Source organism: Saccostrea echinata, unplaced genomic scaffold (genome assembly GCF_033153115.1).
Source record: "Saccostrea echinata isolate AGI-Se365-2 ecotype Australia unplaced genomic scaffold, CSIRO_AGI_Sech_v1 ptg000051l, whole genome shotgun sequence".
In the NCBI taxonomy this organism is placed as follows: domain Eukaryota; kingdom Metazoa; phylum Mollusca; class Bivalvia; order Ostreida; family Ostreidae; genus Saccostrea; species Saccostrea echinata.
Genome location: NW_026889800.1, coordinates 3729187 through 3795867, shown reverse-complemented (window position 1 = coordinate 3795867; position 66681 = coordinate 3729187). Strand labels below are relative to the sequence as shown.

General features: G+C 33.2%; 3 protein-coding genes across 4 annotated transcripts; 2 read left to right on the top strand and 1 right to left on the bottom strand.

The window, feature by feature from the left end:
- The first annotated feature begins 6746 nt into the window (after nt 1–6746).
- Nucleotides 6747–12894, top strand: LOC133203655 (adenosine receptor A1-like). The gene is made up of 2 exons (XM_061339425.1): nt 6747–6790; nt 11521–12894. The coding sequence occupies exon 2, from the start codon at nt 11580–11582 to the stop codon at nt 12876–12878; it is 1299 nt and encodes a 432-aa protein (XP_061195409.1). The 5' UTR covers nt 6747–6790; nt 11521–11579; the 3' UTR covers nt 12879–12894.
- Nucleotides 12895–28380: 15486 nt separating this feature from the next.
- Nucleotides 28381–41160, bottom strand: LOC133203439 (uncharacterized). Of its 2 annotated transcripts, none has more exons than XM_061339219.1 (11): nt 40620–41160; nt 38950–39003; nt 37957–38117; nt 36784–37009; nt 36095–36214; nt 34172–34252; nt 33496–34043; nt 32998–33232; nt 32721–32794; nt 30446–30682; nt 28381–29869 (listed from the first exon to the last, which is right to left on the bottom strand). In XM_061339219.1, exons 1-11 carry the CDS (start codon nt 40669–40671, stop codon nt 29609–29611), a joined length of 2049 nt encoding a protein of 682 aa, XP_061195203.1. In that variant the 5' UTR covers nt 40672–41160; the 3' UTR covers nt 28381–29608. The 2 variants fall into 2 exon arrangements, with proteins under 2 accessions (XP_061195203.1, XP_061195204.1); XM_061339220.1 differs by having other exon boundaries at nt 32721–32779.
- A 17830-nt stretch (nt 41161–58990) lies between these two features.
- On the top strand, nt 58991–60643 carry LOC133203491 (uncharacterized). Its single transcript, XM_061339266.1, has one exon. It carries the CDS (start codon nt 58991–58993, stop codon nt 60641–60643), a length of 1653 nt encoding a protein of 550 aa, XP_061195250.1.
- Nucleotides 60644–66681: the final 6038 nt, after the last annotated feature.

The following is a 66681-nucleotide window of genomic DNA, read 5'->3' as shown; positions in this document are numbered from 1 at the left end:
GTGTTCACCCTCGGTCTTTGCGCGGGTGCAGACCTCGCAAGCTCGGTCTTTTTCCACGCAAAAATCTTGCGCAGGCATATTTTCCGATGTTCAGTCAATGTTCTATAGATAGTAGTAGTCATATTATTACAAAGATAGTTAATACAATATGCATTATCAAGTATACTACTAGTATTGATGACAGTTTCATATTTTAAAGGGTTTTCAGATACATTTTCCTAGATCATACAGTTCATTTACCATACACCGAGGAGCTGTATAAAATCAAACACAGAGGGGTTTCTCCAATAACATTTCTTCATAAATTTTTGGAGGTCCGTGTTTGCTCTGCTCCTGATTTGTATTGTTTAAATAAACTTTTGAGCTTGAATACTGTTTGTCATCTAAATATATTTCGTTCTAAAGTCCATGTACATAGGGCTTATAAGTATAAAGTGGTATTCATCCCCGATATCTGTTTGCGATTTACAGATTGGACAAAACCTTTGACCTTTTGGGATATCTTTTTATTATATGAATCTTAAATGTCCATTTAAACAATGCAAATTATAACACATAGAAAACACAGACCCCTGAAAACATCAGAGGTGGAATCAGGTACCATTGAGGAGTCGGCATCATTTATTACCGGTCTCGTCCGCCGTGAGCTCCTTGTCATGATCGGGCAAACAGAAACAGTATTGCCATTGTAACTAAAAATACAAATTTCTCTGATTTCTTTTGCAAAGCTGATTCCTCCTGCAGCTTTGACCGGATTTCACATAAACATTTATACAATTTGACTACACTAAGATACATAATTCTTTATAACAGTTTTTGATGAGTGATGGTTACGAAAACTAGATATTACTGTAAGATTCTTTCAAAAAGCTAATTTTCCCACAGATCAGATTCTAATATCTATCTATCTATCTATCTATCTATCTATCTATCTATCTATAGAGAGAGAGAGAGAGAGAGCACAACCATAGATAATAGATAAATTATAACTAATCTGCCACAGCTTTGCAATTGTCATGTTCTAAATTATGTATTTACTGCCACCAGGTAAACTCAAAATTTACATTATGAACCAATTTTGAAAACAATGTCAAACTGAGAGTCCCTCGGTATGAAGGTTTCTAATATCTACGCCTCAATTTCTAATTTTAAGCTTTGTTAAATTTTAACGCAAGTTTATTGATTAGTTTCAGATATTCTTGTAATACATCGTCTTTTCTAGTTTTTTTTCTAAAAATGGTCCGTTTGCCTGATATTGTGAATTCAATATTTATAAAATATGTGTAAACAGCTACTTAATGCAAGATTAGCAATGTCTTATGATATTATTTCAATTTATCTTCTGATAGATGTATTTTGTCTTTGCCATTTATCTTACAATATTGAAATGATAATAATTGGATTCCTCTAGCTAGCTTTTGTTATATCTCTCAGAAGATCCGATACGCCAGAGCATGCTCTATTGCTCTACGTATGAACAATTTCTTAAACGAGGTAAATTATTGACAAACAAGTTGATGAAACAAGAATATCAGCTGTCTCGTTTAAAGTCATCATTTCGTAAGTTCTATGGTCGATGCAATGACCTAGTTAGCAAATACAACCTAACATTAAGTCAAATGCTGACTGACTTTTTTCATACTAATTGTTAGTCCATTATTTACACACTGAATTGTCGACGGATTTTTCCGTTATTTCCCGATGATGACAAGGAGCACACGGCGGGTGTGACCGGTCGGCAGGGGATGCTCACTCCTCCATGGCACCTGATCCCACCTCTTATGTCTTAGAGGTCCGTGTTTGCTCTGCTCCTATTTTGTAATGTTTAATGGACTTTTGAGCTCGAATACTGTTCGTCATCTCCACATATTTCATGAAATACGGGATTCAATACACTTGGCTGTATCATGTACAAAGCTTCCCTGGAAACAAGATGCTTAAGGATTTTTTTTTAGTTTTGTGTGAGATATTTAAGGAATGTCTTTAAGTTTTGTGTGAGTTATTGGTGTGTAAATCACACAGATTTGTTACGTGGGCATATTTCATGAAGCGCGCTAGCACTTTATGAAAAATATGCCTACGTGCAAGTCTGTGTGATTTACACACCAATAATTCATATTAACTTAAAAACATTCCTTATATTTACATTTAACATATTTAAAATCACCAATAATATACTAAATATTTGAATTTCTCGCTGCCCTATATCGTGACATTTTATTAACGTCTCCGTAGCCTCACTGTGATGTCACTTAAGCGCGAGTTTCTCCGTGTATATTTCTACGCGTGAGTATACACAAAATGGCATTCAAATCAGTTCCAAAATTGATAAGGTAAAAAAACACAGCAAATGTAAATATATCTTTTTTAATATACAACCTTAAATACTTTAAATTAACGTATCGTTTTTCTTGCAGAGTGAAATTCATGTGAATTATTTGCATGATAAATGGATGAAAGACAAGATACATGAAATCTATGTGAAAGCTTCATGTGATTTTTACATAACTCTTATATCAATTTTACATGAAGAGCATATCGCATAACTATCCTGCAAAGAAAAATTAACATGAAAGTTCTAAAAAAAAATTATGTGAATATCATACAACCAATTTACATCATATACGCATGAAAAATTATTTATACAATTTTTACATGAATTTCGCATAATTTTCAAGTAAAAAGATAATCACATGAATATTATGTGAGCCACTTTTCCATGTGATGTAAACTGGGTTGGGACAGTTTACGCTTTATAAACAGCGTTTAAATTGGGTAGCTATTGAATTCATTCCTTATGATTTAATTTTCATTCATTTATTGAAAGAAAAGTGTTGATTGCCTTGAAAATGACTTCAAATTGTACAAAATTTAACTGTAACGTTAGGAGGATCGATACGTTTTTGACGCAAGTCATTGTATCGTAGGCAACCCAATTTATACGATGTAAAGTATTTTTTTATCCAATCAAATACCGCGTTATAACCAGAGAAAAATTATTTACTATTTAAGTTCTTACTATCAACTTCCTCTTAAGAAGCGCCGGGCCAAGTTCAATCAAACTTAAACTCCACGTTAAAAATATCCTTTTCTCCAGAACTTTTGGTAAAAAAGTAAAACTTTTCTGCAGATCTCAATTTAAAGTGAAATTTAAACAAAGGTGCTTAATGTTTTAGACATTAGTCTTCATAAATAATGATAATAATAGAAGAATAAATTCTATAATAACTATTATGGTATAGAAAATATTTTATTAATGAAAGAAAATGACTGTTTAAAATGCAAATTGCTTGTGCATAATTCATATTAACTTCGTTAGGAGCTACACGCAGAAAGATTTAGTTGAGAAGACGCGATTCAGGTCAGGCACGTACATAATGTACATGTAGTATCGGGTTGGTGTTTATTATCTAACGTCCCTTTCGAGAATTTTTCACTCATATGGAGACGCCACCACTTGCCGGTGGAGAGCTGCAAAGAGGGTGTTGCAGTTCTTTTGTTATTTTCCCTAAAGCTGTAGCAGTTTAAAAGAAAAATTTTTAGTAACAGAAAACGGTCTTAAATTTTTTTTCAGATACAACGGTATGTACAGCACAATATAGAATAATATTTAGAAACTGCATATCGACTTCCAATTTACCATTAAATGAAGTGTAAATTAGTCACATAGCAAAATAAGTCAAGTTTTCTGTTTTTCAAATATGGAATCTCCATTTTTCTGAAAAATTGCCTCCTTGAAACAGAATGAATTTTATATACGCATAGAGAGACAGGGATTTTCTTCAAAACTGCCATTTCCGATTTTTGTTTCAAAGAGGCATATTTTTGAAAATCACAAAAATCGAATAAAAATTATTATCCATCCGAAATGCAAAATGTGCACATAAAATAGCATAAGATACTTTAGTGTCGGAGCTGGTCTAGTGGTAAAGTGTGTGGACTCTAACAAAAGATTCTTTTACCTAAGAATGGGTTCGAATTCCTGGAATGGCTGGTATATATATATTTTTCCATATATAATGGAAGTACAATGAGAGAGGGAGAGAATGTCAGAATGGGTAATATTAATAATAATAATAATGGGTAATATTTTAAATGCATGCAGAATTAAATTGTTTTACTTGATATTGAGATCTAAAACCAATAAGATATACATTTAATGTTACTATTTATTGGTGATGTCTTAAAAAAAAATAAAATACCATCATTTTAAATAATTTAATTTTTTCATACGCATTTCGTTTCATAATTGTTCTTTTAATAAGCGGCTCAGATTTGACTTGAAACAACTAAATTGAAATGACTCAAGAATTTCTTGGATATTGCATCAACAGCGTGATTATTGGACACATTTTTATATATTGAAAAATATTAACGCACGCTGTCTACAGTACATCTTTCAAAATGATGTGCGTAGTGCACTTGCCATTAATTGTGCTTTTCATCGTTCTAACTTTTCTCGTGCCATATGGCGACAGTGACCATAGATGTGAAAAAAAAGTTTACTTACAGGTCGCCAGTCTATGTTAGGAAAAAACTATGTATGAAATAAACGTAAAATGTGAAATGTTTTGTTATAACAAGGTGAACATACCCGCCGCATAAATAAAGTCATCTACGTAGCATTATCTATATTTAAAGATAACCCTTCAAGCGTCGTGGGTATTTAAATGTTCTTTTCGATTTAGGGAATAATCGCGAGTTTCTGCAACACCCTGTTTTGACCTATGCTCGGCACTTAGGGCCATTGAGCAGTAAGGGATCTTTTTCGTGCTAGCACCTACTGCGACACGGGACCTCGGTTTATACGGTCTCATCCAAAGGACCGGTCTTCATGTCCCACGGTGGGATTCGAACCCGCAACGTAAGGATCAACTCTAGAGCGAACGCTCTAACCACTGCGCCACGTGGGCGACTTTATAGGTGGTAAAAGAAGTTGAAACCTTACACCCCCTCCCCCTACCCCACCCCACGAAATAAAATTTTCGAGTTTGGATGTCAACTTTTTTTTAGGTAAGTTGTCAATTCTTTTCTCTGACTTCGACTCCTTTCAAAAACGATACTATGTGCCTGTAGGTGGCTGAAAACTCTAAATTTTAAACTTCAAGATTTTAAATTGAATTGATTTGAAATTCCTGCAGGCAAGAAATACCTTTATTAATACAGAAACATATTATGTTGTTAAAAATCTACAAAAATCAATATTTATTAAGAAATATGGATAATGAATATTGATACTAAAATGTGATAATCTTTTTTTAAAATAAAAAGGCACAAAATAAAAGTTCAAATGTTATCAGCATGTATCTTCACTTCTGATTTGTGACTTTACTGCTGATTTGCTATAACATCAAAGACACAGAACAAAAAATCTTAATTCTATAGCTAGTCTGACCAATCTACTTATAATTAAAAAAAAACCCTCTTAAACCTTACGTTTTTAGTCCATGATTGATTTGATCATATCGCACAGTTGATCAGTATGAAAACATTGGTGAATGAATTATTGATGTTTGGCGTCATTTCTTCTCTGTGATGTATTGTAACATTTGAATCTCTTACATATCATTATGGCGGTAAGCTGATACTGATAGTTACACGTCAATAATCAAGCAGAGAATACCTCTCCTATACAACAACACAATGTACTTCACAAACACAAAACAAATCTACCAACATTCATATTAATTATGAATTTTTTTTCCATAAACAATAAATAAGGACTTGCTTTCTTCGTACTTTGAAGGCTAAATTCTCGGTGGTTTTTATTTATTTATTCATGTTTTGGAAGGCTTATTTATCGAGCTGTCTTAATCTCCTGAGATATTCTTAATGTATATCCTGATGTCTTATTCCATGCATTTAATTTCAGAATCGCATTCTTAATTTAGTTTTGAAAATGTGAATATCACAGTTAAGTGTAGAATAATGATAAAAGTTACCAACCACTAGTTGGTTTTTATTTGGGAAAAAAAGTATCCACACATTTTAAATACACACGAAGGTGAGGGCGGATCCAGGTTTTAGTTTTATGCTAATTTAACGTGGCGAGGGAGTGTCAAAGGCATCCCCAACACCCACCGCCTTTTAAATTTGTCACTCGGTGGTGTTCTTTTTCTTTGTATTTGGATGTACATGTTACAAATGTTCATTGAAAGGCTGGTTGCCCCCTCCCTCTTTTGACTTTTTGTTGCAGTTTAATGAAATAACAGGTAATGTGGTACTGTATTAATAAAATCTGGTTGTGAGAAAAGTTGGAACCTTTACACACACACACACACACACACACACACACACACACACATACACACACACGCAAAAGATGCTTTTCGACTTTGGACTTTTTTTAGCTTGTCAAATTTTTTTTTAGCTGAGATCATTTTTTTCAGCACCCCCTTTAGAAAACGATACTTCGGGCCTTGGGATAGAGGATCATTGTAGTGTAATCTTAATATGAAATTTTATTTCATTGTGGCATGTTTTGATGCATTTAATATACAGGGTTGTGTTTTTATTTTCTTTGCATACACTGCTATGCATTTATACGGCAATATAATTATTACTACATGTACATGCAAGAGCTCAAGTACACAATCTATAATCGATTTAAGCCTTCCTGTAGCACATGATACGTATATTTCTTACCTGTCGGGCCGGTTACACATTGACAAGGTGTTATATAACATAAGTGGTAATTGTTTCGTTCAATTTCAGGTAAAATAATGTCAGATATAGAATAATTATCCTTGGAGCCTGGCGTGGGAGCTTTACAGTGCTTACAATTCTTAAGGTAGGTTTTACTGTATGCCCGAGTTGACCAAAAATATCTTACGTTGTTATAAAAATCGAGAAATAAAATTTTGTTATTAACACTCTGCAGTAATGATAAACGTGCTGTCTGTAGAGAGAGAAATTGTTTAGAAAATATAAAATCTCCTGTTATGATTCATTCTTCAATCTTATTGTTTTGTTCTCAAAATTATAACTGTATGAAATCATGTTTAAAAGTTAGAATTTGATTTGTCGCATAAGAAGCAATGTTGTATAATTTTTCCTTTGAAATGACCTTTTTATTTCCAATTGTAGAATGTTCCCAAATAGACAAGATCAATTCATTTTTATAAGAAAAATATTTTATACGTAGATAGTTGATATATTTATTTATTCAATACCTTGTTTACACATGTTTATTTTATCTATTTATTTTACATGAGGAAAAAAAATGAAAGCAACTCGGCATTAATTCCACAAGTATGCCGCTTCTATTTAAATAGACTTACCGGTATTGTCAACGAGTTCACATATGTCTAAAACATATCGATAGAGAATTTTTAATTAATATATTGATCAAAAATTTTTTTACCTGTACACATTCATGTGGTCAATATCTAAATATGTCATAGACTATAAATAGATAGTGCCAGTAAATTATGCTGCTCGTAACTTAAGCTACAGAACTCAGCACATCGGCAAAAGTAGGGACAACGTATTTTGTACTGGACAAGAAAGAGTAACGCAGACTTCAAATTGATGTGTTTAGGATTGTTGGCTTTGGCAAGAAATTTTGTCCAGAATACAAGAATTAAAACATCATCATGGTACAAGAGGCAGGATACAAAGGTCATTCAATAAATAACGCAGCATACGGTTTATCATAATAAATGTAAAAGCAATTCATTTTACTTTTTCACACTAGAAAAAATTCTACTTAGGAACTCCTAATCACCGAAAACTGCATTTTTTTTCCCATAGTCTTCGCAAAAAAAAAAAAAAAAAAAAAAAAAAAAAAAAAAAAAACACACACAAAAAAAAATTAAAGTAAAAATGGTCACTTCACTGAGCTAAAAAACTTTTTAAAAGGTCTCTGCCAAGAAGATGAAAATGAGGGCTTATGTAAAATCTGCGGTTCATTAAACAATCGCTGAAGAACCCAAATGAAGATATGGTTTTGTTATCTGGAAAGACAAGTCTTTCACGCAATACGATGTTCAGATGGATTAGAAAATTCAGTAGTAGAAAAGGGAACTTAAAAGTTGCAGTTGAACTGGTCGATCGAGATATATAGGGACATCAAAAAAATTCGATGCTGTGAGCAACATGATATCTGGAAATGCCAGATTTACATTGACTGACATTTGCTAAGACACTAAACATTTCATCGTCACAACAGTTGATTGAGTTCTGACGAAGGAATAAATTAAAAAAAAAATTCTGTCAAATGAGTGCATTATTTCCTTACAGATGCAAGAAAACATGCTTTAAATGTACCATAGGTCTATTGAATTATAAACATTTTAACAAAAGAAGGTATGGTAAACCTGTGCGATGGTCGACGAAACATGGGTGCATTGTTTATAAAGTAGCCAAAATGGAAGACCAATAGTAAAATGTGGAATCAGAGAGGAAGCTGCCGTCCTATTATCGCAGAACGCCATAGCTCCAAACAGGTCTTATACTGGTTTTCTTTTTATTCGAGATTTCAAGTGATACATGTACCTACACCCAAGGGAAAGACCATCAATGGTAGCTTTTATGTTGAAATTGTATCAAGGACAATACCCGTACCCAGGGTGATTTTCTTGAAGCTGACAACGCTGTTGCAAATAGGCATAGCGATGTAAAGGAAATTTTGAGGAAAGTAACAGGGCTTATCAACCCTCCGTATTTGCTAGATCTCAGTCATTGTGACATTTGAATCCAGAAAACAATGAAAGGAAGACGCTGCTATTTTAGATCTGTCGCGGGGTGTGCTATCCATCAGTGTCTTTTGGGTTACCCAAAAAGGAGTATTCTGAGGTCTTCTGGTTATGAGTAAAGAGGCTTGAGACAGTACAGGTTAAAAGGGAAAACTTAGAAGGATTAGATATATAAAGGAACTGGATTTTTTGTGTGTGTGCTTTTCCTATTTTTGATGACCTTTTGCATTATTTATTGAACGACCCTGGTATACCGCGAAATATGCCATCATATCTCAGAACAATTGAGGACATGGTGGCCTATTTCTATACTCTGTATGTTATTTTTCTACGAATTATGTTAACATGCAACTTAAGTCAACAAGCTAAATAGTTATGGAGCTTGTATGAAATTATGTCTACATTTAATTATAGCTACATGTAATTGTGTCTACATGTATGTATGTCTACATGAATATTAATTTGTAGCATATAACTTCTTCGTTTTGACATACAGCTTCAGTATGTCGACATGCAACTTAATTACGAGGGCATACATGCAACAAAGCTATGTTGATATGTCTACGCATTCTTCCGTTTTCCCGATCATGAAAAGGAGCACACGGCGGGGGATGCTCACTCCTCCATGGCACCTGATCCCACCTAAAAAGGTCCGTGTTTTCTCTGCTCCCGATTTGTATTGTCTAAATGGACTTTGAGCGTAAATACTGTTCGTTATCTCCATATTTCACTTTAGTATGTTAAAATGCAATTTAAATATAACAAATGATAGCAGTGTTGATATGAATGTTAAATATGACGACATGTCTCTTTACTACATGTATGTAAAAAAAAATGCATGTGAGCGTGAATAACTGGTATATCAACATAACAATATATAATAACATAAGAATATATGATGTATGTTAGCGTAATTATCTCCGATTTTAATATAATCATAATGCACGTAAGTAATTTAACATAAGAAAATAGCATACTGACATTTATAACAATCTTGTTTACTTAATATTCTCGCATGTTAATTGACATAATTTGGAGAAAGTTCAAGTAAGAGGCAGAAATATGTCAGCAAATGAAGAAACTTTAAAGCATTTGTAGCTGGATAAAAGTTCACAGTGAGACGAGCTCCATCCTTTTTGACGTGCGGTCAGTTTCGTCCATATCAAGCTCCGGTTTCTATTTGACAGTGTTTAAACTAAGAAACACTTGGTTTCTTTTCCTCCAAACACATTTCCCAAGAGACAAACACAGTTGTTTTATACATTATTAGCAACCCACATGCAAAACCACGTGTATAATTTGTAACTATCTCAGCAACTGTTCTTTGAGTTAGCCTGAAATTTAACGCCTGTTTCCTTCCTGAAGTCGAGACAAAAGGTATCATTCTGAGGAAAAGGTATTAACTTCTGTAAACCTATCAGTGAGGATAAAGACACGTTGGCATGATGTGTAATACCTTAGTGCACTGAATTCTGTAAGGGTTAATGTACGAGCCGGATTATGTTCCTAAAAAAGTCATGGAGCCAAGACCCCGAAGCTAGGGGACGAGGTCCATTGCTTTTAAGGAATGGAGCGCTACATTTAAAATCCCCTTTTTTAAATGATCGTAATTATTGTTTGTCAATAAATGATAAAGAAATATTTTAATAAAATGCATTAATATATACTTTATAAACGCATCTATATGGAGAGAGATTTAGCAGCGAAGAAAGCGTTATGAAGTTATAATTCAGTCATCGTTCATCAGCTCTATGTACAAAAGCGTAGTGTAATGAGTGCCCGAGTTTACTTAGTTCGACTCCCAGGAGTGCTACACTTTTTATATGACTTAATATTTTTTTATAAAGTTTTTGTTCCGGCAGAGGCACGGGAAGGAAAGTTTGTACATATTAAAAACCGTTTTCTATGTAAATTGCAACTCTCCATTCCTGAAAAATAATGGAGCGCTCAAGGAAGAGTGACGTCACAAATGGAAGTTAACTGACGCGGAGGTGTCATTTGTTCTTTACGCTCTCAGTTAAGTCCTCATTGGCCTGCTACACTTAGAATAAAAATAATCCCTTAGAATTGCATCAGTGCTATCACTTATTCAGTAACTTTTTCTGAGAATGGGTATTCTATTTTTTCCATTCATACAATATACCTGGATCACTATGTAATTAATATCAACCATTGTACTTGCAGTTGACTTTGATGTAAACATGAACCATACGCATAATAAGGAACTGAGAAGCTACATGTACTACATATTTTCAGAAGTCTTTGTAGTTTAACAATGTGTGACTGTGTTTTAATCGCTTGGGAAAAGAATGAACTCTACCATGTATATCATTTCTCTCTCTCTCTCTCTCTCTCTCTCTCTCTCTCTTGCTTTTAACTCTGTAAGCATAAAAATACGTTTAAATTTATAGACTAAACTTATATGTATTTTTTATATTTTTGAACCTGCTGTTGCATTGTTTGTTTTAAGTTAAGATTAATTATTTTATAACTCAACGTATAGCCCTTAATATCTAAGCAACCATGCAGTGCATGGTATCAATTAATATTTACTGAAAATGTCGATATTTTGCTTAAAAAAACAGGGGATGTATACAGGTATAACTGTGTTAAGCTTTTCTTTGCTGGTAAGTGGGAAATTGAAAAGTGATGATTTACAGCTTATTAAATGAAATTTAGGACTGAATTTCAAGTGACATAGTCATCAATAATTTTTTTAATAGATAATATGATATACATTTACATGAATACCTGAATATTAAGAAATCATACAAGCTGATATAATCTTAACTTATTTTAACTGATTAAAGAATATGTTTTACAGACAGGACATGCGTTGAAACCTTGAGAAGACCAAAAATAATCTCGCGTGATGTCGGCGGGATGAACGTATCGCCAAACACCAACTTGACAGACTCTGAGTCAAAGGAACAGAAACTTCAACAAATTGTCGACCGATTTATTCCACTTTTGTTTGTGTGGGGAGGATTGGGGATATTTTCTATTATATCCAATGCAGTATTTCTGTTATTGTCCAAATTTACGACTGGCGGCAAAAGCCCAGTGCTGGTATTTATGAGGAGTATCTGCTGGGCGGACGCCATGCTTGGTCTTTATGCAATAATTAAAGCGATCGTTTTTTATTCGATGCAAACAACAAAGGTAAATTGCTTTCTCCCGGATAGTCTTCTGATCACGGCGACCACAGCATTTGTGTTCACACTCGTGTGGCTCCATGCAGATTGCTGCCTACGTTTCACACATCCACTTAAATACATTCTTCATATGAAAAAAACCAACATAATCACAGGGATGGTGTTTTTATGGAATATCTCTTTCGTCCTCGGTTTTCTTCCGCTAATGGGGTGGAATAATGCCGATGCTGTGTGTGCATACGAGAATTTTTTTTCTGTTGAGTACGTGTGTTCTATAATTTCCCTGTGGTGTGTTGGATTACTTTCCACTGTAGTGATGGAAATAATTTTAAAACTCTACATAGAAAAAGTGAAACACAATCAGCATTTATTGACGATTAATAGCCGGGAATTTCAGCGCTTCCAGAATCTGATTTGGATTAATAGAATTGAATTGATAGGATGGTTATCTTGTATTGTACTTGTGGGAATATTCATCATTATAAGTGTTGTGATGTTTAGTGATTTTATCTACTTTCACGTCATTGAAGTTCATATTTTATGCATCGTGCCCATATTTTTATTACGCTCGTGTATTATTTCAGTAGTAAGAAGTTATAAAACAACACAAATTCACATAGCTACAAAGAAACTGAGAAGACAAGTAACGAGTATTCTTCAAAAACACCCAAAGGCCTCAAAGGTAAACTCTGCAACAGATACAATAAGGTCAAACCTGGACAGCAATAAATCAACAGAAGTAAACAATAGCTTAAAAGCAAGCTTCCGGAAAGGTACTAAAAATGGAGATAATACGAATATAAAAGATGGGGAAAATTCACAGCAACGGAACTCCCAGAGGAATAATTCTTCCTGTCCGAGGGATCATTCGAGATCATGTACTGAAAGCATAACAGCAGTGGACAATCCATTGTTCAACATGGCAGACGAGGTGGCATACATTACGTCACTTCCTGTCTCCTGTAAAAATGGTCTTCTGATTTTAGAGACTGAGTCACACAATGAGTGTGAAGTGACGCATCTCTGATTTTATTTTAGATTGATAAACCGATAAAATAAAAACTATAGTGTCATTCTTTTAGAGATCGAGTAGCTTTTCTCTAGCTTAGATTATGTTATGGATCATTGATGATCATTACCCCACCCTCTGAGTCAACAAATTCATTTGGCTGGTGCGTTTAGTTTTATTCTGGGTGATCTATTTGTAATTTTCACTAATACAACGCATTGGTAAATCAGGAGTAAATGATTTTTATATACTGTTTTCAAAATCTTTCTTTAAATTTGGCTTAATTCACTTAAAGGAATTACGAAAAAATCCTTACATGTAGCATTCTCTAATCATAATTTGCTAACACCACGACATAGTAAATTCGTGATTATATTAATTTTACACTGCATTCGAGTTGACTTTGACCTCTGTCCCTGAAGCTGGTAAATTAATAAGTACGAGGGTTGTCCATAAAGTTCGTGGACAATGAGTTTTTGATAAACTGAATGGTCCTAGATATACTTATTGTATACCAAAACATTTGTTATGAAAACCAAGCAAAATAATTTGGTTTTTGTAATTTGAACTTAATATTTTTCTGTAAAAATCGCATTCTTTAAAGGTCGCAGATATATAGTGCGCATGGCTCAGGGTTAAAATGTAATAAACTTTGAAATGAAGGTTTCCGATTAAGATAATAATTTTCTTCATAAAACAAGTCAAAACTTAATAAAACTTGATATGTGTCTTAAATAAAGCGGTTGTCGTCATTTTACGATAAATCTAGTATCGCTTAAAACCAGAGCCAAATTTCCAAAAACGAACAACGGCCGACGTATTTTGAGGCAAAAATTGGATTCTTCGGGCGACAGTCGGCAGTTCGACGGCCGTTGTTTTGTCCGATTTTGGCTCTTGACCAATTTTGTGTCTGTCTGGCCCAGTTATAATTTTTTCTGCATCGGTGGCCGATTTCTTCAATTTGAAGCAGTCATCGAATAGTCCATCGACCAACCCTCGATCATCGTCCGACCATACGCAGACAGTTTGGCAAGTCGATCGTCGGTCAGTCGACATTTAATTTTGGGTTTTCGTAAATGTCGGTCGATGATGAAAATCAAACTGCGGCTCAGCGCTCAGTGATCGGGGGACGATTGTCCGACTTATAAATATTTAAACTCTTGAAGTCATTGGTTTTCGTAGGAATTATTGTGCATTAAACAAATGAAACAACAAGAAGTCTGTGAGCCAATGCTCACTAATAATACCCCCGCTCTGATGTGAATACACAAGTTCAGTTACGGACAAACACAGTGATAATCAAGAAATTGACATCGGATTTGTTAAAAATAAATCCCATTATCTGGCATGCCTAAACAAATATTGTGCTAAAATTTCAAGCATCTGCGATGAGTAGTTGCTGAGAAGACTACGACCAAAATTTGTTATATATGGTACGGACAGACGCACGGATAAACAGGAAGTTGACATCAGATTCGTACAAAAATGAATCCCACCATATGGCATGCCTAAACAAAGATTGTGCTAAATTTTCAAGCATCTGGGATGAGTAGTTGCTGAGAAAACTATGACCAAAATTTGTTATGTATGGTAAGGACAGACACACGAATAAACAGGAAGTTGACATCGGATTAGTACAAAAGTGATAAATCCCAACGTATGGCAGGCCTAAACAAAGAATGTGTTAAAATTTCAAGTACCTGGGATGAGTAGTTGCTGAGAAAACTACGAATAAAATGTTTGTTATGTACGGTACGGACAGATGCATGGATAAACAGGAAGTTGACATCGGATTAGTACAAAAATTAATCCCATCATATGGCATGCCTAAACAAAGATTGTGCTAAAATATCAAGCATCTGCAATGAGTAGTTGCTGAGAAGACTACGACCAAAATTTGTTATGTATGGTACGGACAGACGCACGAATAAACAGGAAGTTGACATCGAATTTGTACAAAAATGAATCCCACCATATGGCATGCCTAAACAAAGATTGTGCTAAAATTCCAAGCATCTGCAATGAGTAGTTGCTGAGAAAACTGCGACCAAAATTTGTTACGGACAGACAGACACACACAGACAGACAGACACACAAGGGTAAAACAGTATACCCCCCTCTCCTTCGGAGCGGGGGTATAAATAGACATAGTTCTTATCTAACCTGACTGCCTCGCGTCGCCTGATACTAGTGTCAGACGATCATGATTTTCAGCCGACGATACGAGAAAAATTTGGTTGCTAGACCATCGGCTTTAATGTGGCCTCAAATGTTATTGGTCAGAGAAAAATAATAACTAAGAAAAAAAACAAGAAATATGTTTTAAAAAATTACAGAAAAAGCGACGTTGGCCTCCCGGATGGAACGGCATCCAATCGTAACATTTTGTTTTAATATAGTTGATAAGATGTCAAAAACAAACAACTGAAAATTATATTATTGTCGACCGCGTGGCGCAGTGGTTAGAGCGTCTGCTCTAGAGTTGCGGAGTAAAGAGTTGATCCTAACATCGCGGGTTCGAATCCCACTGTGGGACGTGGAGACCGGTCCTTCGAATGAGACCGTATAAACCGAGGTCCCATGTCGCAGTAGGTGCTGGCACGAAAAAGATCCCTCACTGCTCCAGGGCCCTGAGTGTCGAGTATAGGTAAAAATTTGCAGCTCTCCGCCCGCAAGTGGTGGCGTCTCCATATGAGTGAAAAATTCTCGAGAGGAACGTTAAACAGCAAAATGTAAATTATTGGAATATTTTTATATCATTAATTTCAAATTAATATATTCGATTTTTGAACGGTGTGTACATTTTGAGAGAAATACAAGAAGTGGAAAAATACTGATATTTGACCAAAAATAGGATGTCTCTATTCATGACGTTGTATATAAATCTAGCGCAACGTCGGACTGGACTGTGCAGCCTATGTATACAAAGTGTTTATACAGGTGACGCTCGTAAATTATCAAATAGTATTTTGAATTTAAAAAAAAATACTTAATTATTGTCTATATGAAATGATTATCGCATTCAATCAACAGTGAGGCATAATAAAGAAAAATAGCGGGTGTCCACGGATATTTGATAAAAATTAAAAATCCATATATTATGAAACTAGCTTAACGTCAGACCGGGCCGTGCGGCTTGCATAACAATTATCTATTTACACCTATAACTTTCGTAAAATAATTTTAATACATGGTATATATCAAAATAATATCGTACACATTCCATGCATTTGACAATGTGGTCATTATAAAGAAAATTATAGCATTTGTCTACGAACTTTATGGACAGCCCTCGTATTATCTCTGGGTTAACCATTATCCTCTATAAACTACAGACATAGGAATAGCTGCAATAATGTAGCCCTCTCATTTTTTTTTTAATCTGATATTTTCAGGAGAGGGCTACAATTCCACTGCATCTCCGTAATGGTGCAAATATATTTTTTAGATACGGGCGACTGCAGGCAAAATAAATTGTTTTTGCATTCAACTTACTTCCAATAGAACGGAATTTTTATTCACTATCAACATCATAGCCCTTTTTACGCGAAAACCAAGTGAAATAAATCTGCGTGTTTTCCAGTCGTTCTTCTCAGCAGCCATGACAGTTCTCGCGTGATGTACTGAGACTTGCGCTTGAAATTTAGAATCACTTGATAATGTAAATATCGGTGTTGATAAATGTTTGTGTTGTATGATATCACTTAACATCAATAAATAAAAAGCATTCCATATGATATTTTTATCATAAACAGTGATATTTATGCTTATGATAAGGGAAATCCATACAGATCCGCTCCCCTAGATCCCAAATTCTCATTGGTTGTCCCAAAATAAAATCGATCAAGGTCAGTAAACATGGCGGATAAATTCAAGTTGTGATGTTGACATACACGAAAAATACCCGATATACGGATTGTTATGTTTATTTTTGGATCAATTCATGTCCCGCATAACTACATTTTATAAGTTCAGGTAAGATATGTTGATAAAATACCCACTTACAGATAATTTGAGCCGAAATCTGTGCGGTAGTGAATCACTCCCGCACTTGCTCCATTACGGAGATCCTAAGGAGTTGTAGCCCTCTCCCAAAAAAAAACCAAAAAAAAAAAAAAAAAAACAACAACAACAACAACAACAAAACAAAAAAAAAAAAAAAAAAAAAAAAAAAAAAAAAAAAAAAAACGGAGAGGGCTAAATTATTGCAGCTAACATAGGAAATGTACGATAAGATGTTTAGCATGAAACCACAGAAATGTACCTAGGTTTTTACTTATTGAAAATGGTAATGACATATATGCTTATCTAAATTGATCATCTCAATCATCCAATATACATGTATTACATAGGTAAATAAAATGATCTAACTTCATATACTATCAATAGAGTTTACCCTGGGCTTGACATTTTACCTCATTATTGGTAAATCAAACAGTAAAAGTTTAAATTATACCAATCTTTCACCCAAATAAATGTTATTTTACATCAGAAGACAGATTAATAGATTACTTTGAATTGTAATTGATCACTAGTTAATTACATTACTTTTGCATTTTCTCAATAACACAACTTTACACATAGATTAAACGAAATGAGATGTTTCAGCTGCATAAACCACCTTGCCTTGACATTGACATTAGACCACATTATTTGCAAGTATGAGGGGTGATCAAAAAGTTCGCGATCTATCTCTATATTTACAAAACCACAATTCAGAAAAGAATGAAATTTGGCACACATATAGTCATACACATGTTCTATAAATAGCAGATGCTATATAATGTTTTGGTCCGTGCTTGTGACGTCACAATGTGAAAATGACGTCAATATGTAGATGACTTGTGACAAAAAATAGTTGACTCAGTCGTACTCGAGCAACGAATGGTTGTAAAGTTTAACGTATGTCTTGGAAATTCCTTTGCAGTTGAATATGATAATTTGTACAAGGTTTATGAAGACAAAAGACTTACCAGAAGTTCAATCATTAATTGGATTGATTGTTGTAGTGAAGGCAGGGAGATGGTAAAAAATGACGTTTGTTCTGTTGCCCAGCGAAAGCAAGCCGGGGAAAAGATGTGTCCATAGAAGAGCAATTTATTATGAAACATCGCCAAGTTACAATTAGAAAAATAGTTGAATATCTTAACAATAATATAATTATTAAATCCCTAAAAAATCGTTTACTTTAGAATTTAAACATATAAGATATGATAAAAAGGCGTCCATACTTTATCCACATTGGATAAACGACGCTGCCGAGACAGAGGACTCGGGTTGTGATGGTCACCATGCTAATTCTGGGAAGGGATATCCTTATCCACCCATGCTGTTGCCGAGATTTGACCATTTTTGACAGATGGCCTGTTCTTGTTATAAAAAATAACTTGCATGGTAAGTAGTATAAGACTCGGAAAAATGTTTTAGCTTCTATGAACAGACCGCTGCGGAGCCTGTCACGTGACCACCTGGATCACGTGATTCGCGCATGGGCAGAACAATGGCAGATGTGCATTAAAATTGGAGAGGACTACTTTAAAAAATAATGAACACTGAAACCTCATTTTATTTCCTTTAGGGAAGTAATTCAATTAGTTTGCGAACTTTTTGAACACCCCTCGTAAAACTAATGTAATTTCTCTTCAAAAGGCTGCTGATCAGCCTATCCCTGAAATGGTCAATTTATTTAAAAATATAATTCATTACACTACTTTGTGTATTAGTTCAATATTTCTGATCACAATTTTACAGTCCGTTGGAAAAATATATAAAATAGAACAAAGGCCTAACAATTGGTAATAAAACACGTCAGCCAAAATAAAAACCAACGATAGTTTATATTTGTTAACAAGAACCTTATAACAACCATAGAACTTATAAAATGCTGACTCTTAACGAGGTTATTGAAATCCTGTAACATCGACTTATCTGTCAGTAGCCTTCCTTGATTTAAAGATTGATCGTACTTAGAGCATGCTCTTCAGTTACGAAAAATTGGGAGACGTAAACACCATATACAGGTGATAGCGGAATGTTACTACAGAAATAAAGAAAGTTGACGATGGAAAAGCTTCAGACATCTCCTTTGTCATACAATTTTGTTGCTAGTTGGTCCTTATTGTCTATAGTAGGTAAAACATCCAAATATGAAACAGATGTGGCAGACTCTGAGGTGTCCTTAATTTCAAGTTCACTGAGATATACCGAGTCAACATATAAAAAGAAGTAAGTTTTATTTATTAATAAAACGTCGTCGATATATCTGACCTTTCATATCGAGTTGAAGGCCACAACAAGTGTTTTCTTCTTCTCAAGTAGAGTTTTTTTGAAGTAATTTGACACACTGCATTTGCTACGTACTCTTAGAATATGTCTTATTTGGCTTCAACTTACATTATGATTTTTGAGTCTTTGAAATATCCGTATTACTAAATAGTTTTATAGTTAACGCTATTTATCTATAAAAATCAATTATTTCACTCATTTGCCTAGCATCATAGACTTTATCGTCGACTTCCTTTTATTTATGCAGCGATATAATATTATCATCTGCATATGGAGTTTATATCTCCCAGTTGATTCGATACGCAAGAGCATGCGCTACGTAGGAAAAAATCATTGCTATTGACAAATAAGTTGATGATATAGAGATATCAAGAATCTTTTTTAAAGTCGATATTTCGCTAATTCTATAGTCAAAACACTGACCTAGTTTGCAAATAAAATCTGATGTTAGATCGAATGTTGCTTGACGTCTTTAATACAAACTGTTTGGCCATTATTTCACACTTAATTGTTTACGGATTTTTTCGGTTTACTTAAGACAAGGAGTACATAACGGTTGTGACCGGTCGGCAGGATATGCTTACTCTCCATGGCACCTGATTCCACCTCTGTTTTCAGAGGTTCGTGTTGGCTCTGATCCTAATTTGTATTGTTAAAATGGAGAATGATCTCTGTTCGCTATCTTCACATTTTAGTTTAAAAAACTGCTTTTAATTCGCAACAATTTAAGAACCGTATCTTGTAACTTCACTATCTTTGACGTTATGTTTATATGAGATCTAGAAAACTGACACAGCTAGTCAGAAAGCCCCCTCCCCTACCCCCTTCAATGTTTTGAACAAAATATAGCAAATTGAAAACAAAATAGAAGAATCACTCAAACATGTGTTAGAGTTATAAATATTTATGTCAGAGAATAAATTGACGTTTTCTTATTATAATCAACTCCTTGAAATAAAATTGAAATTGGGACATATTATATATGTAGATTTATATAAAGACATACATGCAAACAGGCAGACAGACAAAGCAATATTACCAAAAAAATTACAGGAGTCTTTCTCTCATTTGTAAAGTACAAAATGTGATTAAGTCATGGTAAAAATGATTGAGTTGATGTGTCACAACAATAGTTTTCACGGGCAGATAATCCACAAAATGAACAGGTATTTTTCTTCTTTTGGCCAACACTTTCTGTAAAAATCTGAAATAGTACCGATGAGTTGTGTCACACAGATATACAAGGTATATACTGACAGAAATACAGAGAAGGGACAGACAGACTGACAGACAGTCAGACAAGGCGATTTAACCCCAAACAAGTTGTGTTTGTGAAACACTGATGCCCCCGTATTGCAGCTTATGGCGAAGGTTAAAGTTTCTTAAATGCAAGTCAAACTCCAGATTAAGAAATCAAAAATGTTGGTACCCGAAGAAAGGTCTTGTCTTGAGGAATATACCTGTGAAATATGAAAGCCCTAGTACAACCCGTTGAAAGGTTATGGCGAAGGTTAAAGTTTTTTTTTTTTAAGTAAGTAAAATGGCAAGTCAAGGTCAAATGGTACCCAAGAGAAGTTCTTGTCACAAGTGATACACATGATCGTGGAATATGAACGCCCTAGAACCAAACGTTCAAATATTATGGCCAATGTTAAAAATTTTAAAAGTAGGTCAAACTCCAAGGTCAAGGTCATTGCCAAATTTGTTGGTATCCAAAGGTAGGTCTTGTCACAAGGAATAAACGTGTGAAGTATGAAAGCCATAACACCAACTGTTCAAAAGTTATGGCCAAGGTTGAAGTTTTTCAAAAGTAGGTCAAACTTCAAAGTCAAAGGGTCGGAGTTGTTGGTATTTAAAGGAAGGTCTTGTCACAATGAATGCATTTGTGAAGTATGAAAGCCCTAACACCAACTGTTCAAAAGTTATGGCCAAGGTTAAAGTTTTTCAAAAAATGGTCAGTTTCCAAGGTCAAGGTCAAAGGGTCAAAGTTTTTGGTATCTTAAGGAAGGTCTTTTCACAAGGAATGCATATGTGAAGTATACAAACCCTAGCTTTAACTGTTTTTCAAAATTGAAGTAGGTCAAACTCCAAGGTCAAAAGGTCAATTATGATGGTCCCAAAGAAAGGTCTTGTCATAAGGAGTACACATGTGAAGTATGAAAAGACCTAGTTCAAACTGTTCAAAAGTTATAGCCAAGGTTAAAGTTTTTTTAACAGTAGGTCAAACTCCAAGGTCAAGGTCAAAGGCCAAAGATGTTGGTATCCAAAGGAAGGCCTTCTCACGAGGAATATACTTGTGAAGTTTGAAAGCCCAGGCTCCAGGTGTTCAAAAGTTATGGCCAAGGTTAAGGTCTCAAAAAATTTTGCAAAAGTGGGTCAAACTCCAAGGTCAAGGTCAAAAGGTCAAATATGATGGTACCCAAAGAAAGGTCTTGTCACAAGAAATACACATGTGAAATATGAAAGCCATAGGTCCAACCAATCAAAAGTTATGGGCAAGGTTAAAGTTTTTGCGGACAAACAGACCGACAGACAGACAGACAGACAGACGGACGGACAGGGCAAAAACTATATGCCCCCGAATCTTTGATTACGGGGGCATAAAAATATAGGTGTCTTCCCCTTAGAATAAAATACAACCGTATAAAATTTGAAAATATTATGTAGAAAACTACACGTATTTGGGTTATTGCGTCTCAACAAATGTAAATGACAGATAAAAAGATATATGAATCCAAAATCTGTAGGTGACCTCCTCTTATAGTAACAAACTACTTCTGTACAAATTTGAAGATGGCGATCAAGGAGAGCAAAAAATTTTATTTTGTGGAAAAAAAAAAGTAAAAAAAAATCTCAATTATGACAAAATTGATACTGTAAAATCACTTATTTTCAAGGGGGTCAAATTTTTAGTGGTTTAAGAAAAAAAATAATGGTTCGAGGGGATTTGAGTTCTTGGTTAAAGAATCACTGCACTATAGAACGAAAGAACCACTGCACTATAGAAGGAAATTTTAACATTTCGTGGGTCTCTTCATACCATGAAAACAACTATAAAAATAAGTTATTTCACAGTATTTCATTTAATATTAGCGGTTACTTTATGTAAAATCTCCACATTTTGCAAAAATCTCACAAAGATTGAAAATACTCGTCAATGAAATAGCATATACACACCAAAGAGGGCAAAAATGATATTTTTTCATACTTTTTCAAAATTCACAAGACCCACTAATGCTTAAAAAATACACTTTTATGACACAACATTCGTATCTTTCGAGAAATATTTAAGTCCATTTAGTCCAGTCATTTAACAAACGTGATTTTAATGCCACCATTTATTGTGACATGTGTAGCGCAGTGACTAGCGTGTGTACATGTCTTTATGAAAAATCTGCATTTTATTGCTTGGGTTCGAATCCAGTATACCACATTTTCTTCAATCATACGTAGAATGATTTTTGCTGAAAGAAATTTCCACAGAAAAGTTTTCCCTAAATTCTATACATTTCTTTATTAGGAACTTTATTCTTGATACTAAATTTAGAAATTGAATAATATGGGTTTTATAAATTTGATGTTACAGACATTTTGCATGCCATTTTTGGCTATCTTTGAAAATGTTAACTTGGAAACAATTTGAGTTATTGTGTTACAACAAAAAACTAAATAAATAAACATTTTGACATACAGACATACAAACAGGTCTGTATTTCCCGAAGACTTACTGTTGTGAAATATGCACATTAGTTCAGGTACCTTTTTTATTTACCTTGAATTATCATGATTATCTAAATGACTTTTACTGAACTATGACGTCATAAAGTGTGACGTCACAAAGGTTACTACGACGTTATGTAGATAACAGTTTTAGAGTTTTCAATAAACCACTATACGATACAGAGGTGTTTTACTTTAGCTACATTCCTAACATTGGTGCCTAACATTGGTGCCGTGACCAAAGGGGAGTAATGATTTCTAAACTCAAAGCAGTCCGAGCAGGACAAAGAAGTGCAGTAACTAGACTTTTGAAAAGAGTGGAAGAGGAAAACACAGATACAGAGGATATTAAAACAATACTGGAAACAATGAAAGAGAAGCAAATATTCTCAAAGATCTCGATGAAAAAATTTTAGCAGACACAGCAGAGGAGGATATTGAGAAAGAAATACTCCATACAGATGAGTACAATTTGAATCTAAATTCTAAAATGCGGAAATATAAGAAAAATCTGTTAGTACGAGGTGCAACTTTAAATGCAACTGCCAACAGTTACTCAGATAGCAATGAGAATTTACAAATAGGAGAGAATGGTCAATCATCACATAGTTTCAGTGAAAATTCCAGAGGTCATCAGTCCTTCACAAACTTTCATTCTAATTCCAATTCGAGTAGCAGTACTAAGTTTCATAAACTACCAAAACTCAACTTCCCTATTTTTGAGGGAAATGTATTAGAATGGCAGTCATTCTGGGATTCATTCGATTCAGCTATTCATAGCAACAATATGTTAACTGAAATACAAAAGTTCAATTACTTAAAGTCTTTAGTAGAAGGAGAGGCATCAAACACCATTGCAGGATTTGCACTTACCCATGCAAATTACAACAGAGCAATTGAGCTCCTACATGAAAGGTTTAGGGAAAAAAACACAAGATAGTTCAGTCCTACATACAAGCACTTTTAGATCTACCCGCTCCTAAGAATAATCTCACAAGCCTGCGTCATTTTCATGATCAAGTGGAGACATATGTCAGGGGACTAGAATCCTTCGGTCAAGCTCAGAATACATATGGTTCACTTCTTGTACCTGTTATTCTCAACAAATTACCAAGTGAATTGCGCAAAAATTTGGCACGTGAACATGGCTCTACTGATTGGTTGCTAGGTGACTTGAGGAATAGTCTTTACAGGGAGCTTGACATTTTAGATGCTGGAACACATATGGACAAAACAGAAGAAAGTGTACAGCTATTTTCTACATACACTCAAATTCCAGTGAAGAGAAAGTACATCAGAATTACACTCCTCGGAAACATCAAGTTTGCTGCGCATTTTGCAAGGAGTCGCATTATTCTTATGGCTGTACAAGATATAAAAAACACAACGATCGTATGAAAATTGTCAAACGGGACATGCTGAGCTTTAACTGTTTAGGCAGACATTGTGTTGCAGATTGCCAGTCTAAATTTAATTGTAAAATTTGTAAAAGACGTCATCATACAAGTTTGTGCACTGCTCATGACGTAGTCAAAACCGAAAAGATGAATACCCCTACATTACAAGCAAAGGCTGAATTGGATGCAAAGACGAAGAAGCTAGCCGAGGTTAATAAGAAAAACCTGGAGCAAAATATTCAGGATTACAGACAGGAAACCCAGGATAAAATGAATATCATCTACCAGCTGGAAAAGGAGCGAGACCACTTCATTAAAGAGGCCAACAATCTAACTCAGAATTACACGAAAGATAAAGTTCATAACATGCAGATTGATGACTACAAGAAGAAGATTTCTGAGGATGACACCAAAATCAGCCAACAACAGAACCTGTACGAGGCTTTCAGTGATGACAAAAACACATACAGCAAGAACCTCATCGAATCTCAGGATGCAGAGATCAAAGAGATGAAGAGGAGGGTGAACATTATGGATCGCCAGATTGATCAGCTAAAGGAGGAAATTCAAGCCAAAGAGAATGCGTTCATCAAGGAGTACTTTGAGCATCACAATGCATATGCAGATAAAGACAAAGAGAACTTCAGATCTGAGTTGAACCATTTAACAGCAAACAAAGCTTTCAGTACACAACATCAAGTTATCCAACATTTCTTGGAGACTCAATTGTTCAAGTACATGATGATACCAAACCCAAAGACATAGAGTGAATCCTAGCTTGAACCAAGTGAAAGGGTGATATTTTTCATGTCACAACTTTTTAGAGAATATTTTGGATTTTTCATTTAAACCGCCTTTAATTTCTCTGTCCAATGACTTACTCAATTCATACTTTTGTGGGCCGGAGAATGTTGTGAAATATGGACACTTTTGTGGGCCGGAGAATGTTGTGAAATATGCACATTACTTCATGTACCTTTCTTATTTACCTTGAATTATCATGATTATCTAAATGACTTTTACTGAACTATGACGTCATAAAGGTGTGACGTCACAAAGGTTACTACGACGTTATGTAGATAACAGTTTTAGAGTTTTCAATAAACCACTATACGATACAGAGGTGTTTTACTTTAGCTACATTCCTAACACTTACAAATGTCTTCCTCTTATAATTAAATGCCTCTTTACAGGTTTTCAAATTTTACATTGAAAACTAACTGAGTTATCTCGTCACAGAAAATTGATGGATAGACGGACAACTTGATTCCTATAGAACTGAGCCCTAGTTATGCGTCGTAACCTTTGTTTAAAAAAGCATCAGACTCTGGCCTGTAACATTTATGATATACAACCTTATCTTACATGTACATGAATCCATTACTTCAGTTGTAATTTGAATTGATAAAGCATATATGGCAAAAGGAAAAAGAAAAACCATTTTTGTATAGATGATATTATTTCTGAAGTTTATAAATGTTAAAGATGAAGTTAACGAACAGTCGTCGGCGACAATATATATATATATATGAAAAATATTCAAACATATAAAAACACTGAGAACGAGTAAAACATAAGTGCTTTCATTTCTTCTTCATGACGTTTTACAATATACTCATGGTAACGTTTATTGTGACGTCATAATAACTTAACGTTAACAAGTCTCTGATTGTTAAAGTTAAGTTATTATAACGTCACAATAAACGTTACCATGAGTATATTGTAAAACATCATGAAGAAGAAATGAAAGCACTTATATTTTACTCGTTCTCCGTGTTTTAAAATGTTTGAATATTTTTCATATATATATATATATATATATATATATATATATATATATATATATATATATATATATATATATATATACACTCACTAAACATATTGTCGTCCATCGGTACATATTGTCGCCGGCGACAATATGTGCCGAGACGAGCCTTTTTCTCCTCCTGCATAAAAGGCGACAAAATGTACAGTCATGTATCGGCACTAATTGTCGTCGGCGACAATATGCGCAGTGAGGGTAGATACATATTGTCGCTGATATACCGTTTTGACGAATATATAGTCGGGTCCTGGAAAGAAAGAGAGAGCGAGAAAGAGTATTGCAGACACTGGAACACGGAGGGAGACAGACAGCATTATTTTCTATTCTGTAAGAGAAAACTTTTTGGACAGAAAATTGTCTAGGATTGTGTACACGATCATATTTTGCCAGGATACCGGAATTCTTGATGAAACACATAAATCATCATATTCTTTTTTTAATATATACATAGACTTTTAAAAGTCTATATAATCTTATATAAGCTGCAATAATGTAGCCCTCTCCCGATTTTTTTTTTTTTTTGGGGGGGGGGGGGGGGGAGGCTACAACTCTTTAGGATCTCCGTAATGGTGCAAGTGCGGGAGTGATTCACTCCCGCACTGATTTTGACTCAGATCATCAGTAAATGACTATTTTATTTACATTACTTACCTGGACTCAAAAAATGTTGTTATGTAAGACATAAATTCATCTAAAAATATACAGAATAACCCATATAACGCTTATTTTTCGTGTATGTCAATATCACCACTTGAATTTAACCGCCATGTTTACTGACCTTGTTTGATTTTATTTTGGGACAGCCAATGAGAACTCGAGATCCAGGGAGCGGATCTATCTAGAAATCCCCTTATTTTAAGCATAAATATCACTGTTTGTATAATATTTCATACGGAATGTTTTTATTCATCGATGTTTAGTGATACTATACAACACGAGTATTTATCCACACCGACATTTACTTTATCAAGCTTTTCTAAATTTCAAGTGCAAGTTTCAGTACATCACGTGAGACTTGTCATGGCAGCCGAGGAAGACGATTGGTAACCACGCAGATTTATTTTACCTTGTTTTAGCGTATAAAAGCCTTAGTTGTTGGTCATGAATAAAGAATCAATCTTATTGGAAGAAAGTTTTATGCGAAAGCAATTTATTTTGCGTACAATCGCCCGTACTCAAAAAATATATTTGCACCATTATGGAGATCCTGTGGAATTGTAACCCTCTCCTGAAAACATCAGATATAAATATCGGAGAGGGCTACATTATTGAAGCTAGTCCTATATATATTCAAAAGTCTTTCCATTAACCCTACTGCTATAGAAGTTATGTGAAATTTGTTAAATATAAGTGTATTTTTTAAGTTAAAATAAGTTAATATAAGAAAGCAATTAGACAGGTATAAATGTTTCAAATTAAAGATATCTGTACATGCTTGTGTACAACCTAGTAAGGGTACGCAAATCGTGACAGCGACAATATGTACGTGTGTAATTTTGCATCTTGCGACAATATATACCGCTAGACGACAATATGTGCACTTAGGGTAGGTTCATTATGTCGCCGGTGATAATTTGAATAGGTTGACAATATGTACCGTCACAATCGCGCTGCATGAAATCGCATACGAGACACGTCTGTGTGATTACACACCAATTACATTCACAAAAGTACAAAAAGAAATCCTTTACCAACCATATCTGTGGGGCGACAATATGAACAGTGAGGGTAGACACTTGATGTCACTGACGACAATATGTACATGTGAAACCTTTTAGTCGGCGACAATATGTACCAATGGACGACAATATGTACCCTAAGGGTTGGTACATATTTGTCGCCGACAACAATATGCACAGAACGACACTATGGACCGTCACAGACGTCTGGAAACACCAGAGATGGGATCAGATGCCGAGGAGAAGTAAATATCCCCTGTCACACCCACTGTGAGCCCTATGAACTGATCAGGTATACGGAGTACTCCACAGTCAAAGTTAATGTAAAAATAATGATCTAACAATTGGTCAATAAATGCTTGATTCACAGAGGGCATTATAAAGAAGCCACAGAAAAATCGTCCAGAGCAATACCAAAACCATACAATCATTACATAAAACATTACTGCGCTGCTTTGATATTAATTAATAAAAATAGATAGTGTGTAGAAAACAATGGGGACTTGGGAAATAAACTGAGAATCAGCAACAATGTATGATCAATATGCTTTATATATGACGTGTCCTCACTCTCCTCTTTATACTGATGTAAAAACTAAAACAAACAGTAGTCAGACAAAAATATTCATTTTACAACATATGTTTAAACTGAAGTAAATATTACTACGATCAATAAATAATGAATGCATAATAAATAACGAGTACACAACCTTCATGCTTTGACACTTTTTTTTCAAATTATAAAGTACATACACTGTATATCCTTACAGTATCACGCAAAAGGGGAAATAAAATTCCTTTTGTCTTATAAATTATGCTTTTGTGACAATTATTCCATTGTAAAATTTTTACATTGCATAAACATTGTTAAGTATAAATTTGCACTTGATCATATATAAAATATACCCTTTAAAAATTACATTGTAGCACCTTCTGACTAGATATCGTAAAAATGCAACGTTAAATGTTAAAACCTGCAATATGTTTTATTCCTAAACTGACTTGAGCATCCCATGCAAAAAAAATGAATACAAAACTTTTCTACAGCTAACTGGCAAGACATTGCAAACAAAAATAGTGTTTGTGACTTCATCTATCAAAACTAACCAATAATACCCGTCATTATTATTATTAATTATAGCTAATTGTATCAAATTCTCCCTTTAGGGATAGATGATACATACACACAATTTTTTTTCAAAACTTTCATGAAATAACAATCTAATCAATGGTTATATAAATAAAATGAATTCGGAGCTAGGCCCACTTTATGCACAAAACGGCCCTGTAGATATCCCAATTTATTGACTTATACTCTATATCCTGTTCCATCCATCAATAAAAGTTTAAAAGTTTGGGCGTTTTTTACAGAAATCTACAGAATATGAATAAAATGACGCAACTTATGAACTCATAATGCATTATTGACTAGACAGAGAAATGCGTCAATTTTTTTTTTTTTTTTTTATAGATATGCAGTCACCAAGGGTCTAAAATGATATTTAATGCACTGTCAACTAAAACTAAGCAGTTTCACTTTTTCAGAAATTCACAGGGTCAAAAAAGCCCTATATGAACCTTTTTCCACAAAAGTTTCCTTTTTTATTCAATGTTTCTAAACAATGTCCAATAAAGTGATAAAAAATATATAGATTTATGAGGGTGATAACAAATGGAAGAAGTTTTAACATCACAGAATTTCTAAAATTTCTAAATATATAGAGAGTTTATAAATGCATTATTTAAAATCAAATTAAGTCCAAAACTTAATACCTATCCATGTATCCAACTTTTTGTTTTGTAGCATGTGTTCTTAATTTTTAAATTTGACTTGAATTCTTACAACTTTGTGTGTAGACCTTGAACAACGCTTGGATTGTAAAATTCTTTAGTGGGAAGAACCCATGAGCTGTCGTCTGCTAACTTTTTCCCGCGCTTATCATTTGCCACGTTGTCGTCCTCTTCTGTTGAGTCTTTGTCCTTTGGAGAAATTAAATTCTGCTTCACTGAATTCTCGCCCTTGATGATGTCTTTGTCTTTCATTGGATTTTCTGTGTACCCTATGCCTTTACATACATCCCGTTTCAATGCCTTCTCCCACTGAAAAAAAGGTTAATATATTGGCAAGACAAAGATAATTGAGAATTATAGACTGTAGTAGTTATTAACATAAATAAGATCAACATGGTAACATAAATACTACAACCGGTGCCACTAACTAGCTTTTCCTCAAACCCAAGTTTTTATATTTTATTTTATTTTATCTTATTTTTTTTTAATTTTCAAGAGATACGAGGCTTGCCTATTGTCTCTTGAAAATAAAGGAATGAGAATTTGATTAAAAAGGATACTAAGAAATACTTATATGGGATTAACATCCCAGTTCTTTCCAAAACATGTGCTTATAAAAAAAGTTGCTATCGACGGAGATTTTAAAGAAATGCCGTCATTTAATCAAAGGTTTCAAACATAAGTTATTCTCCGGTATATGTACATGTATCTTGTTTTTCTCTGGTATATGTATAGTCATGCATATTGTTTTTATCTGATATATGTACATGTATTTTTAAATCTTAGTAAAATCATGAGTCATAATGTACAATGAAAAGGGATTAATATAAATAATAATAAAAATAATTAATGAATACATGTATACATGTATTATAAATTGAATACCTTAACGTAATATTGTCCAGACTTTCTTCGGAGGTTCATACAGCGATTCTTGCTTTTTATTTTCAGTACCCCGATCAAGGCACATACGACAAAAATAGAGACGGGTAAAAACACTGCTATACAAAGTCCAAAATTAGTATACAGTAATGGTGTATACGGTGTCGACGGCTTCTCTCTTGACGTCATTTCCGTATTATTCGATGTCTTATTCAAAAACGTGGCATGGAATTCTTTTATCTAGCAAGAAACAAAAATTGTTATAGAAAATGTGAGTTATTTTAAAAAAAAAATAAATAAAAACTGATAATACATTTCATCGTTATATTTATAATTATTATTTTTAACTTTATTCTAAAATAAAACAACACTGTTAAAAAAGCAAGTGAATACAATTAAATATATTTTATGTAACATGGTTGTATGCCAACATGTTTGGTGAATCAATAAATGAATTGATTTGAAAATATATGTGAAGAGCAACTATATCTGAGTAAATTAACACTAAACTACATTCTCTATTACATTGTTTGAAAAAAAGCTAGAAATGTTACAGTTGTTAAGAATTAAAATTGACGTCAAATCCGTTCCTTCTTTTTAATATTTAGGAAATACTCTTTCAACAAGGATCATTTAAACTTATAGGAAGAGTTTTATGGTGTCCCGTAGTCATTAATAATACAATTGAAGTTCTTGCATTGAATCTGTTGTTTTCATGATCATTTCAAGTATTATTTTCCTGTTTTAATGCATGTGCAATGTCAGTCAAACGAATCAATTAATATTTTCGTACAAAAGGAAGTAGTAACAGGGGTGTTCAATTACTGAGGAAAATCAATTATTCTTTAATAATTATGCTTTTTGACTCAAAATAAAATAATTCAGGTTTTATGCCTCCGTAATCGTAAGATTCACGAGCACATAGTTTTGGTTTGTCCTCCGTCTCTCTGTCTGTTAATCTGTTTGTTGTCCGGAAAAACTTTAACCTTGCCCGTAACATATAAATTGAAGGTGCTAGGGTTTTCGTACTTTACATGTGCATTCTTGTGACAAGACCTTTCTTTAGGTATAAACGATTTTTTTACCTTTTGACCTTGACCTCAGAGTTTGACCAACTTCTGAAAAACATTAACCTTAGACATAACTTTTGAACATTTGGTGCTAGGGCTTTCATATATAAGATGTGTATTTTTTGTGACAAGACCCTTCTTTTGGTACCAATATTTTGATCTACTGACACTGACCTTTGAGTTTGACCTACATTTGTAAAAACTTTAACCTTGCCTTGAACTTAGTGTTTTGGCTTTCATATTTCACTTATGTATTTCTTGTGATTAGACCTTTTCTTTCATACCAATATTTTTTAATTAATGATCTTGACCTTGGAGTACGGCATACTTTTAAAAATACTTTAATCTTCGCCTTGAGAATATACTAGTAATCTGTCGTTGACAAAGCAAAGCGTATTCTTTTAATTAGAATTTGGTAAGGTTGAAAACATTTTTATTCTTTATGGTAAAACTTCAGATTACAGTATTTCATCTTTGAAATACGGTACCAGTTTAAATAAAATATTTGAGTTTATGCATTTCAAAATCATCTTCAAACTTTGTCGATGTAAAAACTTTTAATTCGTGCTTCGTCATCACACATGTAGGTTGGTAGCCTTAAACTCAAACAGCAGAATATGAATTTTACATAATTACTTAATTATACTGGCTATAGTATGCTTAATAGTGAAAGTCTGAATTGTTGAAAATGCACATTTTTGGAATATTAGGTCATATACATGTATATAAGATTATACGAAGAAAGACAATTAAGCAAATCAAAATTAAAGTAAAATGGTAAATAAACTTACACAAAAAAGAAAATAAGAAATGAAAAAATAAGTTGTTACAATGGGAAAGAGTGATGGTGTTTTTCCCCTTTGTTTGTTAGTTAGGTTAATCAGAAGATATTATGGAATCTCAAAGAAATCAACGAACTCTTACCAATACACTCGCGCAGCTGTAGAAAAATTACGTATAAAAATTAAAAATTAACATATGCACACAATACTATATCTTATTGTACGGAAAGGAAAAGTGCCGGGAAGGGGGTGGGGGGAGGGGGTGGTTATAAATATCGCATTTTTTGAAGTCAGGAAATTGTCTTTGATGTATATTCATCAAAACTAGGGTAGGTAGTTTATATCTCTAATGACTTGGGGTTTTAGGTAAGAAGCAATGGTTTAAGCAATAAACAAAGACAAGAATATTACAAAAATGTGCCATACCTCTTCTTGTATGTAATGGACAACGGTGGAGTTCTGAAGAAGTGTTGACAACACTTTATCTGGTAAGTACAGAACTAGAATAAGATACAAGAATGGCTAGTTAATGATAACCTCAATTTGTAAAATTGTAGGACCGTATTTTATTGAGAATGCACATTTGAAGTATGTTCGTCAAATCTATAATATATTTGTCCACATAAAATTTTGAGACAATTTTATCATTCCAAGCCAGTATCTAACTTTTAGTAAATTTAAATACTTTAAAGTTTATACTTACCAGTATTAAATATATCCTCTGCAAACACTGTGATGTAGTAATTTGATTGGTTATGGATTCCCCGCCCAAAGTGCACGTGCGATGACGTGTAGGTTTTAAAGGTTTCCCTGTGGTATCTGGTTTTCCAAGAGAAAATTCCCTCAATGTAAACACCGTAGTTGTCTACATAGTAGATATTCAGCAGGGACGCAAAGATTACTTGTAATTTCTTTCTAAAGGCGGTGAAATTAACATTCTGCAATAGTTATGAAAAGTGAAATCATACGCATCTATTGACTCATGCATTTTACACTATATAAAACCATTGGCTTTTAAGTAAGGTATCGATGTATCTAGATATTTGAACTCAAAATTCTTTCTTTTGTGAATAGTCTGTAGATGTTTGGAAGGTTATAAAGAGCAAATTATATTCTCTTCGTTAGAATTTGGTATGGTTGATAAAAGTATTGTTGGTAATCATGGTAGAAGTTACTTTATAAATCATAAACATCTGCATACCTGTAGATACGAAGCTTCAAATTTAAAAGCTAGAGTAACGCCACAATACGATTCTTCAAAAACTGGTTGTTCGTTTTGATTTTCATGGAATCCACTATTGTGTGCTGTTTTAGAGGTTGTCTCCCTTGATTCAGACATTGTCGTAGTAGGCTGAGATAATGTTGACAAATCTAAGGTTCTTTGTGTCTTTAAGTCATAAACAGAAAATGTGGACATATTAAGGTTTTCTGACGTAGACGCAGTGTTATCTACTGTGTGAGATGTGTTATTTATGGTTGTTTGATCAGTTTCTTTAATGTTTGCTCTATTGTCCTCTTTTGTCGTCATGGCAGTTATCAATGTAGTAAACACACTGCTGGTGATATCTGCACTAGGTGTTGTTCTTTCTGGAAGGCTTTGGCTTTGATATGTAGTTGTCACCTGTTCTGAACTAGTTTCTATGCTTGTCGTTGCTGTTGGGATTTTTCTGGTAGTTGTTTTGTGAGTGAAATAGTGAGTTTGCCTTATTGTATCAAAAGTATGCACGATTCTTCTTCTAAGGGTGTTCACTGTAATAACATCACGCAGTGTCAATCATTAATGCTACACTTTTTTGGATAATTATTGAAAATGTAAATGACTGACAATAAATTAAATAAAACCTGTTGACAAAATAAATATATGGAATTAAACTCACAATCCAAAGTCATTGGACAACTTTGAGATAAAGGCACACAACCATTTGGACATTGTCGTTCATTGGAGGAACATCTGTTATCTGAAATGTACATTGTCTCTTCTTATTCTTATGTCAAAAAATGTCACATGTAACAAAAAGTACATTTGAAATATTATAACAGCCAATCACTTAAATGTACGGATGCTATAGATAGTAAGCAAAACTATTTACATTTAAAACACAGGTAAAAGATAGACTCAATATGTATAAAGATAATTATGATTTCCTTATGCATTATTATGTTAACTTTCCTGCTTTGTAGGAAAAAATTTTACCTCTTATTAAAGATGATGGAAAAATATCTTCGTTGAAGACGATAGGTATAAATATTTCCATTTTAACGAAGATAATATACAATTGTTATCCTCAGTTGTATATTGTTAGTTTTAGATATTTAATTTTTGATGCACATGTTTGACCTTTATTGAAGATTGTAAATTTCCATAGTGGAAGGATGATGGTACGTTGGTTGAAAGAGTTAACCTTTTGTTGTATATGGCATGTGTATTTCCGTTGTGATAGGTGTGTGATAGGTCGGGTTAAGCAGTTTACCATTTGTTGTAGATGGTATGTAAATTTCCACTGTGGTAGGTGTCTGAAAGTTTAGGTTAGTGGTAGATGGTATACTTTTTGTTGTAGGTATTATCCAAATATCAGTACCACTTGATAGGTAATGTTAGATGGTTTACCTTTTGTTGTACATGTGGTATGTAAATCTCCTTTGTGGAAGGTGGAAGATAGGTAGCGTACAGCTGTTTACCTTTTGTTGTAGATTGTATGTACATTGTAAGTCTCTGTTGTGGTAGGTGGTTAGTATGTAGGGTAAGGTAATATATTTTTTGCTGTATCTGATAATGTAAATCTTTGTTGTGGTAAGTGTCTGATGGGTAGGGTTAAGTGATTTATCTTCTGCCGTTGATGGAATCTCAATCTCCATTATGATAGGTGCTTGATATGTGAAGTTATTTACCTTTTGCTGCAGATGATAAATAGGTCTCCGTTGTTGTGTACCTTCTGCTGTAGATGGTGTATAAGTCTCAATAACTGGGTTAGGTTTTAAACGTCTGCAGTAAATGGTATGCTAATCTCTATCACGGTAGGTGCTTAATATGTAAAATTAATATGTGGTTTACCTTTTTTGTGGATGGTATAAAGGACTCCATTCTTTTCGGTACTTGATGGGAGGAGTTTGATGGTTATTTTTTGTTATAAATGGTATGCAAGTCTCCGTTGTGTTAGGTGCGTGATAGGTTAGGTTAGATAGTGTACCTTTTGTTGTTGATGGTATATGTATATTAGTCTCTGTTGTGTTATATGCTTCATACGTCAAGTTATAAAGTGGTTTACCGTTTGTTGTAGATGATGTGTAAGTCTCCGTAGTGGTAGATTCTTGATATGTTAAGTAAGATGGTTTACCTATTGTTGTAGATGGTATATAAGTCTCCGTTGTCGTAGATGCTTACAAGGTAAGATTGGATGCTTTATCTTTTGTTGTAGATGGTATATATATCTCTGTTGTGGTAGATGCTTGATATGTTAAGTTAGGTGGTGTACCTTTTGTTGTAGATGGTATATAAGCCATCGTTACGGTAGATGCTTGATATGTTAAGTTAGGTGGTTTACCTTTTGTTGTAGATGGTATATAAGCCATCGTTATGGTAGATGCTTGATATGTTAAGTTAGGTGGTGTACCTTTTGTTGTATATGGTATATAAGTTTGTTGTAGATGCTTGCTATGTTAATTTCGGTGGTTTTTGTTGTAGATGATATATTATTCCCGTTGTGGTAGATGATTGATTTGTTAACTCAGGAGATTTACCTTTTGCTGTAGATGGTATATAAGTCATCGTTGTGGTAGATGATTGATAAGTTAGGGTTTACCTTTTGCTGTAGATGGTATATACGTTGTGGTAGATGTTGGATAAGTAGGGTTCGGTAATTCAGAAGAAGGTTCTCCAGTTTTTGCTGTAAAGACGTGCATCTTCATTTGATTTTCCTCACCTGTAAACAGATAGAATTTTCAAAATGGAATTTTAGTTGTCTGAAAGGCTTTTTTGATATGGACCATTCCTCTTCATGAGCACACCGTAGGTAGAAAATTTCTTAGATATTTGTATATTTATGTATTATTCTTTTATGAAAAACTTCGGAGATGAAAAATCGTTATCATTTTATAATGTTGGCATGCTAAGAGAACAATTTCACCAACAAAATTACATGTATTTACTTAAATTTTAGAATTCAGGATTTTCAAAACTAACTTTACCGATATTTCTTATAGGCAAATTTAATGAATGAGGTATAACTATTCAATAGTAATATGTAATAGACGTATAATCATAGTTTTCAGAAGTAAAAATCAATATATATTTACAAAATATATAACTAACACTGCGATGTTGCACGAAAAGTTTCTAGCAAAACGACACACAAAAAGATATTTATTTCAGCATTAAATAATATATGATCTCTAATCAAGTTCATCTATTATAATATACCCTAAAGACATTTATCTTTAAATCATCTTATCAAGATTATTTTTTAGCATCCAAGTAAACAGGGTCACCTACTGACTACACAGTATCCAACGTCACACCTGTCGGGTGGGCTCAGTCTGTACACATAAAACATGCCACAGTTGTGGACCACCGCCGGCTGCCTCAAAACACAGCAGTCCCATTTCCTGAGGATTGTATAGGAGCCACAGACAGACACACTGATGGAGTGGTTCACTGTAGGAAGTTGTTGGTCGTGAAGATCCAGTCTGAGGGGTATAACTGTCCCACACGCTTTATTCTGAATGAAAAGATGTATGTTGAACTTCGAATTCGTGATTGTAGATGCTAACATTGGTTATGCTTATACACTGTGAATGTATGTCACAAAGCATGTATTTCTAATATATACGGCGTTATCAGCCTTTATTATAATAGCAATCTATTTAAATCCATTTTGAGAAGAATCTAACAATGACATATTAAAACTGAATTGGAAAATAAAGTTCATATTTGGAAAAAATTGCCAGATATCCTGGAGAAACTGCCTCTATTCAGCTGTGATTCTGGGTCTTAAAACACTGACATATACTAAACATGAGAAAGCGAGCAATAACTGTTTATGTTAGTCACCCTTCGCAGCAAGGCCAAGTACAAATAGTTTCTATATAGTTAGTCTGCCTTCGTACATTCATGCAGTGAAAACAATATATGAGCGAAAACAACAGTTATTGAGCAAAATCTCATTTGTCAATAGACTTTCCTACAGAAGAGATTATTGACAAGTAAACAAAAATTACTAATTGAAAGGAACGGATTCTTTTAATTTAGAATTGAGGAATAAGACAATTGAAGGAGGAAGCTGCTTAGACACTCTGTTTACACATGACCGGAAGTGACTGCGCGGGCCGAGTAGACTGATAAGTGGCGGCCATTATGACTTCAATTTTCTGAGGAAGGAGTGTCGAACTTTCAATGACAATTCTTTTTTTCGTTTTTTTTTTTTTTTTTTTTTTTTTTTTCAAATTTGGTTAATCTTGTTTCCGCATGGAGAACAAGATAATGTCCCTTTTCCATCAACACATTATTTTTTTTCTTAGGTAGTTTCGAAAGCAACCCAAGTCATGCCATTCATTAGCACACTATTATTATAAGGCTTACGATATTTCTTTTCCCTTTTTCACTCATGTAAAAAAAATATTATGCATGGACATGTTAACATGCCTAGGTTTCCAGATTTTACATTACCTTAATGCACAAGCTTGGTAGCTGGGCGGTTTTCCCATTGATTAAAAACCTATACCATCCCTCTTTTAATTTCTGGTCACAGTTATTTGATTCTTTGCTGCCAATTTCTCGCCAGTTCTCATTTAGAACCGTGTGTACTTTATCACTACAAACGTCAAGATCTGTAAAAATGAACACCAGTAAGACTTTTCAGTTATTTAAAGATCTGCTTTGTTCTAAAATCAAAGTTTTCAACACAAGTTTAGTAAAAAAAAAAAAAATCTTTAATCAATTTCTCTCCTTAACCCGTGAGTATCAGAATGTGTCCTAAAAAGTTTTAACAAAATAAAATGAGTGTTTTTCATAAACTGAAAACAGGTAATGACTTTATACACTTTTCACTAAAAATACCTGTTGCAGATTTGATTAGATGTTCCTGACGTAGATAGACAGTAATTGTAGATAATTCAAGCCTGTTAGAGTGATTATAATAAAGGCTTTTTTAAAACATCATTTTTTTTTTTGGACGCCCAAAATTCCTAACAAATCGACGTGGAAATTACTTGGTGGATTTTGCAAGTATTTCGACAGAAAAACAAATTCTAAGGCATTTTGACAACTCAGACTTTACATTTCTGTTTTAAAAGTAACGAAACAAATTAACTTTGACATTATTTATTTACAAGTAGCTCACTGTTTTATAAGCAGTGTTACAAGAAAACATGTGTAAATGAAGATTTTGAAAATAGATATCTTAAAGAAAAAGAAATCGAAAATTACAAATAGAACACCAAATAAAAATGACGATTCAGTAAAAAGGAACCCAGTAAAAACCGTACACGAACTGACCACCTGACGTCGACTTTGTAGATTAAAGCATGAAACTCTAGGGAAATTAAACATTTATATATACAGGTTTTCCCACACTTTCACTTCCTCGCGCTTTATTTTGATGAATGTGTTAATCAGTTATGTGTCAGGACTAAAATGAAACAAACATAGGACAGGAATTACCGCTATATTTGGGAGAACTGACTTCTGGTTTGACATTTGAGTTGCTCCCGATACCTGTAAACATAAATACAAATTTGTCAGCTGGTCCAACAACATACATAATAATAAAAACTGCATATGAATCTTTTTTTAAAATGACAGTTAGATATTTTGGAATTTCAATTGCGTCCAAACTTTTCAAAGGTAGCCGAAAGGTAAATTATTTGTAATACTGGGAAACCCAAATAAAGGGAAACCATAAAATGATCTCATAGCTCGCGTAGTTTTGAAAGTGTTACAACTAAAAGAATTTAGAGACAAGTTATGAAAAAAACATTTTAACATAAACAATCTCTTATAGGAGTTTTTTGTGGGTTATTTTTTTCATTATCTTGTCAGATAAAACCGCGTCAACTTGCAGGGTGACTAAACTTCGTCCCAGGAAAAGAGAGAGAGAGAGAAAAAGAGAGAGATAGAGATGGGGAGGGGGGAAAACCAGTTAAAATATGGTCTTACTATGGGAGTTACCATAAAAAATATACATCAATTTCCTTTAGTATCTTTAACAACACCAGTTTCTGTGCTATATACACTTGAATTACAATGTAATTGACACGTACAGTATAATTTGTCTGACCTCTCGTCAAAGAGGTGTCCCATAATTCACTTTATCCCCGAGTTGGGTGAAGTATTCACACTTAAATCTAAAGTGATTTATGTGACTTTTCAGAATTAATCTTATTGAACTATATACTGGCCAAAATGTAACATTCTTGTCTTCATCATAAGTTATGTAAAACATATGGTATATGAAATGCATATTTAATTCAAAAAATACTTTTAAAGCCATATCAATTTAACCTCGGCAATGCTGACACTTAAAAGGATTGTTTTTCGAAATTTTCTTTAGGAAAAATCATCTCTCTCTCTTTCTCTCTCTACAAGCATTTTCATCAAACACTTTATATTTTTTTTTCAGTCTCATGACTCAATCAATTCTGGTCGTAATGAATCAATCTTTTCGTATTAGGAAATTGATAGAATCTGAACCGTGTAAATGATTGTCTTGATATTTTGAATAAATCTAGTAAGTATGGAATAAGGAAGAATATAGTAAGCCATAATTGGGACATGCCAGATGAGAGAAGATGAAATCAGAGATGATCATTACGATGATCGTTAACGATAACTACCTTTGACAAGAGGCCATAGGATCAATCTTCCCCCTTGTAGGAAATAATTAATTGAAACTGTTCCTAAGAGGTGAATTTAATCCTACTTTCCTCATTGTGGTTTAATGGGCATCAGAATACACAAGCATTGTTTCTTAGTTTACAGAGGTTTTGAGTACCTTATCCAGAGTTGTTTCACTGCCTACAGACGTCATGTAATCCAAATATAAACAAATAAGCTAGAATTTGATTAGGATTCACTGTATATCATTTTAATTTTTTTAATGCCTTTTCTTTGAGCCATTTTGAAACCCAACAAATTCTACTCATAGTTTTTTTAGCAGACGACAGTTGATAAAATGTAAAAAGTGTGTTCTATCAATATGCAAATAACATTACCTTGATTTATTGCTTAAAAAACGAAACAATGCAAATATGCAATTACATGTACAGAGGCAGTGAGACAAAACACACAGGTATGGTAAAACAAATTAATGGATGTATATAATATGTACTTACCCTTTATAAATAATATCACAGTCAAGATGTAAAGATCTCGGACGGTCTGCATGATATGATTTGGAGAACCCGAAAAAATCGAAAGTTTTTTTTTTGGTGAATTCCCTTTCAGACGACATTCAATTGTTCTGTCATTCCGACATTGTGATGCCCAGAGCCCGCGTTCAGGCTACAGATTATCTCCGGTTTGAAACAAAAAACCAATTAAAAAATCCCTTCCACCAGCATGATAAGGCCACACTGTCGTCCGCTAAGTTACGTATTACTGAAAACACTTCGTTTATAATTGAATCCAATTTCTGACATTTACTACAAAACATACTCATAATTCAAGTATATATATAGGTGAGCTTTACAAGAACGGAAATATTTAGATTCTCTTCAAAACTTGACACAAAATTAAGTAGTTGTGAATGAAGGGAGGAAACAGATCCGGTCCACCAACGCTCAGGACTAAAATTAACCCGCCGTCACTGAAGTCCGCAGGAAGTCATTAAGATTTATAAGAATTTTGTTGACAAAATGAAATCAAGATTTGACACAGCCGGTGATCGACATTTCTTAAGGCGGTGTAGGAAGTTTGCAATCGATTTAAATGTTTAGTTTTATTTTCTTCTTTCTAAATTGATTTTTCTTAAAACAAGAATTTCCATTGCCCTGGATACAGAAATATGCCTTTGAAATGCCTGTTTGCTGTACACTTGCATCGACGCTACAATTTCGATTTGTTGAATTAAAGGTCCTTTATCAATCGCGAAAAAAGTGCCAGATTTTGTGGTCTGTCGTAAAGCTGTCGGCAATCAAGTTTATAGAGCTAATTAAAACAAATTGAAAGAATTGTATTCAATTTGATATTTGTTGTGACGCCATTTTACTCATTTTGTGGTTCATATTTATCCAACGATGTAGTTTTACTTGTAAGTACTCATATTATTAGTATCAAGGAGAAATGAACAGCTAAATTTCGAAGAAATCAAATTGATCATACTTCATTCTTTTATTTAAGGAAATCAATTCTTTAAGCTTGCAAAAATATTACTGAATTACTGAGAAAACTCGATTTAAGTGACGATTCATTAATAATAATAAATAAAAATAAAAAATAAATAATAGAAAGTAACAAGATTTTTATATTTGAAATTGAAAATCATATTATTAATTGAATTCTAGAGGTATAGTGAAAAACAAAATTATCGATCGAGGGGAAAAGGACATGCCAAATTGGCGACAAAATAAATTCTCAAAACAAGCGTTTTTCTTTTAATTGCAGGAATGGTCAACATCCAGTCTACAACTTTATGTAATTATTTTAAATAAAAGTATATATTTACCAAGATGAAGCTGTTTTCAAAGGCGGGAATCATCAATTTCTAGAATCTCCTTACGATAATGAGGACGCCCACTATACATAGTCATCGTATGTTTGTCTGTTGTTCTCCGTTTAACAGTAGTTGTATATTTGCATTAATAATGTTGTGTCAAAACGAGATTAATAGACAAACATGCACTCATGGTTAAAAAGAGAAAAAACTGCTTCTTCTTACATTCTCTTTCTCTGTTGTAACCAAGGTCTGTGGCATGTTGAATTTTGGACACTGTGCTCGAACACGTTGAATTGTCAGGCATCGATTCAAAATATTCTTTACTTACATGGACGTGCTCATATTGTTAATTACTTTTGAAACCTTTGTAAATAGTGTACGTGTACCATCGAGGATAAAGGGGAGAAAGAGTACATGTAATCTCGTATTTTTATGATGTCATTCTTACAATGTTAGCTCCACCTCTCATGCATACCTAATGTTTAATCAAAGGCAGGTAAGTGTAAATTCTCCATGTTTGGAAAGCAATAAGGACAAGAAACATGGAGGTATTTTATTGATTCTGAGTCTAATATCATTTAATCATTTAAATTTGGAGCCAAATTGACAGAATTCTTTTGTAAATATACCAAAATGAAATAAGGTAAAGATTTAAAAGCAACAGAAGCGACGAAAAAAAGACCAAAAAACCCAGCATTTAGTACAGTTATCTTATCCTTTATGTTTTCAGTTGACACTTAGCACGGAATGTTATCTTGTAAAGATAACAGCTAATATCGCGAAACTTGATTTTTCGAAAAATCATATACATCCTCTACTGAATTGATTGATTTAAATGATTTTTAAACATTTTGCACCATTTTCCTAAACCTCTGTACGAACACAAATGACATATAATTATCTATTTATTGGAAAACATTTATTATACCTTTATTAACAATTTTTAAGTTTTATTGTATGTTTTATATTCTTATTGTAAAAACAGCACATCTGCTTTGTTCAATTCTATTAAAACATTTAGTTATGTATACTGACTATCACAAAACAACAATAAGAAAACGGTGTCTGTCGATCTGTTATTGTTAAGTCTTGTCTGTTTTTGTTCTTAATTTGTTAATGCCAAAGATATATCAGAATATAAAATTGAAAAAAAATTTATCTAAGAAATACTGTTGTACTTTACTTATGATGGTACTGTAGTAGCATATTTTAGTACAGTCTATGGAAATCGTTTAAAATGAATGAACTGTTACCTAGTAAGTTAATAGTTTAAGACTAAAACAAACTTAACTTTCAACATATAAAAAAATGAATATATAATATATATAATTATACAATGTAGTCACTTTCTGTATGAATGGGTTATCTAATCACTGGTCGGGTGTGTATTTTTTAAACGTCATTTTCTACTTGTATAAGTACTTACTGCCATGACAATTCTTTGTCATAATAACGCCTACTGTGACTCAAAAGAGAACTTTTTCGTCATAGTAACAAGTAACACCTATTGTGATGTGATTTAAGAGAAAAAGAAAGAGGGGGAGGTTTTTGACATTCAGCTTAGGGGGTTAACGCTATAAAGAGATCAAGCCATGTTAACCTGGCAAAAAGTGTCATATTGTAAATTCTGAAATCCGCTTTTTAATTTTAACATTGGTGAGAAATTTAATTACTCGGTTATGGAAATAATATAATAATAAGTTCCCTTGATAATTATATATTTTTAGCTCACTTGAGCTGAAAGCTCAAGTGAACTTTTCTGATCACATTTTGTCCTTCGTTCGTCTGTAAACTTTTCACATTTTCGACTTCCCTTCCAGAACCACTGGACCAATTTCGACAAAACTTTCCACAAAGCATCCTTGGGTAAAGGGGATTCAAATATGTTCAAAAATGTGTCACGCCCTTTTTTAAGGGGAGATAATTCAGAAATAGTTAAAATTTGGTGATATCTTTTTAAAATCTTCTTCTCAAGAACCACTGGGTCAAAAAAGTTGAAAATTATGTGAAACTTTCTTTACATAGTGCAGAAATCATGACCACCGGGGTAGGGTGGAGCCACAATGAGGGATCAAAGTTTCACATTGAAATATATATGAAAAAATCTTTAAAATCTTCTTCTCAAGAACAGCAAGGCCGTGTTTAATCATTTTAACATGGAAGGATCCTTAGGTAGTTAAGATTCAAGTTTGTTCAAATCATGACTCCCGGGTGTTGGCTGGGACCACATCGGGGGATCAAAGTTTTATATAGGAATTTATAGGAGAAAAATAAGATATGTTTGTAAAACACTAATGCCCCTGTATGACAACTTATAGCAAAGGTTAAACTTTCTCAAATGCAAATAAAATTTGTTGTTACCCAAAGTAAGGTTTCATCTCGAGAAAAATACTTGTGAAATACCAAAGCCCTAGCAGCAACCATTGAATAGAAATGGAAAAGGTTAAAGTTTTTTAAAAGCAAGTCAAACATCAAGGTCGAATGGTCAAAATTAATGGTGCCCAAGGAAAAGCTTTCTCACAAGAAATACACATGTAAAATATGAAAGCAGTAGCACGAATCGTTTAAAAGTTTTGGTCAAGGTTAAAGTTTTTTTCAAAAAGAGGCCAAACTCCCAAGCTCAATGGATTACAATTGTTGGTATCCAAAGAAAGGTCTTGTCACAAGGTATGAACATGTTAAGTATGAAAGCCTTAGATCCAACTGTTCAAATGTTATGGCCAAAGGTAAATTTTTTCCAGGGTAGGTCAAACTCCAAGGTCATGGCCAAAGACTCAAAGTTGTTGTCCAAATGAAGGTCTTGTCACAAGGATTAGATATGTGAAGTATGAAACCCCTAGCACCAACCGTTAAAAAGTTATGGCCAAGGTTAAAGTTTTCCAAAAGTAAGTCAAACCCCAAGGTCAAGGTCAAAGGGCCAAAAGTGTTGCTATCCAAAGGAAAGTCTTCTCATAAGGATTACATATGTGAAGTATGAAATCCCTAGCACTTACCGTTCAAAAGTTATAGCCAAGGTTAAAGTCAAATTATGAAAAACTGGGTTAAACTCCAAGATCAAAAGGTCAGATATGGTGGTATCCAAAGAAAGGTCACAAGGAATACACATGTGAAATATGAAAGCCATAGCTCCAACCAATCAAAAGTTAAGGGAAATGTTAAAGTTTTTGCGGACAAACAGACGAACAGACGGACGGACAGGGAAAAACTATATAATTATTCGATACGGGGGCATAAAAATGTTTTAAAATCTTCTTCTCATAAACAGCTAAGGCATGTTTAATCATATTGGTATGAAAGCATCATCAGGTAGTGTAGATTCAGATTTGTTCAAGCATGTCCCCAGGAGTTTGGATGAAATATATGGAGATAACCATCAGTATTCAAGCTCAAAAGTCAATTAAACAATACAAAATAGGAGCAGAGCAAACACGGACCTCCAAAACATGAGAGGTGGGATCAGGTGCCATGGAGGAGTGAGCATCCCCTGCCGACCGGTCACACCCGCCGTGTGCTCCTTGTCATGATCGGGAAAAACCCGTCGACAATTCAGTGTGTAAATAATGGCCTAACAATTAGTATGAAATACGTCAGTCAGCATTTGACTCAATGATAAATTGTAGGGCATTGTATCGATCATAGAACTTACGAGGGACAACAATAAGGTATCAAAGTATAAAATAAAAATAAAAGGAAAAAATCTAGAAAAATCTTTTCATCAAGGACAGCAAAGCCATGATTAACTATAGTAATATGGAAGCATCCGCAGGTAGTGAAGATTCAAGCTTTTCAAATCATGACCCCCGGAGGTAGGGAGGGGCCACAATGGGGGGATAAAAGTTTTATGAAGAAATATATAGGAAAAAATCTTCTTCTCCAGAACAGCAAAGCCATGATTAGTCATATTTATATGGAAGCAACCCCAGTTAGTGTAGATTCAAGTTTGTTTTAAATATGTCTCTCCGGATGGTAGTGTGAGGCCACATTGGGGTATCAAAGATTTACATAGGAATACATAGGAAAAATCTTTAAAAATCTTCTTCTCAAGAACAACAAAGCTTTAATTGGTCAAATTTATATGGAAGCATCCTCAGGTAGTTTAGAGTCAAGTTTGTTCACATTATGATCCTTGGGGTTGGGTTGGGCAACAATGTACGTTAAAGTTTATACATAGGAATGTAAGGGAAATATCAATTTTTTTCTCTCTCAAGAACAGCAAAACCATGATAATTCATATTTATTGAGAACTATCCTTAGGTGTGATTCATGTCCCTGGGGTTAGGTACAAGACCTCGATAGAAGATCAAATGTCGGGGCCACATATATTTAAACTTTTCAATACTTAACCTTGTTTCTGTTTTTTTCGGTCCTACAATAAACTCACGATGTCTCTTGATTCACTACTACCTTATGAAAATAAACAGTTAGGTCTTAATCATTCGCACCAAACTTTACTCTGTCCCTTTAAGAGTTTTAAATGATCTATTTAAAAAGGTCAAGGAAAATCCATGTTTGGATTATTTGACATCAGAATACAGGCTCAGATATTGCAAATCATAGGCTCTTTAAAACCACCACTTTTTACGGAAGAAAATACTGCTCAAGCAACGCGTTTGTTACTTAAGCTTCAGTTTGCCAAGAAAGGAATTGACGCAGTAAATATTAGTAATATTCCAAATCACAAAAAGATTCAGTCTTTTATTCCATCATATTTCAAAATGAAGTCCGTACATGTACCTTGTATTTCTTATAAATTAATATACATCGATAATTGCTTCCAAACTTTTTTATTACAAAAAACTACAATGCCAATGTATCGAACATATGAAACATAATCCTCCAACATGTTCATATTCTTCTTCACCTTACAACTAAAGTCCTGCTGGACAAGTAATTAATGAAGACGTAAATAGAGATAATGATGAGAACCATAAGTTAGTACAAAACACATAAAATCTGTTTTAACTCATTTCTTATTAAGTACATTATAAAAAAAAAAATAATATCACTATAATGTAAATAATCAATGATATTTCTAAGAAAATTGACAAGTTGTTATATGTTTTACGCCATATTTCGTAAAAAAAAAATTTAGAGAATCCTATGCATAGGTTATTAGAGAGCCTGCATTTTAGAATGTGTTTAAATGCCATCTACATGCAATATGGCAGTCTGTAATTAAATGCAAAGTAAACTTTTATCTATTTTTAGTAAAGACCTGTAGACCTTTCAGTCATTCTACAAAAACATGACCAATTAAGAATTTTTTATGTCGCTTACAAATTTACCGTTGTAATATCTTAACTATAAATTCAAAGGTCGATTTTAACTCTAAGACTTCGCATACACACATGGTTCTGTAAATATTTACCGATATATATGCAGTTAAAGTTTTGATATGAACATAATGTAATGTTGAAAAACGTATTTCACTGCAAATCTAAATGTCGCTTCATTTATTTACAAATTTCAAGATGAAATTTTCAGCCGTAAAATCGTTCCGAATAGATTGCAATGAATGTCTTTTATCCTATATAAAAAGAAATCAACCCACTTCTCGTAGAGAGATGCATGGATCTCTTTTCATGCAAAATCATAAGCATGTCGCTTAAAATCGATTAACTTCCGTAACGATTTTGTTTTAAATTTCACGCATAGAATGCAGATTTCAAAAAGAACTGAAACTTATCTGAAAGTGACCACGGAATCTTTTATCATCGATTCTAGATGCTAGTCAGCTATTTTAGACGATTACATTTTCGATGTAACAAAATGAATTAGAAAAAAACAGTTGTCTCTCTTAAAAATTTAACTTCCGTAACGGTAATTCAGGAAAGTTTTTGCATTAAAGGTATAATTTTTTAATTATTTTGGGAGCGAAATGCTTCACACTTTTGTTAAATATCCTAAAACAAACCTTGATTTTAACTATTGCCGAGAATTTTAACTTTTATTGCTGGGAATTAACTTCTGTAACGATTAACTTCCGTAAAGATATTTTCCCCGAAAATTTAATTTAAATTCGAATTCATGCGAGACTTCATGAATTATACTTTAGCGTTCTTTACTGAACGTCAGAAACGAAAAATTGGTCAAATTCAGCTTTATTTAAAAAATAATAAGGCTTGATCGAGCATTAACTTCCGTAACATTACTTTAAAATCAATGGTATCTTGAAATTGTTGTAAAAAGTTAACGATACCAGATTTGTGGACATTTTTTTGTTTTCAAGTTCACTGATATGTCCTTTAGAGAATTATGATGTTCATTTTGCTATTTGAAACAATTATTTTTTCATGTTTTATACTCTGAATTGGTCCATTTATGACTGCTTTACGATAAATTTCTATCGTAAGAGAAATCTTATGAGTTTATTCCTTTTCACAAAAAATCTTACCTTTGAAAATCTGTCGTAACTTTACGAGAGCCCCAACTCTCTCGTGAGTATTTTAGAACCGATTGTATTATAAAAATATAACCGCAAAAAAACAAAATATACGTTTAAATGAACTTTTTAAAGCAACCCACAATAACATCTTATACATTTTTTTTCAATTATTATCGAAAATTTTAATGAAATATACTACAAAATATTTACTATGGCAGTTTAAGTTAACTTGTAGGTCAGACTTGTGATTGTGACGTAAATTTTCAAACTTCCTTTGTTCACAATCGATTGCTTTCGATATTTAATGTCAATACTGTTTGTTTTGTGTTGAAAACTTATCTTAATTTTTATTTTCATCGACTTTCTTAAGGATTATATAAATCATTTTGAGATCGTTGCTAGAGAAGAAGTCTGTCGTAAGTAAAATCTTAAGTTTAATCTGCTACGAATGCGTTCGTGAAAAGCACTTAAGATTTCTCGTAAGAGATTATTTAGTTAAAATATTACGCAAAAACTTAAGATTTTTTTTTTTTTTTTTTTGAAAAGGGCTACTGATATTGGGACATATTCATAAGATGTCACCATTCTTTACACACAATAAAGGTCAAGGTCATATTTAGATGTCAAATATTGTGACGTCGTCTACTGATTCTTTTAATTTTTTGGCATTGATTTTTTTTTAAAAAATCACCAAAATATCCAAAACTGTCGGTTCAATGTTCTTCATTTTGACACATTTAAATCTGGGTTCCATTTCAATCATTCTGTTGATTTTTTGTAAAAATTGATTTATACATTTTCTCTTAGAAGAACCTAACGTTTAGCAAAGTTACATGTGAATTTTTAATTCCTGGACTATGTATGTTCTATTTTTTCATCACATTTTATTCAAATATCCTAGTATCGATATAATTTACTGAAATTTGGTACCAGAAAGGTTGTATATATAAAATGCATCAGACAAATTTGCAATAGATTGATCGGTATTTAAAAAAAAATGCATATTCGAAAGTGGAATGTCCGATTTCACAATCTTCTTACAAGGAGGCTGATAGGCAATATTTCAAACAATGTGGGCAAAAAAAGTTCGGTTGAATTTCTTTCAAATTATATATAAAGAGAGATTTTGTATCCTACAACAAAATTCAGTTTCAAAGAAATTAAATTTGAGGGAAAATTTGGCCTACCTATTGTGTACTACCAGGTGATTGGCCAAACGTGAAAAAGTTCTAAGACCTTGACACTTTGTCAGAATGAATTAAAAGTACCCAGATGGATGTTGAAGTCTCTCATTCAGCGACTTATGGGGCAATATGAAAACCAGCTACCCTTCTGTCTTCAATACTTCAGAAGTGAAAAAAGAATGATAGATTATGTACACGATCAATATGTACTGATTCCAGCTGACGAAGTAGGTAACGACATGATATCATATACCTAGTAGTGTATCAGCCCTGATGCAGGCTTTTTGGACTAGCTGAGACAATGTCTGAGAACTAGAGCTGTCTCGCCCTCAGGGCTGAGATATCCCTGTCTCAGCTCGTTGTCATAGGGCTGTCTTGCCCTCAAAATTTAATCCAATATTTATGTATAATTTGTGTAAATTAAAAGTAAAATTCATATTTAAGTGTTAAAGAAAATATTTTGTATACTAAAATTAGATCTGAATCTTAAACAATTACTTATGCTAGAATATCGAGAAAACTGTTTTTAAGAAGTGTGTCAAATGATGGTTTTTGTGAGAGGTAACTCTTGTTTACTTCGAACAATAACACATGACATAGACGTTTATTTGCTTTGACAGTGAGACAATACCAAGGTTTCTCTTAATGTGTCATTTTTAGTGAAATGTATGTGTATATATCTTAAGCAAAACAAATATTCATAGATCTCAGACCCGCAATTTGTAACGTGATCCGAGGTGAAAGTTGAGTTATCTTAAGTATGGGAAATTAATATTTGTTCTTTTATTGCCTTTGGTTTTAGATGTATATAATATAAAATACATCACACCATCGTTTTTATCTCGTCCCTGGTATCATCCCTCCGGGCTTGGACCTATACCAACCGCTCGGGCTGATACGAGGGCCGAGATCAAAACAACAGAGTGATATTCTATAGCCTGTATGTCCTTGTTTTTTTTTCATTGCAATTTATGCAAATAGACTATTTCACATACAATCCCCTAGCATGACTCTGTTAGAGGACATATAGATTCACAAAGACTATCTTAATTTTATCCATATTAATCACTTGTGCCAGTCTAATGCATGTATATATACACGATTTATAAGTTTTGACTCTCTGTACTGAATTGTAATGGGGTGCATTTTACATTTTGTTATTGTTTGAATACGTTGTATATCAGATAGGAAAAAAGAAGAATATCAGTATTATAAAGCAATTTTTACCATCATAATAGCACATTGAAGCTTAAAACAACAATTCAGACATCTTAATTCAACATCAACATGAGACAATTTCTACATGTCATGTGGAAGGAAAGTTGAGTTGTTACACTTTCCCCATCATGTCAGCTCAAGTTTGCAGTGACTTGACGTCATATGCTATTATGATGTCATATCTAGGTAGTTCATAGAAGTTACTACAGTTGTAACAGTTATATTATATATTTTACGGACAGCCTTATCCTAGCCGCGAACTGTTGGAATTCAGAAATTTCGAATTCATCCGAATAATTGGACTATATTGTTTTACCATAGTATATCACAGATCATAGAGTTAACATTTCTTGTCTCATAGACAAACCTTTTCATAAAAACAGCAGTGCGTTTGAGAGCATTTTTATCTTTGCTATTCAAAAGCTCATCAATACAAATTGATACATCTTTTCTTAAGGATGGACATTATTGAAACAAAAAAAATCCTTCTCAAGTCACCCACCATTGGATAGTAAAAAAGAAAATGTATTTCATTTTCAATTTGTCTCAGGTTGCAAAGTTGACATTATCTATCTACACTATCATTTCCCTTCAATGCATAGTTTGTGTAAAGAACACCTAAAAGAACCTAATACCTGTTTGAAGGGTAAGCTTAGAGAAGAGAGGTTAGTCTCACATGCAAGTTGTTTTTGAACGTAACATAGAAAGCACATTTTGGCGAATTTGTTAACTGTAAATTCCATTCCTGTAGGGCACAGTCTAATATCCTTTGGATTAATACTAACAGAAAGGCCTTTCCTTCTCCAGGTCCACTACTAAGCCAAACATCCCAAAAGCCGTAGTGATTTAAGACTGATTCCAGTTTAGATATCCATTTTGGTATTGAACGACTACTACACAAATCCAAATTATAAAGCATCTCAAAACAGTGTCTTGGATATCTTCAAGTTTCCATTTCTTGTATTTTCAACCAGTATTTCACTGCTTTCATCGTGTATGTAAAGTAAAGAGGAATCTTCTACATTCTCCTCTAGCCATTATATTAATGGCTTTTCTGTTTATTCCCAATATCCACTTACAAAAGTCGTTCTGTACAGCTTCAGTCTCTTCGACGGAATCAGTTCCCCAGACTTCTGCTCCGTATGTTAGAATAGGAACAATAATACTATTACATTATGTAAAAACACACAGAAGACTCACAATTATTCAGGATTTTCAAGGACTGTTTTATCTTTTTTAACGCTTTTCGTGCCTGTAATGCCAGTGACTTCTAGAATTGGGTTCATTTCAGTCTACAGGAAAATGTGATACCAAAATACTTGTACTAAGACTCCACGTGCACATCAATAGGTTTCCATTGAACGTCCATTTTTCTGTACCTGCAACTACTCCACCGCTCTTGAAAACCAATACTTTTGATTTATCCATATTTACTGTTAGGTTCCATTTCAAACAAAACTTTTGTAGTATATTTAGTTTCTTGTGTAATCCATTGAAAGTATCTGATATCGAAGACTTGCACCCTGTTGACCTTCGGGTTTTAGCGTGTATCCGTATCTTCGAAACTGAAAAAGGCCTATTTGGAGCCTCCAAGATCCAATCTAAATTATGGTTAATGCAATTTCTGGACTGTATATTTTTTTTTAAACAGATAAGGCCTAATTTTTCTGTCGGTATTAGGGCTCAAAAATTTTTTCCCACCTTTCTTCTTTGCCCGACCCCAAAAGTGGTTTAAAATTTAATGCAAAAAGTAAAATTTAATGCAAAAAGATAGTCGAAGATGTTGAGTTGAAGATCATGGTAAGAGTTTTCTTCATCTCATGAAGATGTTTTTGAATACATTTTGCTTCAAGGGAATATTAAAACAGGTCGGCTAATAAAGAAGTACACATAGTGCTCATCGATATTCTAATAGATTGGAGGACCTGGTCTCCAAAGACTACATTGTAATGTCAATGAGGAATTCTTGCATCTTCTTAGTATCAACTTCAGTATTTTCATGTAGAATCATATAATCGTAATAAATTTAAACAAAATTTGTAGATGACTTATAACAAGATTTGAAAATTTACGAGTTCTATTGTTTACTGAGGAAGCAGTTGTTTATGATGTCAGAAATCCTGCCCTTTAGTTTATTGTGAGGAATGAATATATAAAGTGTAGAAAAGGTATAAAAATTCTTATCAATGTCAAACAATTCACTTATGAAAACAAAACAATTAAGAAACACAGAGGACTGACCCATGATGATTCTTGGATTATACAATATTATTCTGTTGTTGTACAAGTCATATCTCAAGCCAACCCCTAAGCACATCTATCCAAAAAAGTGTTTGCTATTTTCTTACATAATTGAGCAGTAGAGTCTGGACCCATTAATCAAAGATTTTTAATATCTGTATATAGTTGTGCTTGAAGTAATTTTACTCACTTGGAATATGAATGATTTAATTTTCTTATCCAACTTAAATTTAATCCTATCATAAACTCAGAGTAATCTAATTTTTTAAGGCCACCATCTCTGTAGTTTTGAATGATATCATTTCTTCACACTTTATACATTTTACTTTTCCACAGAAATACAAATATTAAAAAGGCTTTGGAAAAAAAATGTAATATCAACTTATATGTCAGTAGTTCTAATATTTAAGGTATTCAGATAATGCTTTTGCAGACTGAACGACTTGGGAACAAAAAGGCTATACCCAGGAGACAGTAGTTTTCATAAACATGTATATTGCTTCATTAAAAAGGGAATTCAACGACGGAAAAGCTGACTTTATCTCGTTTGTCATATATTGTTAAATTAATAGTTGGTAATTAAAGTCCATAGACAGTAAAACTTCCAAACATGAAACAGATGTGGCAGACTCTGTATTTTTTTTTTATTTCGAGTTCAGTGTTTGGATCGTCATATAGAGGAAAGTCATTACTGTTAATTAATAAATAGTTTTCTATATTTTTAAATGTTGAATTGAAGTTCACAGCAAGAGTTTTCTCTCCTCTGATTAATTTAGAGGGTCTCTACAGCCCAGTAGCTAAGTACTTCGGTACTAACTTGAAAATACAGACATATATTTAACTGCTGTGGTAAAATTTAGAAATTCATTTCAAAATTTAGGATTATCTCCCTGCAGAGCTCTGATCCTTCGACGTATTTGGCTCCAGTTTTTGGCACCCTTTTTTCAGCTCTTCAAAGTCTTTTTTATTTAGATATTTTGGATGTCCAACGTTTTTGCATGAGCATCACTGAGCAGACGTAATTGTCAAAATGCGCATCTAGTGCGTCAAAATTGATGCGTATATAATTTACATTCATAGAATAATAAGTACATGTTCCATTAAGTTCATCATAAAATATATAAATTTGTTGTTATTCTTAGTGCATCACAGATTTTCTGACAGTGCCTTTCGTATTCCACATATCTACAGCTTTGTAACAACAGAACCTTTTGTATAAAATTGTCTATGATCCTCTTCATCCCAAACTTCATAAAAATCCTTACAATAAATATACATAGTAGGTACCAGTAAATGTTCAACCAAGACTCTTTCTTTAGTCCTCACTAAGATATTAACAGTAGTGAAGGAGAAACTTCAAGAGTACTGTGCAACAACATATTTGAGAAGTGGTGTAAATCAGATGTGGATACTTAAAAATTCCAAGGAACTTTTGGAAAATTTGAAATTACAAGATTTTACCAAAATCAACAGCTTAAAAACTTACGACTTTTTAACTTTATACACAACCATTCCCCACGATAAATTAAAGTCCAATCTTTTTGATATCATTTACAGCTGCTTTATCAATAAAAATGGAACTCGTAAAATTACTTACCTTGTCATTGGCCATTTGCAAAATTATTTTGTTAAAAAACATTCTGATTGTACACACAAATACTCTGAAGTTGACATTAAAAAGATGCCTGAGTTTCTGATTGACAATATCTATGTGGTTTTTGGACACAAGACCTTCCAACAATCTATTGGAATTCCCATGGGTACCAATTGCACCCCGTTATTAGCAGACCTTTTTTCGTATTCATATGAAGCAGAATTTGTCCACAAAAAAAGAAGAAAACACTTGCTGTGGCGTTCAACTCGACATTTAGATATATCGACGACGTATTGTCAACTAACAATGGTTATTTCCATTCTTATGTCGATACGATATATCCCTGTGAGCTTGAGATAAAGGATACCACAGAGTCTGACACATCAGTTTCATATTTGGATATTTTACTTGAAAAAGACGTTAATGGTAATCTAACAACAAAGCTTTATGATAAACGTGATGACTTTAACTTTTCAATCGTCAACCTTCCTTACTTATGCAGCAATATACCTTTAACACCTGCGTACGGGGTTTATATCTCTCAGTTGATTCGATACACAAGAACACGCTCTACGTATGTACAGTTTCTAAAACGAGGTAAATTATTGACAAACAAGTTGATGAAACAAGAATATCAGCAGTCTCGTTTAAAGTCATCATTTCGTAAGTTCTATGGTCGATAAAATGACCTTGTCAGCAAATACAATTTATCATTGAGTCAAATGCTGACTGACGTTTTTCATACTATAATTGTTAGACCATAATTTACACACTGAATTGTCGACGGATTTTCCTTTATTTCCCGATCATGATAAGGAGCACACGGCGGGTGTGACCAGTCGGCAGGGGATGCTCACTCCTCCATGGCACCTGATCCCACCTCTGATGTTTTGGAGGTCCGTGTTTGTTCTGCTCCTATTTTGTATTGTTTAATGGACTTTTGAGCAAAATCAAATTAATGAATGATTTATATTAAGTAAGAGCAAGATAATTTTTTGACTACGATTTACCTATGATTCCTAAAAAAAATTAAACAAGGGACTTTCTAACATCATAGACAACTGCTTCCTCATCAAAAGTGGAACTGGAAAATTTTCATATCTTTTAAGATATCATCTACACAGTTAACATCGTTAAAAATTCTTTCTGAGTTTAGATACAAGTACTCAGAAGTTGATATTAAAAATATGAATGAGATCCTCATTGACACACTGAATTGTAATGTTTAATGGACTTTTGAGCTTGAATACTGTTCGTTATCTCCATATATTTCAATCATTAGAATAACAATATTTAGTTTGGAACACTTTTCTATTTACTAGCAAAACTAAATCGTTTTACAATAAATATTATTAAGTTTTATAATTTATATATTCTTTTTCTTATATTTACTAAAAAGTATATCTAATCCATCAAAACTACAAGGAATATCAAACTTTTCCAAAATGCGCTCTTCAATGCTTCATCAGAGTTCTTTTCCTTTGATACATCCATCAAATTGGTGATCAATTGTTTCTATGTCACTTGAACAAAATGTACATGCTAGTGAATTAATAAAATTCAATCTAAAAAGATAATGGTTTGTTGGGACAATTCTTTGTAATATTTGAAATTGAAGCCAGTGAAATTTAGATTCATGAATTATTTTGAAGGGAAGTTCAAATATTTTACTCCAATCTGCTTCACTAAAAAAACATTGTTTTCCTTCCATTTTAAAAGAGACCTGATGGCTCTTACTTGTTATTGATAAATATCTTGTACATATCCTTACACCTTTATTATTTCTATAGAATATTAAAATAGAGTTTGGAATATTTGGTCCAATAATCTTTAATCTTTAAATCTCCTTTAAACGTGTATACTTCAGTCTTCTTAATATAGCTCTCTTAAGACCATAATATTTAACAAATTTATTTTCACTTTTGAATTTACTATGGTGTCAAAATTGAAAAAAAGACTATCATTATCAAAAAGGTCATCTAAAAAAGACAAAACCTTCATCAAAATAGTTTTTCCAGAAAAAAAGATTCTTTGTTTATCATTATGCGTGGGTTATTCCATACAATGTCATGTTCTGATAACACCTGTCTTTTTCTTGGTGTATATTTGTAAGTCTTACCCAGGAATTAAGAACGTCTTTCCAAAAATTATTGGTTAATTTCTTTGTTAAATTTAGAATGTAATCTGAGCCCCTTATCCACAGGCTTCCTATCACTAAAACAATCAATCCAATAAATGATTGAACTTATGGCATGTCTTTTGTCTTCATAAACCTTGTACAAATATATTATATGTTATTGCAAAGGAGTTTCGAAGATATAAGTTAAACATTAAAGCCGTTCTTTGCTGGAGTACGACTGAGTCAACCATTTTTTTTTTTACAAGCCCTCTACATATTGACGTCAATTTCATATTGTGACGTCACAAACATGGAGCAAACATCGCAGGAAGGTTAAGGCTTCCCGTAGAATATCACGTGCACTCTGTGCCTTCACATCTCTGAACTACCAAAAAAATGACGTCATAATGGAAAATGACGTCAAGTCACTGCAAACTTGAGGTGTTATGACGGGGAGAGTGTCATGAACTTTACACTTTATTTCAAACTGCATGTAAAATGCTAGATAGCTATTGCAAAATTCACGGATCGTTAAAGGTTTTTTAAGTCTTATATGTCCGAATATTTTAAAAATACACCGCTTACCTACCCTTGATTGAAATTCAGCATGTTCAACATGCCTATGAAAAATATACTTTTGAAATGTACTCTGTTTTATACCCGTGGTTGGAGGTAAAATTTATTTTGTGTGTATAAAAGAGTCTGGCGCAGGTGATTAATGAGGATTAATCTGAGAATTTTTGTGGAAATCTGTAAGAAGAGGTTGTTCTCTAACTGAATCTTGCTTGGGAAAAATGTGTGTTGGCTTTGTTTTAATACAGATTACGATATTGTGTGGAAAATACCCTCAAATTTGTAGGTAAGTTAAATTTCTCAGGAAATATTTTGTATCTTAGTAATACTATGACTTTTCCCAAGCACATTTCGGATACACAAAGATACGATGAGTTTATTTATATAACAAAATGTTAATAATTATTGTGTTAATCAGCTGCGCCGAAGCGATTTATATGGAACACTTCAAAAAATTATAAATGACCGTCATGTGATCAACAAAGTAATGTGATATCATAACAAATATGTTAATATATAGCCAAGGAAACCCTCTATATAAATTGGGAGTACTTAAGTTCAATACTTATAAATTAAAAAAAGGACCGACCTCGCAGTGACATATTATGTTTTAAGCGCATTTTAAAGCTTCGGGAAGCCTTAACATAGTTGCGATTACGTAACATCTTCTATTTAAAGAATATGTCTATGACTATGTCTGTGCCAAATTTCATTTTGATCTGAATCGTGGGTTTGTAATAAAAGATATAGTTTGCGAACTTTTTGATCACCCCTCGTATAATGGATACGCTATTGTTAAAAGATTTTTCAGCTTGAACCATAACATATTGCAATTGTTCATGTGGTCTTTCTTTTCTTTTATCACTTCTGAAATGTTATCGGACAGTATGTTTAACTGTCTTTGTACAGAGGCACTATGAGACAAAAATTTAATCAATCACAATTTACCCTCACTGATAGTGACCAATATCAAATTTAATACCAAGCGCATCAAGTGGCGCGAAACGCCGCTCGACACTGCAAACTCCTAAAGCAACGGCTGAGCGAATAGAAAATTACAACTTTGCACATTGATACAAATGATTTTTTTTTTCGCTGCAAAGTTAAGACCCACAATGCAACACGAATGCATCTCACTACTATCTACGTGTAACAACAAAAGTTCACAAAATAATAAACTTGCCTTTATTTAATGGTTGCAGAAAAATTGTAGTTAGAATAAACGTTCTTTTTGAATATTTCATTTTTCAGACTTTTTTATGGTTATGGAGTAACATTTGACAGCATTCGACGTCACAGTCTAGAATTTCCAAATGTCTCGTGTGGTTTGAAGAGGTGGAGCAAAGTTAAAGTTGAATAGGTATTTAGTAATACACAACTGCGCTCGCCCGAATGGTCGTTCCGTCAACATACAGTGATATGCTATATTTCAATTTTGAAAAAAAAAAACAAAACAAAACATGAAACATGATCAATCTGATTCAAAGCAGAGATTTAAATGTTTTGTATAGATTGAAGAAGTAAAGTACATTATATTTGTGAACAATCGAGCATTACGATTGGCCGACCCAAACCGGCAGACTGGTTTTTTAAAAAGGTTAATGAACACCTAGATTTATTATATTTAGATGATTGGAAATAATATTGAAGAATATCAATGTTCAACCTTAAAACTTTATCATCGTTTCTTAAAGTCTGATAATATGCATATTTTTCAGGTATTTGATTGAAAAGTATGGAGGAAGTTCCCGATACTGCCCAGCATTTTATCGAATGTGAAACGAAACTATGTAGGAACTACTCTGATTTCTACTGCAATACCTGTCATCAAAAATTGTGTGACCTGTGCAGAGAGGCACATCAACAGGAAATCGACAACAGTCATGACGTTGTATCTTTTCTTGAGAGAAAGAGAAAACTTCCTTCAGAAAAATGTCAAGTCCACATTATTGAAGATTTAAGTGTCTATTGTGACGACTGTCAGACTCCTGTTTGCTTATTATGCGTTGCAAAATATCACAATGGTCATGAACAGAGTGACCTTGAAACTGTCTACAATGAAACTCTTCTGCAATGTAAAAATAAACTGACAGATATTTGGAAAACAGTTATTCCTATTGTTAAAGACAATTTACTTTCACTCAGTGAGAAAAGAGAACATGCGAGTAAAGAAATTGCCAAGTTAAGACTTCTCATGAAGAAGAGGGCAGATGAATTCAAGGAAGCTGTGGACTCAATATATGTAGACAATAATAAAAAACTGGACCAAATTAAAAATTCTATTCTAGATGATCTAGACAAGCAGCAGAAGAAATCAGAGGATTATATTAATGAACTGACAAATCTAAATACAGACTATGAGAGAAAAATATCTTCAATGAAACCCTCTGAAGTTACAAAATTCAACGCAGAAATTTCATTAGCTACTATGAACATGCCTAATCCCAGACCAACTTCACTCCCTATTTTTACACCAGGTATTCTAGATAAAGAAGAAATAGCCATACAGTTTGGTGAAATCAAAAAGAATTCATTTGAAGAGAATATTAAGAAAAATGCAATGAAACTTTCCTCGTCTGTCACATCAGTACAAAGCATTACTGTCCCTGAACTAAGTGAGATTTCTCATGTAACGCCTATGGTCTCTGATAAATTTTGGGCAAATGATTACAACGGAAACCTTATTCAATCTAACATGGAGGGACACATCTTACAGAAACTGAAAATCAGTTCAATTGGTGCCCGCTGTGTCCACGCAGTCACGATGAGGGGAGAACTACTTTACACAGATATAAGAAAGAGAACCGTCTACAGAGTGACAAGTGACATGACCAGCAGTAACCTAATTTACACAGATGACTGGAAACCAGTCGCCATTTACTCTTCTCTCATTAATGGACACATATTGCTGGGGATGCTCAGAGATGATATCAAGAAAATCGCTAGATACAGTAGGAAAGGGAAAAAGCTACAGGATATTTCGGATGATGAAAGTCAAACTGTGCCCCTCGGTATATTCTATATCACAGAGAACATTAATGGTGACATTTGTACATCAGACTACTGTAAGGTTGTGGTGTTAACCGGATCTGGAAAGTACAGGTTTTCTTACCCTGATCAACAATCCCAATTTAGTTTCCGTCCGTACGGAATCTGTACAGACGTCATGGGACATATTTTAATGTGTAATGGCTATTTTCATAACCATAGCTCCTGTGTCCACCTTCTGGACAAAGATGGTCGATTCATTTCTTTCATACTCTCACCAGTTACATGTCCACGCAAACCCCGTGCTCTCTGTATTGATGACCAACACAATCTCTGGTTGGGAAGTGAGAGTAGTTCTTCAGTCAATGTTTACAAGTATATCCAGAGCACGAACAAATAAAATTTTCAATAAGGTTGTCAAAATATAAAAGTTATTATATCTTGGTGCTATGTGTGTATTTTCGTTTCATTTTGAATTGCAGTAATTGGAAATAATTAGTATCAACATCTATTTTAAAAAATGAAATTAATATTGGTTATTTTTACGGTGCTGCTATCTGAAAACCTGACATGAATTTGATTTGGAAAGGATGCAGATTGAGGATTCACAAAAGAAACTATTATTAGGATTATCCCTTGTGCGTCCACTCGAACCTTTATTGACAGAATTTAACAGATCATTCTCGCAGTTGTATAAATATATATGAATAATATATGGAGATAACGAACAGTAATCAAGCTCAAACGTCCATTGAAACATTACAAATCGGGAGAAGAGCACAACTGACCTCTTAGAATGCTACGTAATGACTTTTTTGTAATGTAAATATTTATATTTTCTCATGATGATGAATCCAACAAAATTAAACTGTTAAGATAATGATTGATTCATTGTATCTTGCTTTACGAGAATTTTTCACGCACATAGAGATGTCACGATAAACCGGTGAAGGGCTTCAAATTTAGACCCTTACTTGGCACTCAAAGCCATAGAACAGTGAGGATTCTTTATCGTACCAACGCCTACAGTGACACGGGGCCTCGATTTCTAAGGTCTCATCCGAAAGACCCGCAACTTTCACTTCAAAGTGCCGAGTGCTTGGCGAAGGAACAGTTGCTACCTATTTTTATCGACTTAGGTCAGTCGCGGCCGTGATTCGAACACACACCTTCCGATCACGGAGCGAGCGTTCTACCGACTGAGCTACCATGACGGTAATTGTTAGAATAAACTTTTAAAAATCGGATGTGGAAAATATTGTATCTTTATTCTGAATAAATATTTTTTTATGTATTTTCCCCCTTATATTATTTTTTGGTTGCGTTTGCAACAGAAATATTTTCAGAAATTATTGTTCTCAGCCAATTCATTTTCTATTTTTGGCAAAAATGAGCGTCTATTACACAACATGTACCTACGTCCAATTCTTGATACAGAATACATCTTTGAATCAAAACACGTCTTAAATACAGGCAAACAAAATCTAAACATAATGAAATGTCAAAGAATTAATTGGGAGAAAGGAAAATTGAGAACAATGACAGATAGACATATAGAGAACAGATCAAAGTGATTACTGCAACATATGAAAATGCTGTACACTTTATTCATGACTTTATGATTTCGTTATTATTGTGACAGTTGTAGAAATCCTCATAATTTATTTATCGATGCTTTTTTTTTTAAAAATTAATTTGATCATATTTCTAGCCTCATTTATTTTCATTTAAATTGTAATTGATGAAAGCCCTATCTTTTCTCAATCAAATATTATAAGCAAAGATAAAATTATTGAAAAGTAGATCAAACTCCAAGGTCAAGGTAAGGGGATCAAAAATCATAAAATATTTGGAAGGGTCTTGTCACAGGTAATATACATGTATAATATGAAAACCCTATCTTTTCTCATTCAGATTTTATGACCAATTTAAAGTTATGTTAAAATTTTTAAAAGGTAGGTCAAACTTCAAGGTCAAGGGGTAAAAAATCATAATATTTTTGGAAAGGTCTTGTCAAAGGTAATGTACATGTGATGGTAATGTGAAATATGAAAGCCCTATCTCTTCTCATTCAAAATTTATGACCAAAGTTAAAATTTTTGTGACAGACTTACATACTGATGAATGAGATTTAATGTCCCCTCGCTTTCGAGAAAGCGGGCGACAAAAATAATTTATGGTCGCTAGTTCACCCGCACAAAATTTGCTGCTAAGTATTGATTAATGCTGCTATTGTAAGGAAAAGCAAGGAAAATCAAGAGAGATAAATAAACATCGTTACGTCTCTGTAACATAGGGAACATTAGAAATATTTGGACTAATTGTATATTGTAATATAACCATGGAACTAACATGCCTGTAATTGAAAGTGGTTTTAGGAATTGAGTTACATTTTAATCACGAAAATATTATTTTACTCACTTTATATTATAATTAACAAATAGAAGTAAAGTTAAGGATGTCCTTTGCACAGGGATTTAGTTGACAGTAGCGGAATGCTTTAAAGTAAAAATTGTTCTAAATTCATAAAATAACCATGATATAACACTATAGTTTAAAAATTTAACATTCTATTTTAGAAAGAAGATATGCTAGAACAAAAGTAAATATATGTATAATGATGCAGAAGAAACACGTAGTAAATTTAAATTTTTTCTTTTTGTTCGCATTTTTCTCTTACGATATCGTTCAAAGCTTATGATTCTATGGATTTTTAAACATCGTTTTGCAAATAATATGTGTGCTAAAGCTCGTATATTATTTCAAATAATTGAATAACATGCAATGATGAATTTCAAACATTCGAACAAAAACCATTCCAGACAACAATATGACCATTGACTTCATATAATTTAAATACTACGAGAATAGTAAATACAAAAGTAAAATGAAGCTATAAAAAGCTTAGAGTTCCTATCATTCAGATTTTAGTAATGGACTTTTGCGAGAACACTGACTTTTACAGTTGACGGCTTACTTTGACATTTAAACCTGCGTTATGTACGGAGGTACGGAATTGATAATAGATAAGGAAACATAAATAATGGTTAAAGTTATGGTATTAGGGGCATTTATATCATTTACCAACACCAGAGATATTGGAGGAAGAATAAAATTACTTACAATGCCTTAATCATGAGAGATAGTATCTGCTTTTGTTTTCATTTTCTTCAGGAACTAAATAATGTAGAAAAAACATTGAAAACAAAGGAAAACTTAGCAGGAGTTGGTTACGTTTGGAAAGGGAGGGGGTTGTTTGTATGTCAGTGCTTTTCCCTTCCTAGACAACGTAATATGAGTTTTGAAATGACCGATTATTATCGATTTAGTAAATGTTAAGCTAAATATTTATATTGCAAAAGAGCTTCCATATATTTTCCTGGTGTAAAAGTAAGTTGTGGATTGTAAAAGTCAGCGCTTCTCGCAGAAGTCCAATATTAGATTTAAATTGTGTGAAAATTGGAAAATTGAGGAAATTTGGACTGGAATGGTTAAGAGGTTTATAGATCAAATTCAATTATTAATTTGTATGTAACAAATCTATTCCATTCCTATCATTTTTTATTATCGGAAGAGTTCTTACTCGTAAACTTTTGTTAATAAAGAAAATATTGGTCATAATTGAGGTTTTTTCCGAGTAATACTCAGGGGCCTCCATCAAAAAGTAGGTAATTCACCTAGTTATTTGAAATTGAATAATAACACTACAATCAAAGGTCTTTGATTTACAATATGTAGTTCTTTGTGCTTATCAGTGGAATTTTTTTGTCATCTGAGTAAACGCCATCCTTTAGTTGAATATCATATGTTGATAAAGTTTGATGGTGAAAATACTACTGAATGATACGGTTAGCAAGAAGGGCATCGTTTAATTTTGTTAAATTTATAGCAATATTGAACTTATGTGGTATGTTCTTGCATCCAGTTATGGTTTGTACAGTGTCGTAGTCAAAATTGAAAATCAGGATAATATTATTAATATCAATCAAAAATGGTATATACATTGCTCTTTTAAAAGAAGGGATCAGATAAAAACATTAGGAGAGTAAATGTGAAATCTTTCTTCCTTTATTTAGACTATAGCAATCATTGCCAGCTAAGAAATATTGCATTCCTTCAATGGAATAAACAAGTATCATCATTACATGGTGGCATTTCAAGCAATAATTTCTTGTAGCTTTGAATGTATGACTTTATAAATATGAATAAATAAAACTTTTCCTTTCGAATGCTTTGTTTCCATAGTAACCTATGTAAAATGTGTTTTCCAAAATTGTTGATCATTAGGGATGTCAATTTTGTCAATAATTCATATTCGAATATTCAATGAAAGTATTCGAATATATTCGAATATTCGATAAAATCTGGTTTATTTTAAATATGCATCATCCTACTTTCATGAAAGGTTTAGCGTAGGTATTCTTATATTGGAAGTAAAATTGTATGAAGACTTTTGTAGGTGTACAATAAGGAATTCCGTTTGATATTTGCCAACGCATGTTTGAAATAAATATTTGATTTAAATGTAGAAAAGTATAATTTTAACAAATGATACACGTGTTTTTACAGTAGCTCCAACTGAGGAACCAGTCGTCCTACCAAAGGCAGAATAGTCGTATAATTTTCAGATTTCAATGCATGTAATTAATTACAATTATCAGCCTAATAAGGGATATAATTATAATCTTTGATACAGTGTTTTTAAAATATAAACAAACATTTTCATAGACAATTTTCCCAGGTAATTAACTAATTCCCCGATAATAAAATATAAAATTCAGGATTATGTACAACCCAAGATAATCAAGTAATTTACACATTTATTCTGAAATTGAGCCCTTTAATTACAATATTAATTACAGACTAATTCTATCGGAAATTCATTTAATGATCAATTAAATTTATTTGATAAGTATACGCTTCACGTCTTTTAGACATTCTAAGAAGGTTTTCATTTTGTCCTCGATTTTAGATCCGATGGTATTTAACTAATAAAAACTATGAAAGTACTTTTGTATTACATGTATATATAAAGCATTAATGTATAATTCTTTAACACCTTACTCAAAACAAAATAATTTAGTAGATCTATAAGAAAGTAGCGAAGGAAATCAGGCGATCGAAATTGATCGCTAGTAAATTAAACGGGGATGATTCTAGCAATGTTCTAATCAAAATTTATTAATCACAGTACTTTTTTTTATGAAATCTGAAAAACACCGAATATTCGAATCTTAAATTCATATTCGAATATCAACTCATCGAATGAATATTCGAATGTTCGAATATTCGTTGACATCCCTATTGATCATGCATTTGAGACACCAAGCCTTGAACATTTCAATACGGTCATTGTCACATTTCTGCATTGCTGCAAACGTTAATTATGAAACTTTAAACATGATCAAAAATGCCATGGTCAACATAACATAAAGCAACCAGTTTTTACCTTATTTAAGGTTATTGTATCAAAAATCTTTACCATAGAGAGTTTGGAGACATTCTGAGACAATGCAGCTCTTATATAAATGTTCAAGTTATTACAGAGAATGGTTCGTATAATTAAAGTGTAAAGAATTTATAAATAAATCTAGAAGTAATTCATGTTCAAACACGAATTACATCTTAAACACACGAAATAAGACTAATTTTTCCGGGAATGGGGATGACTTTACGAAAGGGGAATGATTATTGTTACATAAATACACAAGATACTCAGAAAGTATCTATACTTATAAATTAATAAATTTTGCAAATAAACTCCGAAACGGATGCAGCAGAGCTTTTACTTACTCCTCTAAGAATATACTAGATACAATATGATGTCCGTAAACTATATTTAGATTTCACTCGCATTGTAAGTATCGTACATTAAAATAAAAGTCTACTTTTATTTTCTATAAACAGCCATGAAATAGCAAAAACGTGAGTACGGTGGCGTTTCCGGTTGGCGGATCTAAGTTTCTGGCAATTTTCAATGAAACTGACAACAAGCAATCGTTTATTTATTTCATAAAACGTCATCACTGAATTATTCAATCAAAACTTGATTTAAATGACATAAAAGAAATAAGTTCTGATAACCGATTAAAAAGGGAAATGTGCAAATTATTTTTGTCATCCACCGATCTTAATATTGATGGAAACTTCTAGAACATCATATAGCATCGAGCCCGATGTTAAAAAGAATAACGAGACGATTATAGCTGCAGGAACATAAAAAAAAGCTTTTGTGTGAATGGTCATTGAAATAACGGTAAATCATTGATAACACTATAAGTTGTGAACATATTTATACATCGAAAGACTATTACATGTATGTGGTAGGTTTTCCTAATAAATTTATCGGTAAAATGTGTATATATTCCTCACTGAGAGCATCGTGGCAACGAACCCGAAGTACAATTTCTACTTCGTAATAAACATGCTTACTTGAAA

Excerpts from the sequence above, each read along its gene's own strand:
- LOC133203491 (XM_061339266.1), top strand. The coding sequence starts at position 58,991 with ATGGAGGAAGTTCCCGATACTGCCCAGCATTTTATCGAATGTGAAACG.
- LOC133203439 (XM_061339219.1), bottom strand. The coding sequence starts at position 40,671 with ATGCAGACCGTCCGAGATCTTTACATCTTGACTGTGATATTATTTATA. Across the intron at positions 37,010-37,956 it reads TACCAAGCTTGTGCATTAAG|AATAAAGCGTGTGGGACAGT; the intron begins GTAATGTAAAAT and ends CTTTTCATTCAG. Across the intron at positions 29,870-30,445 it reads CTGGACAATATTACGTTAAG|TGGGAGAAGGCATTGAAACG; the intron begins GTATTCAATTTA and ends CCTTTTTTTCAG.
- LOC133203655 (XM_061339425.1), top strand. The coding sequence starts at position 11,580 with ATGAACGTATCGCCAAACACCAACTTGACAGACTCTGAGTCAAAGGAA.